This window comes from Xenopus laevis, chromosome 2L, assembly GCF_017654675.1.
Source record: "Xenopus laevis strain J_2021 chromosome 2L, Xenopus_laevis_v10.1, whole genome shotgun sequence".
NCBI classification, from domain to species: Eukaryota; Metazoa; Chordata; class Amphibia; order Anura; family Pipidae; genus Xenopus; species Xenopus laevis.
In genome coordinates, this window is record NC_054373.1 from 235,456 (window position 1) to 293,933 (window position 58,478).

Sequence of the window (58,478 nt, forward strand, 5' to 3'; positions counted from 1 at the left end):
ACTGTAACTCTCCAACCCCCAGTGTCAATATTCCTGTGTTGTCTTGTTGTATAATGCACAGAGCTGGGCTCAATTATGATATAATTGCTGTTAATGAGGACTGGAGGGATGGGACTGGGCGGGATATTGAGACAATTGTGGGTCCTTGTCCCACAGAGCTAACAGTCTATGTAGGTAAATTATAGACACAAACAGGAGGATGATAAGAACTGGTACCATCTTTATTTATTTATTATAGGTACAGCACCCCTTGCAGTGCATTACAGAGTACAAGGGATACAATCACAAGGAATAATATTACATGAACAGAGGAACATCTCAGCAGCCACTAAAAATACTCATGAGGGAGAAACACTCCACACCACGGGGGGGGGTCTCTCATATGGAATGAGCTCCACCATTGGGAATCTCTGATTGATCTTTCCTCCAGGATATAGGTTACTGAAATACCATTGTGCAGTGGGAGCCCCCATAACACTGAAGCCAAACCTTATACCCCCACCATTGGGCGCTCTACTGGGAACCTTGGGTATTAGTGAGTAAGTGATGGGTATCTCATGATAGTGAGTAATCTCTTGCACACACAATGTGTCTGTACCAAGCACAACAACTGGTTACAGGGAAGATCAACCTGATCAATAATAAACATTAGGAAATGGGTCACTTGGCTCACAAATGTACCAAATCCCAGTCGTTTGCTCATGGTGGTAGGTGCTCTATACCCATTTTAAAGCAAGTGTAGGCAGAGGTTTCATTATCAGGAGACCTGTAAGCAGATCAGGGGGTTCATTAGCTTAGTAATGCATTGTCAATATGTTGCAGAATTGGCCTTCATAGTTTATTTTGTTATATCATTTTTTTAATTATTTGCCTTTGAAAACCAAATATTGCTCTCTGCATCATAATACAATTTAATATATTGGCGAACATCCCTTTTAACCCTTTGCCTGCCAAGCACGTACGGCGTACGTGCTGGCAGGCAAATGCTCAGGCTGCCAAGAACGTACATTGTACGTTCTTTAGCAGCTGAGCGCTCTCTCTGCTTCGGCGGCTTTTGCCGCCTCCGCAGAGAGTGGGGAGAGAAGACAGCCCCCTAGGCAACGAGGCTGGGGGGCTGTCAAGTCGGATCTGCGACTCGATTGTCGCAGATCCGACTTCAAAGTAGCAGACGCATCGCATGGAGCGTCTGCTACTACACTCACCTTCTTCCTGCCTGCAGAGCCGCCCACGCACTTCCTGCTGCGCAGCAACTCTGCAGACACGCTGCCAGGACTCCTCCAAAGAAGACAGCGATTCTCCTGCTCCAAAAACGGTAAGTGCACGTTTTTTTACACACTTACCTGCACCTACACATACTTACAGTACATTTATGCATTTTAGTAAAGATTGGAATTTTTTTAAATTTTTTTTTTTTAATTTTAGCACACTTGGTCCCTTTTGTACAGTTATTTACACTTATTTACACTTATTTACATGTATTTGCACACTCAGATAACTTTTATTAGTGCACAAATATGTATACACAAACAGGTGTTTTTTTTTTTTTTACGAATTCATTATACTGTTATCTTTTGTTTTTTTTGCCTAAAAACGTGTTATTTTGGCAGCGTGACTATTGGATAATCGATTTCGGCCACTAATTACGCTGTCAGAACAATTATTTTGTTATTTCATTGATTTACGCTATTTTTGTGGTTTTATTGCAATTTTATCCCTGCATTATTGTTCCCTATGTATCTTTAGTATCGTTTTGCTGTTTGGTGCTTTGGTATAGAAAGATAGATTTTACTTAGTTTGATCCGCCAAAATATGTGCTTTCCAAAAATATATGGGTTTCTGGGGGTCTTTTTACAGTTTGGGGGTCTTACGGCACATAACGTACAGTTAGGGTTCTCTTTTCTGCAGCTTAGTTGGCTAGCGTGAAAATTCATAGTTACGTTTTTCATTTGGGGTCCATACACAACACATACTTTGGTAAATCTATACATATTGGGCATCAAACTATTTATTAGACCTCTGACGTCCATATTTAGAGAGATTTTTCTTTGTACGTAAAACATTGTGTCCGATAAATGCGGCAAACTGCAACATTTTTAGGCGATTTTCAGAAATGTTGTAAAAACCTATATGTTTAGAAAAGCTTTGCAGTTTGGTAGTTTCGTGTAGAAAGACGTCGTTATCTTTGTTGGAATCGGCAGAATGTGTACTTTCCAAAAATGTATGGTTTTGGGGGGTCATTGCTGTTAGGAGGGTCTTGAGGCAAATAATATGAAGTCAAGGGTCTATGTTCACAGAAGGCGAATGGGCAGCGGAGAAAACTCATATTCACTATTTTTATTTGGGGTCCGCACATGCCAGCTGCCTTGGTATATCTATGCATATTGGGCATCAAACTGTTCAGTAGACCCTTGGCATCAATATTTATGGTGTTTTACAATTGTATGTAAGAAATTGGGTGAGATAAATGCGGGCAATTGCAATATTTTTAGGCGATTTTCAGAAATGTAAAAACAGTTGCTTTTATCGCCAAATTTAGGAAAGGCTTGCGACTTGGTACTTTGGAGTACAAAGACATGCATACCCAATTTGGATTCGCAGGAATGTGTACTTTCCAAAAATATATGGTTTTATGGGGTGAACGCACTTTTTTCTACCTTTGCCCCCCCAAAACAATGTAAATGTGTTGATTTTGCAGTACCTGAAATGACAGACCATATGGGGGTCTTTGTTTTGGGGCCCCTATACGCCACGTGCTTGGGTACACCTATACATATTGGGCATCAAACTGTTCAGAGGACCCCAGGCTTTCATATTTGGGGTGATTTGTCTTGATACCTAAAAGTATGTGGGTAATACAATGCTGCAGGGTCGAAATTTTGAAGTCATTTTTGGAAATGTCCCCAAAATCACCAAATTTAGGAATGGTTTGCGGCTTGGTACTTTGGAGTACAAAGACATGCATACCCAATTTAGATCCGTGGGAATGTGTACTTTCCGAAAATATATGGTTTTCTGGGGTGAACTTACTTTTTTCTACATTTTCCCCCCTCAAAACAATGTAAATGTGTTGATTTTGCAGTACCTGAAATGACAGACCATATGGGGGTCTTCGTTTTGGGGCCCCTATACGCCACGTGCTTGGGTACACCTATACATATTGGGCATCAAACTGTTCAGAGGACCCCAGGCTTTCATATTTGGGGTGATTTGTCTTGATACCTAAAAGTATGTGGGTAATACGATGCTGCAGGGTCGAAATTTTGAAGTCATTTTTGGAAATGTCCCCAAAATCACCAAATTTAGGAATGGTTTGCGGCTTGGTACTTTGGAGTACAAAGACATGCATACCCAATTTAGATCCGTGGGAATGTGTACTTTCCGAAAATATATGGTTTTCTGGGGTGAACTTACTTTTTTCTACATTTGCCCCCCTCAAAACAATGTAAATGTGTTGATTTTGCAGTACCTGAAATGACAGACCATATGGGGGTCTTCGTTTTGGGGCCCCTATACGCCACGTGCTTGGGTACACCTATACATATTGGGCATCAAACTGTTCAGAGGACCCCAGGCTTTCATATTTGGGGTGATTTGTCTTGATACCTAAAAGTATGTGGGTAATACGATGCTGCAGGGTCGAAATTTTGAAGTCATTTTTGGAAATGTCCCCAAAATCACCAAATTTAGGAATGGTTTGCGGCTTGGTACTTTGTAGTAGAAAGACATGCATACCCAATTTAGATTCGTGGGAATGTGTACTTTCCGAAAATATATGGTTTTCTGGGGTGAACTTACTTTTTGCTACCTTTGCCCCCCCCAAAACGATGTAAATGTGTTGATTTTGCAGTACCTGAAATGACAGAACATACAAGGGGGGGTCTTCCTTTTAGGGCCCCTATATGCCACGTGCTTGGGTACACCTATACATATTGGGCATCAAACTGTTCAGAGGACCCTAGGCTTTCATATTTGGGATGATTTCTCTTGATACCTAAAAGTATGTGGGTAATACGATGCTGCAGAGTAGATATTTTGAGGTGATTTTTGGAAATGTCACCTAAATCACCAAATTTAGGAATGATTTGCGGCTTGGTACTTTGGCGTAGAAAGACATGCATACCCAATTTGGATTCGTTGGAATGTGTACTTTCCGAAAATATATGGTTTTCTGGGGTGAACTTACTGTTTTCTACTTTTGCCCCCCCCAAATCGATGTAAATGTGTTGATTTTGCAGTACCTGAAATGACAGACTATATGGGGGTCTTCATTTTAGGGCCCCTATATGCCACATGCTTGGGTACACCTATACATATTGGGCATCAAACTGTTCAGAGGACCCTAGGCTTTCATATTTGGGGTGATTTGTCTTGATACCTAAAAGTATGTGTGTAATACGATGCTGCAGGGTAGATATTTTGAGGTGATTTTTGGAAATGTCACCTAAATCACCAAATTTAGGAATGATTTGCGGCTTGGTACTTTGGCGTAGAAAGACATGCATACCCAATTTGGATTCGTTGGAATGTGTACTTTCCGAAAATATATGGTTTTCTGGGGTGAACTTACTGTTTTCTACTTTTGCCCCCCCCAAATCGATGTAAATGTGTTGATTTTGCAGTACCTGAAATGACAGACTATATGGGGGTCTTCATTTTAGGGCCCCTATATGCCACATGCTTGGGTGCACCTATACATATTGGGCATCAAACTGTTCAGAGGACCCTAGGCTTTCATATTTGGGGTGATTTGTCTTGATACCTAAAAGTATGTGTGTAATAAGATGCTGCAGGGTAGATATTTTGAGGTGATTTTTGGAAATGTCACCTAAATCACCAAATTTAGGAATGATTTGCGGCTTGGTACTTTGGCGTAGAAAGACATGCATACCCAATTTGGATTCGTTGGAATGTGTACTTTCCGAAAATATATGGTTTTCTGGGGTGAACTTACTGTTTTCTACTTTTGCCCCCCCCCAAATCGATGTAAATGTGTTGATTTTGCAGTACCTGAAATGACAGACTATATGGGGGTCTTCCTTTTGGGGCCCCTGTATGCCACGTGCTTGGGTACACCTATACATATCGGGCATCAAACTGTTCAGAGGACCCTAGGCTTTCATATTTGGGGTGATTTGTCTTGATACCTAAAAGTATGTGGGTAATACGATGCTGCAGGGTAGATATTTTGAGGTGATTTTTGGAAATGTCACCTAAAGCACCAAATTTAGGAATGGTTTGCGGCTTGGTACTTTGGCGTAGAAAGACATGCATACCCAATTTGGATTCGTTGGAATGTGTACTTTCCGAAAATATATGGTTTTCTGGGGTGAACTTACTGTTTTCTACTTTTGCCCCCCCCCTAACGATGTAAATGTGTTGATTTTGCAGTACCTGAAATGACAGACTATATGGGGGTCTTCCTTTTGGGGCCCCTGTATGCCACGTGCTTGGGTACACCTATACATATTGGGCATCAAACTGTTCAGAGGACCCTAGGCTTTCATATTTGGGGTGATTTCTCTTGATACCTAAAGTATGTGGGTAATACGATGCTGCAGGGTAGATATTTTGAGGTGATTTTTGGAAATGTCACCAAAATCACCAAATTTAGGAATGATTTGCGGCTTGGTACTTTGGCGTAGAAAGACATGCATACCCAATTTGAATTCGTGGGAATGTGTACTTTCCGAAAATATATGGTTTTCTGGGGTGAACTTACTGTTTTCTACTTTTGCCCCCCCAAAACAATGTAAATGTGTTGATTTTGCAGTACCTGAAATGTCAGACTATATGGGGGTCTTCCTTTTAGGGCCCCTATATGCCACATGCTTGGGTACACCTATACATATTGGGCATCAAACTGTTCAGAGGACCCCAGGCTTTCATATTTGGGGTGATTTGTCTTGATACCTAAAAGTATGTGGGTAATACGATGCTGCAGGGTCGAAATTTTGAAGTCATTTTTGGAAATGTCCCCAAAATCACCAAATTTAGGAATGGTTTGCGGCTTGGTACTTTGGAGTACAAAGACATGCATACCCAATTTAGATCCGTGGGAATGTGTACTTTCCGAAAATATATGGTTTTCTGGGGTGAACTTACTTTTTTCTACATTTGCCCCCCTCAAAACAATGTAAATGTGTTGATTTTGCAGTACCTGAAATGACAGACCATATGGGGGTCTTCGTTTTGGGGCCCCTGTATGCCACGTGCTTGGGTACACCTATACATATTGGGCATCAAACTGTTCAGAGGACCCTAGGCTTTCATATTTGGGGTGATTTCTCTTGATACCTAAAAGTATGTGGGTAATACGATGCTGCAGGGTAGATATTTTGAGGTGATTTTTGGAAATGTCACCAAAATCACCAAATTTAGGAATGATTTGCGGCTTGGTACTTTGGCGTAGAAAGACATGCATACCCAATTTGAATTCGTGGGAATGTGTACTTTCCGAAAATATATGGTTTTCTGGGGTGAACTTACTGTTTTCTACTTTTGCCCCCCCAAAACAATGTAAATGTGTTGATTTTGCAGTACCTGAAATGTCAGACTATATGGGGGTCTTCCTTTTAGGGCCCCTATATGCCACATGCTTGGGTACACCTATACATATTGGGCATCAAACTGTTCAGAGGACCCCAGGCTTTCATATTTGGGGTGATTTGTCTTGATACCTAAAAGTATGTGGGTAATACGATGCTGCAGGGTCGAAATTTTGAAGTCATTTTTGGAAATGTCCCCAAAATCACCAAATTTAGGAATGGTTTGCGGCTTGGTACTTTGGAGTACAAAGACATGCATACCCAATTTAGATCCGTGGGAATGTGTACTTTCCGAAAATATATGGTTTTCTGGGGTGAACTTACTTTTTTCTACATTTGCCCCCCTCAAAACAATGTAAATGTGTTGATTTTGCAGTACCTGAAATGACAGACCATATGGGGGTCTTCGTTTTGGGGCCCCTATACGCCACGTGCTTGGGTACACCTATACATATTGGGCATCAAACTGTTCAGAGGACCCCAGGCTTTCATATTTGGGGTGATTTGTCTTGATACCTAAAAGTATGTGGGTAATACGATGCTGCAGGGTCGAAATTTTGAAGTCATTTTTGGAAATGTCCCCAAAATCACCAAATTTAGGAATGATTTGCGGCTTGGTACTTTGGCGTAGAAAGACATGCATACCCAATTTAGATTCAGGGGAATGTGTACTTTCCGAAAATATATGGTTTTCTGGGGTGAACGTACTGTTTTCTACCTTTGCCGCCCCCCAAAACGATGTAAATGTGTTGATTTTGCAGTATCTGAAATTACAGAACAAACGGGGGGTCTTCCTTTTGGGGCCTCCTATGCCACGTGCTTGGGTACATCTATTCATATTGGGCATCAAACTGTTCAGTGGACCCAGGATTTTATATTTGGGGTGTTTTACATTGATACCTAATGATGTGTGGGAGATATGTTGCTGTAGAGTGGAAGCTTTGAGGTCATTTTTCAAAAAATTCACCAATTTCTATAAAACACTATAACTTTAGGAAACAATTGCAACTTGGTGGTTTGGAGTACAAAGATATTTCTACCCATTTTTGATTCACCAGAATCTGTTCTTTCTAGTAATGGGTAGTTTTCTTGGGTAAACCTACTGTTAGTGGAATGTTTGGCCTTGAAATCAAAAGTATGCCGTTTGGGGAGTGTTGCTTTGGAAATTTGGTTGTGTACTGCTTGTAGATTTTGAGCTATACAAGTGAGAAATCTCCATAAAACTATATATATTTGGTATTGTCGCGTTCAGGAGACATAGACCTTTCTAAATCAGCTGTGTTCTCGTACGTAAAATGAATGATGTTTCTGATATATGTGATTGTTCTTCGTGCAACATGATTTTTTTCATTTTATTTGACACTTAGAATCCAATATTTTTTTAGAGAAGTAGAATTACACCAAAATTCTTGCATATTGTGAAAGTTCAGGTTGTCCTGAAAAAAACAATATATTGTTTTCCTGGGTTAACTAAAAGACCACCCCAGGAAAGGCCCTTAAAGTGAAAGAGTGCAAAATATCTAAAAACTGCTTGGCAGTAGATGTTCGCATCTAGGACAAAACGGCTGGCAGGGAAAGGGTTAAGCTGATAAATCGATCCTATCTATATGACTGTCTTTGACCCAAGATCTCATACGTTCTGGGGGCATCTGTCACCTGGCCCAGAGGCTTTAATCTCTTTTAGTTTGTGCCAATGGTTTAAAGACAAGTTTTCTTGGGAATTGAACCATTATTTCTGTTCTTTAGTACAAGCATTAATATGTCTGCAACATTTCACCAAGATTGGCACTGTGGGCAGGTTTGGGGTGATATCAAAAGCTTAATTGTACCCAAAATACTTAAACAAGAATCTGATGTTTAAGGGCACATAAAGTTATTTATTTGTTTTCTTCCTTGAGGGAGTTGGCTTCCATGGGCACCAACTAGCCTCCTATTATCTGTATTTCCCTGCCCTCAGGTTGGATTCAAACCATGAGAAGCTTATGGAGGAATATACTAGAGGGCAGTGACAAGGTCATATTCAGACTATAAAAGACCTATAAAGGAATCTTCTAGCAGTGAGGAATATGATCAGATTCAGACCATGACAAACCTTTGGTGGAATCTACTAAAGGGGAGGGACAAGGTCTGATTCAGACCACAAGAAACATATGGAGGAATCTTCTAGATGGAAGGAATAAAGTAGAATTCAGACCATGAGAAGCTGTAGGAGCAATCTTCTAGTGGAGAGGCATAAGGTCAGATTCAGACAATGAGAATCACATGGAGGAATCTACTAGAGGGGAGGGATAAGGTCAGATTCAGACCATGAGGAATGTTTTGTGTAATCAACTTGAGGGGAGGTAAAAGGTCAGATTTAGACCATGAGGAATGTTTGGGGGAATCTACTAGAGGGGAGGTAGAAGGCCAGATTCAGACCATGAAAAAACCTATGGAGGAATCTACTATAGGGAAGGAATAAAGTAGGATTCAAACCACGAGAAGCTGTTGGAGGAATCTTCTAGTGGAGAGGCATAAGGTTAGATTCAGATCATGTGACACTTATGGAGGAATTTACTAGATTGGAGAGATAAGGTCAGATTTGGACCATGAGATGTCTACAAAGGGATCTTCTCCAAGGCAGTGTAGTTTATCTAGATGAGAGGGACAAAGTCAATTTTTGAGCATAAGAACTCAATGGAGGTATTGTAGTTTACAAACCAACAGTGTAACATTCTACATACAAGACAATTCTTACCCTTTGTGTTGGGATCCACTGATAGGGATGTAGCGAACTGCCGATTTGGTGTTCGCGAACGCCGTTCGCGAACACCGGCAAAAAATGCGAACGTTCGCGGACAGTTCGCGAACTTCGAACACCCGCTAAAATCGTTCGATTCGAACGATCGAAGGATTTTAATCATTCGATCGAAGGATTTTCATTCGAATCGAACGATCGAAGCCATTCGATCGAATGCTTTTCATTCGATCGAATGCTTACAATCGTTCGAACGAATGGAAATCGTTCGATTTTTAGCGGTCGAAGGAATTCGAATGGTCGAATGGTCGAACGACTTGTATTCGAATCGAACGCGAACTCAAAATGCGAACGTTCCCAAACGTTCGCGAACATTCGGCGGACGCGAACGGTCGAAGTTCGCGCGAACTAGTTCGCAGCAGAACAGTTCGCTACATCCCTATCCACTGAAAGCTCTGGCAGCAACAGCATGGAACAGCATGGAAGTGAGCCAGTGATAGGGGTTACTTAGACATACAGAGCTGACATTTTTCTGGGTCAGGTCTTGTAGAGTCATTGGGAACTGGGAGTATTAGAAATCTTTAGTTCTACTGTTTTGTGGAGTTTCCAGAATAAATAAGCACAAGGACTTCAAATTACAATTGTTTATTATAATAAATACAATAAATATAATGTCCCTGTGAGGCAAATGTGACAAATAGATTGAGATTTTGTTAGAAATACTTATTTCCTGGCTTGGAAGTACTGCGAGGTGACTGGTTTCAATATGTGTTGGGGGTTTGTGCATTGTATTTTGGTATTTATGGTTTGGGGTATAAGGGGTGACTTCTGAGAATGGCTACAATTACAGGCATTGTCGGGCTAATTGTGCGAATATTTAATTAAATTATATAAAATTATTTAAAATAATTTAAGGCTCCTTATTAGTAATAAAGAGGAGGAGTCTTAAATAATATATGCCCAACTCTGAATTCAATATTGAGCTTTCCCAATCAATTGGTACAAAGGGTGAAAAATCAGGACAACTATTTAACAAAATAATTGATTTATTTAAATATGAATATGACAAAAAAATGAAATTATTACTTCTTACAAAAAAATCTATTAAACACTCCCTGATATACATTCAATGATTAATCGAAAGGAAAATTCACCAATAGATATTACTTAATAAACGGCAAGCATCCACAAGATAATATATACTTTCACTTCTTAATACTTAATAACAAGGTATTATATAGATTAGAATCAAAGGAGGATGATATAACTGATTCTGATTTGCTAAGGAATTCTGTCCTTAAATTTTCTTATTTCCCCATTAAATCTTTAACTCGGATATCATAAATAAAAAAAAATAAAATGGACCCAAATTAAACAGATTATTCCCAGTTTGCAATTCTGGGAAAGTCAATGTTTAGGGTATGACTATAATACACATAGGAATAATAAATATCCAAGCATACAACTTAATCGAGAAAAAGTATAACAATAATTTATATTTACCAGATGTAGAGTTTTCACTGGCCTGTGATGTCACCCTGATCTCACTTTCTGGATCTTTAAAAACATCTGGTTCTTTTCTTTTTAGTTGGAGAATGAGTCTTCTTATAGTTGAGAGTCTCCAAGTAGTTTTAGATTTCTTTCCTTCTCTTTCTTTCAGATGTAGAGTTTTTCTTCTTCAGTCAGCCCTCCTTTTCTTATCCTCTTTAGTTTCTTTTTCTTTTTTTTCTCTCTTCCTCCTTTAGTACCCCAGTGTCTCCTAATTTATCCCTCCTTTCTGTCTAAAACTCAACCCCTGGGATTAATCAACTAACCAATTGGAATTGAAGGATAGTCTCCAAAAAGTTAAACTATCACCATTTAATCTAAATATTTAGTAAAATGTCAATCATTGACCCCTGGGCGTGATGTCCTACACTACCTGTAGATGTCACTATTGCCTCAAACATTGTGACCTAAAAATATCTAAAAAATACAAAATACGGTAGCCTTTGACCTTTCTTAATTTGATGTTACACATTATTGTTGACATTGCTTCAGACTAGAACAATGCTGTGTAACTCCTTAATACCTTCAGTACACATATAATATACTTGTGAATACACTAGCCATTCAAAATTGATCTGGTCTTTGATTAATTATTACCCTCTCAAACAGGTGTGCTCTATACTGTGGATAGTTTGTAAAATCCTTCAAGGTGTTCTCATCTTATTCACACAGACACCAAGGATTATACAACCGTTGAGATTTTCTTTAAGCACAAAGGTTATACACCTGTGTTAGGAGTCTGATAAAACATCCTTTTCAGAACAGAAGTTTCTTACCAACTAAACATTAATTTATATAAAACAAAATATAACATTCATTACTCAACACTATATGATTAATCAAATATGCATAATATCAATCATGAATATGTATTCTATTGAGTAAAATAATCATACGTTATCATTAATAAACCTGAATATTCTTATAGTTAATAATCATCTTATTTGAAAATCCGACAGCATACCGTATGTTATTAGTCCCATTGGTGATATTACTGACTCCAATGTGCAGCTGTCCCGCTATGACTCCTATAGAAGAGGCTACATTGTATATTATGGATCTTCCCATGAGGTTGGGTCTTGTTCTTTCATCCCCTGCCCTGAGCTGCTTTCAGGCGGCACATCACATGCTTCCAGGTACTTCAGATTATAGAACTATATGATCTACACTAGACTTTATGTACACACTCACTGCCATGGACACACTCAAGCACACACACACTCACACACACACACACACACACACACACACACAGCTACATTGTCCGGCTTTTATACTAAGGGGCTTTTGTTGCTCACCAGAGATTATGAATATGTGTGGAGTTGCCATACTGTGTGCACTACACTCGTTTGCTTGAATTCCACCAAATGACCAAACTGCCCATCTGTGAGTGTAACTGCCTCCTCGAGTCGCCTAAAGTGTGAACATAACTTGATTGGCTAAATCTCTTAGTAACTTGCATTCAGTTCATTCCTAGTATTTGTCCCCCCAGAAGAGAAAGTTCTGTAAGTCAAATGCCGTTCCTACGCCCCCCTAGTGACTGTGATTATTTGCTGTACCCCAGAGATGCGCTTGGTTGGCCAAGTCAATGAGGATTGGAGGTTGTACAACTGATCTGAGTATGAGGAAAACCAATTGCCCCAGTTCCTGTCTCTGGAAGAGTCGGAAGCAAATGTGGAGATAAAACTCCCAGAAATGTGTTCAGACTTTCATAACTTGCCAGATTTTGTAAAATTGACATGATAATTTGGGGGGTGTGGTCATAAGATGGGTGTGGTCAAAACTGTTTCTTTCTGTCTGGGGATGGGGTTCTCTCTTGGATTGAGTCCCACAATTGCTGCGAGTCGTTATTGGGCTGCGAGTTGTTATTGGGCTGTGAGTCGTTATTGGGTTGGCACCATTAGAGGTCTCTATACACCCAGGTGTCTCCAGCTGACGTGGAGCAGGAGACGTGTTTCTCAGGTGTTTATACAGCGGATCTGTGCCAGGCAGGTAAAGGTGTGTGTGTGTGTTTTTGTAGGGCGAGTCACGTTGTGCCAAATCCCTTTCACTCCACAGTGCCAAATCCCTTTGCACAGACAGTGAGGAGCCTTTATTTGCCCAGATACACACACTCTACTTTATTTGGGATTCACACAAGTCTCACATCTCCCTGTACTGAGTAGCTATCAGGTATTGGGGTACAAGAGAATAATAACTGTGTGTGTGTTGCAGAATAGGGGCAACCCCAAATATCACATGAGCCATGCTTTCTGTCATTCCAGAATAAGAGAAGCTGGAGGACGCTGTTTCATTAGATGCTATATAGCAAGCTGTATGGCAGATCCCACTCATCAATAAACACAGTCAAATAACAGTCTATGGATATATATATAAATATAGATATAAATGGCTTCATATTCCCTATAGAACTCAATACAGTTACATCCTGTAACCCCGGATATCTGGCACCTGCACAACAAACACCAGGGAAATCCCCACTTACTGGTCCAGCCCAGGAACTTGCCCTTGTCAGAGTCGTGTTACAGCAGTGCAGAGACCTGGGTCAGAGTCGTGTCCCCGGGGCACAGTGACAGAAATAAAGAGACAGTAACATGAGAAATGAAAGAGACCCCTATGCACTGATGACAATATGACAATACGCCGCCCCATAAGCCCCCCAATTGCCCATCCGCCCCTCTCCTGCCTGGTAGGAGTCAGTATATTAGAGGAGAGAGGGGTCTTTCCAGTCTCACTATTTATCTGTATATGGTCTGTTATTGGAGGTAAATACCCAGTGGGCTGCACATTATTACACACCTCCCAACATTTTGGAAATAGAAAGAGGGACAAAAAGATTTGCCGCAATTAGTACTGCGACAATTTTTGGCGCACCCATTTTGTGGCCACACCCCCTAATTACCATGTGCATTTTACAAAATTTGTCAGGTTCTGAAAGTTTCAACACATTTCTGTGGTTTTTATGTGTTATTACAGTTATAGTTATAATGAATGTCAATTGCCCTTTAATCTGTAAGTCTAAGTTCTCCCAAGAGACCTGTTATCTTAAATTGGTACAATTGTTTATTTGCTTATCTCTAAATTGTTACAAATGTAAATATTAACAATCTGCTGTGTAGCCATGGGGCAGCCATTCAAGCACAACATTTTGGAAATAGAAAGAGGGACAAAAAGATTTGCCGCAATTAGTACTGCGACAATTTTTGGCGCACCCATTTTGTGGCCACACCCCCTAATTACCATGTGCATTTTACAAAATTTGTCAGGTTCTGAAAGTTTCAACACATTTCTGTGGTTTTTATGTGTTATAACAGTTATAGTTATAATGAATGTCAATTGCCCTTTAATCTGTAAGTCTAAGTTCTCCCAAGAGACCTGTTATCTTAAATTGGTACAATTGTTTATTTGCTTATCTCTAAATTGTTACAAATGTAAATATTAACAAGCTGCTGTGTAGCCATGGGGCAGCCATTCAAGCACAGGATACACAGTAGATAACAGATAAGTACTACTATAGTTTATATAAACAAGCTGCTGTGTAGCCATGGGGGCAGCCATTCAGGCACAGGATACACAGTAGATAGATAAGTACTACTATAGTTTATAGAAACAAGCTTCTGTGTAGCCATGGGGGCAGCCATTCAAGCACAGGATACACAGTAGATAACAGATAAGTACTACTATAGTTTATATAAACAAGCTGCTGTGTAGCCATGGGGGCAGCCATTCAAGCACAGGATACACAGTAGATAACAGATAAGTACTACTATAGTTTATATAAACAAGCTGCTGTGTAGCCATGGGGGCAGCCATTGAAGCACAGGATACACAGTAGATAACAGATAAGTACTACTATAGTTTATATAAACAAGCTGCTGTGTAGCCATGGGGGCAGCCATTGAAGCACAGGATACACAGTAGATAACAGATAAGTACTACTATAGTTTATATAAACAAGCTGCTGTGTAGCCATGGGGGCAGCCATTCAAGCACAGGATACACAGTAGATAACAGATAAGTACTACTATAGTTTATATAAACAAGCTGCTGTGTAGCCATGGGGGCAGCCATTCAAGCACAGGATACACAGTAGATAACAGATAAGTACTACTATAGTTTATATAAACAAGCTGCTGTGTAGCCATGGGGGCAGCCATTCAAGCACAGGATACACAGTAGATAACAGATAGGGTCTGAAGAATCCCACTGTATACTACAGAGCTTATCTGTTATGTACTGTGTATCCTGTTCCTTTTCTCCTTTTTCAGCTTTGAATGGCTGCCCCCATGGCTACAGTTTGTTTATATAAACAACTAATGTGACAGTTAGCTAATATATATATATATATATATATATAGTAATGTTTCTAAAGAAAACACACAGTTGAACCAGTGCAGTAGTGATGTGCATGTCAAGAAATTCTCAACCCACACCCAACCATAACCCGATAAAGGGGTACATGGAGCAGTAGGAGGAGTTATAGGGAGGGGTATATGGAGCAGTAGGAGGAGTTAAAGGAGGGGTATATGGAGCAGTAGGAGGAGTTAAATGGAGGATTATATGGAGCAGTAGAAGGAGTTATAGGAGGGGTATATAGAGCAGTAGGAGGAGTTATAGGGAGGGTTATATGGAGCAGTGGGAGGAGTTATAGGGAGGGTTATATGGAGCAATAAGAGGAGTTATAGGAGGGTTATATGGAGCAATAGGAGGAGTTAAAGGGAGGGTTATTTGGAGCAATAGGAGGAGTTATAGGGGGGTTATATGAAGGATGTTGCTATTGGGCGTATAATAATAAGTGACTGTTTATAAGGACACTGATCTACATTATATGCCCCAAGCCTTTATGTTTGTGTGGCATAAAGAGCCTCAGGGTTGAGCCTCAGGGTTAAACTGTAAATATGTGGAAACTACTCAAAGGCCATTGGCTTGTATGGGATTCTGGGAACTGTAGTTGCACAATTCATAGATATGGAGTTTGGACAGTACAACTCTTTCTTCTACTGATGCCTTAATTATGGTACAAAAAAGTTGCCGCACAGCGATGCAATTTTTATTTTGAATACGCCCATTTTTGTGGCCACCCCCTAATTACCATGTTCATTTTACAAAATTTGGAAGGTTATGAGAGTTTGAACATATTTCTGTGTTTTTTTTCAGACTCAATTCTTCCAAGAGACCTGTTATCTTATATTGTTACAATTCCTTATTTGCTTATCTCAAAATTTGTTAAAAAAGTGTCTTATCTGCTGCTGTGGCTGTTCTGGGCTCTCTGCCAAAAGCCAATTAAGTTAGAAACTTTGTTTCCTTTTCTGGCAGAGAAAAACGTGACTTTCCAGTACAAACAAGGGACTGCGGGTTGAGCTGTCAGATGAGGGACTGTCCCTCTTAAAATGGGACAGTTGGGAGGTACAGTTTTGTAGCCCCTCGTTGTATCAGCAAAAAGAGTGAGTAGTGGCTCTGCTAAAGGGTAAGTAGTAATTAGTGAGTAATTAGTGATTAGCAACAAGAAGGAGAAACAGGTCGGACACATGATCCAGTGAGTCAGTGAGTAACACCCGCTGTGCATTCCTCAACCATCAGTAGCCAAACCAGTCCGACCAGTAGCCACTGAGACTGAGGGAATGGAACTGAGTGGAAGGACATAGGGACAGACAGACGGGGCACAGGGACACCAGTTTGTGGGTTACAGGGAAGAGCTGGGGGCTGACTTACACAGAGCCTGCGTGCAGGGAAAGTGCTGGGTGCTGTTAGTAGGGAGAAAGTTGGGTGCTGCAATAAAAGGACACTGCTGGGTGCTGTGGGTAGAGACAGGATTGGGTGCTGCCGGGGGAGGAGGAGGAGGAGGAGGAGGGTGCAGGTGATTAGGAGTTGAATGAGGAAGTAAAATAAAGTGACAGTTAATAAAGGAACCTACAGACAGAGCCACACGCAGACTCCCAGGAGCAGCTCAGATACAGGTGATTGGGGGGCATAAGGGGCTCACACATCCCAGTGCTTTTTGCTGTCGGTGGGGGGGGGTATATTAAGGGAGGACTGAGGTTGGGGACTGGGGATTTTAGGCTTGGAGGGCGCAATAAGCCATTTTTTTTAAAAAAGATTTCTCTCCCTTTCATATCCCTGAACTATAACGGCAATATCAGGGGCCCCACTAATGCTCACACTGTGCTGGTCATGAAGGGCCCCAAATATTCTGTTATATGGGCCCTTATATATTTATATATAGTGATCATATCCCCCTTATATATTTATATATAGTGATCATATCCCCCTTATATATTTATATATAGTGATCATATACCCCTTATATATTTATATATAGTGATCATATCCCCCTTATATATTTATATATAGTGATCATATCCCCCTTATATATTTATATATAGTGATCATATCCCCCTTATATATTTATATATAGTGATCATATCCCCTTATATATTTATATATAGAGATCATATCCCCTTATATATTTATGTATAGTGATCATATACCCTTATATATTTATATATAGTGATCATATCCCCCTTATATATTTATATATAGTGATCATATCCCCCTTATATATTTATATACAGTGATCATATCCCCTTATATATTTATATATAGTGATCATATCCCCTTATATATTTATATACAATGACCATATCCCCCTTATATATTTATATATAGTGATCATATCCCCTTATATATTTATATATAATGATCATATCCCCTTATATATTTATATATAATGATCATATCCCCTTATATATTTATATATAGTGATCATATCCCCTTATATATTTATATATAGTGATCATATCCCCTATATATATTTATATATAGTGATCATATCCCCTTATATATTTATATATAGTGATCATATCCCCTTATATATTTATATATAGTGATCATATCCCCTTATATATTTATATATAGTGATCATATCCCCTTTATATATTTATATATAGTGATCATATCCCCTTATATATTTATATATAGTGATCATATCCCCTTTATATATTTATATATAGTGATCATATCCCCTTATATATTTATATATAGTGATCATATCTCCTTATATATTTATATATAGTGATCATATCCCCCTTATATATTTATATATAGTGATCATATCTCCTTATATATTTATATATAGTGATCATATCCCCCTTATATATTTATATATAGTGATCATATCCCCCTTATATATTTATATATAGTGATCATATCCCCTTATATATTTATATATAGTGATCATATCTCCTTATAATACACAAAAGCCATGAATATCCTGTAAATTATATCCTTATAAACGGTGAGTAGTGATGTCATCAGTTATAAACGGTGAGTAGTGATGTAATTTCTGTCACATGACTCACTAAAATTTGTGTATTATAATTAATAAAGTACCCCCAGTTGTAAAATAGGATATTATAAGTTACCTCGGAGTTCCATGACCTGTATAAAAACACTCGGCCTTCGGCCTCGTGTTTTTATATGGTCATGAAACTCCTCGGTAACTTATAATATCCTTATATTTTACAAGAGGGGGTACTTTATTCACTATATATATTTATATATAGTGATCATATCCCCAGAATATTTGCCCCAGGATTAGGGGAGCTGAACTGGATTCATTGGTATGTGGAGCAATTTCCCAGGAATATTACAAGAGGTCTGACATTATACACACAATAATGTCTGATTCACCAATGGAATGAGAGTAATAAGGAAATGCGGGGCAATTAAAGGCATGTGATATAAATTGGCAGAAGTAAGTGCTGGACTCATTCCGGGTTGTTAGTACATACAGTGGAAGTGTTTGGGTGTGAGGCTGGTGGCGTCACTAGAATGTGAGATATTCAGAGAATGAAACGTGCACAGGGAGTGACTGCCACTAGACCCAGTTTGGCTACTGTTTAGTAATGGACTGTCAGTCTGTGGGATTTGGCAAATGCTGTAAGATGACATAGACCAGGGATCCCCAACCTTTTTTACCCGTGAGCCACATTCAAAAATAAAAAGAGTTGGGAACAACACTGGCATGCAAAAATTTCTGGGGCATGCCAAATAAGGGTTGTGATTGGCTATTGGTAGCCCCTATGTGGACTGGCAGTTACAGGAGAATCTGTTTGGCAACACAACTGGTTTTTATACAACTAAAACTTGCCTCCAAGCCTGGAATTCAAAAATAATCACCTGCTTTGAGGCCACTGGGAGCAACATCCAAGGGGTCGGGGAGCAACATGTTACTCACGAGCTACTGGTTGGGGATCACTGGTATAGACAGACACTATTTATCTGTGTATTTGACCAACAATCTCAACCAAAACCTGCAACTGTTCTTCACTTTTTCCTTGCTGAGACTCAGTTACCCCCCCAGAGGCTGAGTGTAAGCTCTTTGACACAGCCACCTGTTTCCTGTTGTGATATGTTGTGAGTGACATCATAATTGTGTAATAATTAAATCCATTAAATCCCTAGGTCTCTAAGAACAGTGTGTGATTGAGATCAGTTCATGGCTGCGTTGCCCCCGGGGATCCGTCTCTTCGTGTCCCTGTCCCGGGATCAGTGGTGAGTATGGGGGATCAGTGGTGAGTATGGGGGGATCAGTGGTGAGTATGAGGGATCAGTGGTGAGTATGAGGGATCAGTGGTGAGTATGAGGGATCAGTGGTGAATATGAGGGATAAGTGGTGAGTATGAGGGATCAGTGGTGAGTATGGGGGGATCAGTGGTGAGTATGAGGGATCAGTGGTGAGTATGAGGGATCAGTGGTGAGTATGAGGGATCAGTGGTGAGTATGAGGGATAAGTGGTGAGTATGAGGGATAAGTGGTGAGTATGAGGGATCAGTGGTGAGTATGAGGGATAAGTGGTGAGTATGAGGGATCAGTGGTGAGTATGAGGGATAAGTGGTGAGTATGAGGGATAAGTGGTGAGTATGGGGGGATAAGTGGTGAGTATGAGGGATCAGTGGTGAGTATGAGGGATAAGTGGTGAGTATGAGGGATAAGTGGTGAGTATGAGGGATAAGTGGTGAGTATGAGGGATCAGTGGTGAGTATGAGGGATAATTGGTGAGTATGAGGGATAAGTGGTGAGTATGAGGGATAAGTGGTGAGTATGAGGGATCAGTGGTGAGTATGAGGGATCAGTGGTGAGTATGGGGGATCAGTGGTGAGTATGAGGGATCAGTGGTGAGTATGAGGGATCAGGGGTGAGTATGAGGGATAAGTGGTGAGTATGAGGGATAAGTGGTGAGTATGAGGGATAAGTGGTGAGTATGAGGGATAAGTGGTGAGTATGGGGGGATAAGTGGTGAGTATGAGGGATCAGTGGTGAGTATGAGGGATAAGTGGTGAGTATGGGGGATAAGTGGTGAGTATGCATTTAATGTCACATAGGTTTGTACAGTCTATAGAATCTCCATGTGACATTTCATATTTGTTCTCTTACAGGTTTCGGGCTCTGGTTCTGGTTCTGACCTTTCTGTTTTACTGCAGCTTTCATCTGTCCCGAAAACCAATCACAATAGTGAAGGTAAGTAGAGAAAACAAGGGATGGGGTGCACAGGAGTAGAGAAAGGAAAGAATGGGGTGCAGGGGGAGTAGGAAGAGGAAAATGGGGTGCAGGCAGAAGGGAAGAAGATTGGGAAGAGATGGAGGGAGAAGTGGGATAGGGGTAAGGGCAGAGAATATGGTGTAAGTGGAAGAAAATTGCCCAAGGTCCAGTGATGTAAAGTATATTTAAGGGGGTATATAGTATATTTATGGGGATATAGAGTATATTTATGGGGGATATAGTGTATATTTATGGGGGGATATAAAGTATCTTTATGGGGGATACAGAGTTTATTTATGGGGGGATATGAAGTGTTTTTAGGGGGGGATATAAAGTATCTTTATGGGGGATATAGAGTATATTTAAGGGGGATATAGAGTATATTTATGGGTGGTATAGAGTATATTTATGGGGGATATAGAGTCTAGTTATGGGGGATATAGAGTCTAGTTATGGGGGATATAGAGTCTAGTTATGGGGGATATAGAGTATAGTTATACTGATATAGAGTATATTTATGGGGATATAGAGTATATTTTTGGGGGATATAGAGTATATTTATGGGGATATAGAATATATTTATGGGGATATAGAGTATATTTATGGGGATATAGTGTATAGTTATAGGGGATATACAGTATATTTATGGGGAGAGCCAATATACCAAGGTGGAACAATAACACAGTAAAATAAGTGGAGGTACTTGGGCTGCAGAGCTTACAATCTATCATTTATCTGGTTACAGGGGGAGCTGCACAGACATTGCTCAGAGCCACACGAGGTTGAGCTCCACAGTTACAAGGAGTTTGTGATTCACAATCAGGGGCCCCTTTACTCAGAGCAGAATGCGTCTCGCTGCGGCTGGGCCCCATTTGGTAAGTTCTGACGATATATTCATAACACTCTATGTGCCCCCACACAGAAACACCCCAACTCTCAGCTGCCCCCAACCCCTCATCTGCTCCTTTAATGATCAACCCCCTCATATTCAGCCCCCAATCTGACCCCCAAACATCTCTTCCCCCTACAAACCCACAGATTCAATGACACAATTCGGGGACTTCCCTGCACTCCCCATTCATGCACCTCCCCATCAGCCATGTTGACCCCTAGTTACCCCTCCTATAATCACCTACTTGCCCCTCTCACTCCCCATGGACCCTGTCTTTATCTTATTTGCTTATGTTTTCCCTTATGTGCCCCCCAGATAAAAAGAATTATAAGCAGCTCCTGGGGGCTCTGGACTATTCCTTCCTCTGCGCCTATGCCATTGGCATGTTCCTCAGGTAAGTACAGGGGGCGCCATTCTCATTATGTAACTGTGTCTGTCAGATGCCCCATCTCCTTTGTACCCCCATGATCCAGCCCCATTAGTTGCAGGGTTGCACTCACCTCTGGCTGAACCTCCTTTCTGTCTCTATGTACCCCCAGTGGGATGATCGGGGAGCGCTTGCCTCTCAGGTATTTCCTCTCCTGCGGGATGTTGGCCAGTGGCTTATTTACTGCCCTATTTGGCTTTGGATATTTCTACAATATTCACAACCTGTCCTACTACATCATCATACAGGTAAGTGCCCGTAATTCCTAGTAATACTCACGCCCCTTCTCCAAGTGCCACAATAAGTCATGGCCTGCTCCTGGTCCTCCTCCTTCTCCCCATCTCATTATACCACCTGAGCGTTCCCCCATCTCATTATACCACCTGAGAGTTCCCCCATCTCATTATACCACCCGAGAGTTCCACCATCTCATTATACCACCCGAGAGTTCCCCCATCTCATTATACCACCTGAGAGTTCCCCCATCTCATTATACCACCCGAGAGTTCCCCCATCTCATTATACCACCTGAGAGTTCCCCCATCTCATTATACCACCCGAGAGTTCCACCATCTCATTATACCACCCGAGAGTTCCCCCATCTCATTATACCACCTGAGAGTTCCCCCATCTCATTATACCACCTGAGAGTTCCCCCATCTCATTATACCACCCGAGAGTTCCCCCATCTCATAATACCACCCAAGAGATCCCCCATCTCATTATACCACCTGCTTCATGCCCTTCTCTGTTTGTGTCCTCCCCAGGTACTGAATGGTTTGGTTCAGACCACCGGTTGGCCGAGCGTAGTCACCTGCATTGGAAACTGGTTTGGGAAAGGAAAGTAAGTTGTGTGCAGGAATAGGGTGATACTACTCAGATGCCCTGGGCAGAGAAGGCCTGAGGGTATTTATTAAAGAGGTGCTAGACAGAGGTTAACTATTTCTGGGCTTTTGTCTGTGTCCCCAGGAGAGGCCTCATCATGGGAGTGTGGAACTCACACACATCAGTGGGCAACATCCTGGGCTCTCTTATTGCTGGATACTGGGTGTCAAACTGCTGGGGGATGTCCTTCTTGGTGCCCGGAATGATCATCTCCTTCATGGGCATCATCTGCTTCCTCTTCCTTGTAGAGCGTGAGTACTTCTTGTCTGTCCATCTGTCTGTTGTCCATGTTCTTTCCTTCCTGTCTCATGCCTCTGCTTTATTTAATTTTGAAATCTGACATGGGGCTAGACATATTAGGGTCAGTTTCCCAGCTGCCCCCAATCATGTGACTTGTGCTCTGAGAAACTTGAGTCTCTCTTTACTGCTGTACTGCAAGTTGGACTGATATCGCCCCCCAGCAGCCTAACAACAGAATAATGGGAAGGTAACCTGATAGCAGCTCCCTAACACAAGATAACAGCTGCCTGGTAGATCTAAGAACAACACTCAATAGTAAAATCCAGGTCCCACTGAGACACATTCAGTTACATTGAGTAGGAGAAACAACAGGCTGCCAGAAAGCAGTTCCATCCTAAAGTGCTGGCTCTTTCTGAAATCACATGACCAGGCAAAATGACCTGAGATGCACCTACACACCAATATTACAACTAAATACACTTGCTGCTTCAGGAATGACATTTTATATTGTACAGTGAATTATTTGCAGTGTAAACAGTGTTATTTAGAAATAAAAACGACACCATAAAAATCATGACAGAATCCCTTTAAATAATAAAATAACATAGTAGGTGAAGTTAATTCACCAGTGTGATGTAACCAATAAGTACTGGGCGGTACCACTGGAATATGGATAAAATGTCAGGATAACTGCACCAGGGGGCAAAGTCACTGCTTGTTTCTCATAGTTAGTTTGTACATTGGGGGAACACATGTTTCCAGGAGCCAAACCAGGGACACATCACTGAGTAGTTAATTATTGGAATAATGTCAACAACCCCATTTTTTTCTTTCTAGATCCCCAGGATATCAAGTCTGAGGCCACACCAGTGAGTAAATCAGAAACTATTTCTTCATTCATTTCCCTACTCCATCCTTCATATGTCACTAATGTTCCACCAACACACAGATACACCCCAACATTCTATTTCCTAGTGATCTTCCATTTCCAAAAGTAACCCCATTTTCTTAATTCCACTTCCATGCTGTTTAGCTTGTTGTGTACCCCTTGTCTGTATATTTGTGTTTATAACTATGGTTGGGAGCTGACATGTTGGGAAATGGCTCTTCCAAGAAAAATCCTTTCCTTACAATATTTTTGCTTCTTTCAGGCCCCTCAAGGTTGCCATGTATATAAAGTCCAAAACAAGTTACTACAGATGGCAGAGGCTCCGGAGCAACAGGTACCGGAGGGGGGGGGATGTTCATTTTGAATGATCCATGTCAACCCATAAGAATCAATCAGATCTCATTATCATTACTGGAGTTCTGATTGGTTGCTTTGGATTCCTGCTCTAGTCTAAATTTACAGTTATATTAGTAATACTAATCTGATTGTCCAGTGGGCCTGAATGATCTCCTACTTGTAAAAAATAATGATTGGCCCAATGGGCATATTTGTTGGATGGCAGAGTTGCTTAAAGGAAAACTATATCCCCCAAATAATGTAGCTCTCTATATAAAATGATATTGCATAAAAGAGCTCATATGAAAAATCTTGCTTCATGTAAATAATCCATTTTCATAATAATATACTTTTTTAGTATTATGTTCCATTTGGTAATCATAACTAGAAAATTGTCATTTAAAAAACAAGGACAGACCCCTAGGATTGTATTATTTTTATTTAATTGCACACAAACATACCAAACAAACCATACTTGTTAGGTCACATGAGCCAATTAACAGACAGAGTTCTGTCTTTTGCTTCAACACGTCTTCTTGTTACAGTTAGAGCTGCAGTATTTCTGGTCAGGTGATCTCTTCCTGTTACAGTTAGAGCTGCAGTATTTCTGGTCAGGTGATCTCTTCCTGTTACAGTTAGAGCTGCAGTATTTCTGGTCAGGTGATCTCTTCCTGTTACAGTTAGAACTGCAGTATTTCTGGTCAGGTGATCTCTTCCTGTTACAGTTAGAGCAGCAGTATTTCTGGTCAGGTGATCTCTTCCTGTTACAGTTAGAGCTGCAGTATTTCTGGTCAGGTGATCTCTTCCTGTTACAGTTAGAACTGCAGTATTTCTGGTCAGGTGATCTCTTCCTGTTACAGTTAGAACTGCAGTATTTCTGGTCAGGTGATCTCTTCCTGTTACAGTTAGAGCTGCAGTATTTCTGGTCTGGTGATCTCTTCCTGTTACAGTTAGAACTGCAGTATTTCTGGTCAGCTGATCTCTTCCTGTTACAGTTAGAACTGCAGTATTTCTGGTCAGGTGATCTCTTCCTGTTACAGGTAGAGCTGCAGTATTTCTGGTCAGGTGATCTCTTCCTGTTACAGTTAGAGCAGCAGTATTTCTGGTCAGGTGATCTCTTCCTGTTACAGATGGAGCTGCAGTATTTCTGGTCTGGTGATCTCTGAGGCAACACACAGACTATCACTAAATTATAGCTAAAGGCAATATTTTCTCAAGTATTTATACCAGTTTGGTAAGATTCTTTAATATGCCACTTACTATGATATAAACCATCTGTTAAATATTCATTTTGGGGTAAAGTTTTCCTTTGAGCAGTTCAGGCCAATGACCTAATTCCATATATACAATTCTTGACCATTGACCAAAAAGGTACTGGAAGATCATGGGACAAAATGAGATTGTATGTATGGACCATGATTACATTATAAGGGCATTAACATAATCCCTCCACAAATTTCAGTTTGTCTGTATTTCCAGCTTGGTCAATGCCCCATATACACAATTACAGTATTGCCTGGCTATTGATCTGTGTAGTGCCCCATGCTATTCAATCAGATCACAAACACCAAGGATAACGCTCTTTTTGCCAGGGTAACACATAATTTCTTGGTGTATATTTCCTGCAATTGGGAATTTGCTGTTTAGGCTTCTGTTGCCTCTTTCTCTATGTTCTCATTATCACCTGCCTCTTCTCTGGTTCCTCAAATGAACAGGAGTTTCAGGACATGCTTGGACCTTCTCCCATCTATCCCACCCATCATGTCATTGTCCTACAGAAAGAGATCAAAATTGCAGGAAATGGATCTGCTGCCATCAGTTTCCTGGGGGCTCTCAAAATCCCGGTAAACAAATAGGGGGCACAGTCACGGGTTAAAAACAAGAGAATGAGGTGCACTTGGAGGAGTACATGGGGATGGAGAGGAGAATAGGAGTAAGTAGAAGGGGGGACATTGCTAATGAAAGAGAAGGAGTTGCAGTGGGAATAGTAGATGGGGATGGAGAGGAAAATGGGAGTAAGTAGAAGGAGGATATTGGTAATGAAAGAGAAGGAGGTTCAGACGGAAGAGTAGATGGGGATGGAGAGGAAAATAGGAGTAAGTACAATGGGGGGACATTGGTTAATGAAAGAGAACAAGGTTTAGTGGGAAGAGTGGAATGGGAGTAAGTAGAAGGGGGACATTAGTAAAGAAAGAGAATTGTGATAAGAAGATTATGCTGGTCACAGTACATGAGATGAATACATTTGGATATGGTATAAAGATTATATATGAAAAGTGTGTATATATTTTCATGGAGTGCCCTTCTATGTGTCTGTCTCTGCAGGGGGTAGTGGAATTCTCCATGTGTTTGCTTTTTGCTAAACTGGTCAGTTACACGTTCCTCTTCTGGTTGCCCCTTTACATCAAAAATGTGGGTAAGTCCCTTCCTTATAGTCGTCTTTCCTCAGGTCTCTAAAGTACAATTTACTCAGAGTTGACCCATCATCACTTTATGTTTTCCCATTTAAAACTTTATTGCCTATAACTCCACCTACTGCGCCATAAAAGCTTCTTTATCCTGTCTCTCTTTTTGGCCTGATCTGATCCTCACTGATTGGTTCCTCCAGGTCACATGGATGTCCGGCGTGCTGGGGACCTTTCCACACTGTTTGATGTTGGGGGAATTATTGGTGAGTTCCTTGGGGACACATTTGCATTTTTGGAAACTTTGGATGGGATTCCAGATATTGAGTTAACACAGGGGCATTTGTGGATTTTTTTTTCAAAAAGGGAGGACTAGGGCCAGGGAGCTTTGGCACCAAGGGCAAGAGTATCAGTCTGTGCCAAGCCCACCCCACTACATCCTTAGCACTCCATTATCCATCCCATTATCCATCACATTATCCACCCCATTATCCATCCCATTATCCATCCCGTTATCCATCCCATTATCCATCCCATTATCCATCCCATTATCCATCACATTATCCACCCCATTATCCATCCCATTCTCCATCCCATTATCCATCCCATTATCCATCCCATTATCCATCCCATTATCCATCCCATTATCAGAGTTAGTTAGTGGCAGACATGGGCCAGTTGGCACAGGAACGGTGAGGAGAGACAAGGTCTAACTGTTTGACTGCTGCTGTCCTGAAGTCTAACCCCTAGGAGGGAGGAACATGTTTATATAACAAACTGGGTCACTAGTAACGCTCATGTAGATATGTCTCCCCCCCCCATTGATAAAATTGATACAATAGATGCTTTGTGGATAACCAGCCAGGCTTGGAGTGTACAGTGTGTGGCTTGAGGACTGGACATTGGTTCAGACCTATAAAACCCAATGGGGGAACATTGAGATTGGGCTTGGGAAAGGAAGAATGATGGCAACAAGATTAACTAGAACTAAAATAAAGGGGAACTTGATAGACTGGTGCAGTCAATCAAAATAGACTGGATGTGATTTGCTAATGGGATCCAGACCAATGAATTCTTTCCTCATTTTAGGTGGAATTGTGGCTGGGGTCATATCTGATAAAGCTCAGAAGCGTGCCACCACCTGTGGATTCATGTTACTCTGTTCGGCCCCCACAGTAAGTATCACTTCTGCCCCCTTATTCCACCTCCTGCGCAATAAAGGGGATGTAAAGGCAAAAAAACAAAATCCCATTTTTACTTTCTTTAATGAAAAAGAAACCTGACTGTATTCAGGGAAATTCCCTCTTTGTTCTACTTGCTCTGACTACTGCGGATAGGAAACGTCAGATGATCCCTAACTGCTGATCCCTAAGCCCCTCCACCTTACTTCCCAGAACTCGAGCACCTTTGTTTGTTTCCCTGTAGAGCAGCCGGCGACTGTATAGAGATTTGTATCCACAGACCCAGTGCAGTCTGTATATTCTGATTATTAATCAGTCTTGCTGTATCAGCTTCTGGCAGATATTATTTGACTTGTGCTGTTTTGATCATTTATGATGATCCCTAAGCAGCCCAGACCACACTGAGCATGTGCACAGTCTTGGTCTAGCAAAGATGTTTAACAAAGTCACAAGATGGTGACCCCCTGTGGCCAACTTTGAAAGTATAAATCGTTTGTTTGATTAGGCTTGTGGTGCAGTAAGTTCATGTTTATGTTTAGTATAAAAAATACAGCATTTCTAGCCTTATTCTATTTTAGACTTTAGTTCACTTTTAAGAATCATTTGTGACCCCTTATTCCAACTCCAGCACCATCATTCTGCCACTCACCTCCTGTGAAGCTTCTAGGGCTCAAAATATAGACTGCAGGCAACATGGTCAATTACAGGCCGACCCCTCTTGTAAACATGAATATACAGTACAGGATACACTGGGTCTGATGGGGGTAACAGTCTGAGATGGTGAGAGACTGATGGGGTGAAAGACTGATGAGTGAGAGGGTGAGGGACTGATGGGGTCAGAGGATGAGAGACCAATGGAGTGAAAGATTGATGGGGTGAGAGGATGAGAGACTGGTGGGGTTAAAGGGTGAGGGCCTGATGGGGTGAGGGGCTTAGAGGGTGAGAGACTGAATTTCCCACTCATGTGATCTCTTTGCCCCTTACAGTTGTATTTCTTCTCGTCGGTCAGTAACATGGGGGCAGGTTTCACTGTTGGTAAGTATTCCAGGAATTGCCCAAAATTTTGCCCCCTTCTCATTTGTTTTCAGATTCTCCATCTTTCCCAAAAGCCCAATGACACTGGCCCATGTGAGTCTCTGTATGGGGATCAGTTGATTATTTTGGGATGTTGGACATGGTGCTTTATAAAGAACTCTATAATAATGATCCCTACTGTCCCCCCCCCCCCCATTGTGATTGTGGCCCCAGTTGTACAATATCCCCAGTGACGGGCCCTGTCTCTCACACAGGAATGCTGCTGGTCTGTGGGGCCCTGGTGAATGGCCCTTACTCTCTCATTACAACGGCTGTGTCTGCTGATCTGGTGAGTTTAGGGGGGTCTTGTGCATCATGGGTTGTAACCCAAAGGAATCCTCTCCCTCATTATTGCCCCATTTACCCCAGTCATGTGACACAGTCAGTCTGACTCTGAGCTGCTATAGGCAACAACCTTTGTCTGATTGGTCAGATCACATGCAATTGCCCTAAAACAGTGTTCCCATATCAACAATTGGAGTAGGGACACAGTGCTGGGGGGGTAGAGTTTTATGGGTTTGGATTTGCATGTCCCAGGTGGGAACCTTCTCCTCACATCCCCCATATGTCACTCTTTTAAAATTCTACTAGCGGCCAATCATAGAGGGACCTTTGCATCATGTGATCTGGCTGTATCTCCCCCTCTCATCAGACCAAAAGCACTAGATATGTTTATATTTAGACTTGGGGCAGGTACAGTTGGGGTGATTCTGTATATCAGGACTATGGGTGTTTATCCCTTCACACTGTAATGGGCTATACGAGAGAAGAAACTGGGGTCTCCCCAGAACTAGTGACTGTGTCTCAGAAGAGCATTATGTGTGTCTTACTTACCCTTTTCTCCCTAGGGGACCCACAAATCTCTGAAAGGCAATGCTCATGCTCTGTCTACTGTCACTGCCATCATTGATGGGACTGGGTCTGTGGGTGAGTCTCCAGAATGTGCCCCTTGTGCCCAAGTCTCTGCATTACCTCCTTACTGCAACCCAATCCCACCCTCTTATTAGCCACCTCTCTATATTTCACTGCCCCATCCCAAACAACTCTCTCTATCCTACTGCCCATCTCCTACTTACTTACTGTCCCTTTCTATCCTGAATTAGTTAAAATCACTCTTCTAGCAGAATCTGGCATTGAAAGGAGTAAACAGATTTTATAGTATACATGTTGTGAATTTCTGAGATGCCTTCAGTCATGTGTCTTGTGCTCAGGCACTGAGAGACAATGGGAAGGTAACCAGATAAAAGCTCCCAGACACCTGCCTTGCTAAAAATGCTCTTATACCCCCCTAGTGGTGGACATGAGAATGGCACTCAATCACTGTGACGCCTCCAGTTAAATTGAGTTGGAGGAGCAATAACTTATCAGAAAGCAGTTCCATTGCGCAGGGCTCCTACAATCCAATATTACAGCTAAAAATAGGGATGCACCGAATCCAGGATTCGGCCTTTTTCAGTAGGATTTGGCCGATTCCTTCTGCCCATCCGAACCAAATCCGAATTTGCATATGCAAATTAGGGGCGGGAGGGAAATTGCATGACTTTTTGTCAGAAAACAAGGAAGTAAAAAATGTTTTCCCCTGGATTCAGTTTGGTATTCGGCCAAATCTTTTGTGAAGGATTCGGGGGTTCGGCCAAATCCAAAATAGTGGATTCGGTGCATCCCTAGCTAAAAATACAGTTATTTGTTCAAGAATAACATTTTAAATGGTAGAATTATTTGCAATGTACACCGAGTAATTTAGTGATAAAAACATCATAAAAATCATGACAGAATTCCTTCCTCCCTAGAACCTACACAAGAGGCTTCTCTCTTCCTCCCAGTGCTATATTAACTCTTTATATCAAATTATATCCATTCCCTAGATTCTTATTCTTACATGTACCTCTTATTTTAAACTGACCCCGTATTATTACCCCTGTCTATCCCTGTGCATTTACACCTCCCTGACAACCCTTTTCTCCCCTGTAGGTGCTGCTCTAGGGCCACTGCTCGCTGGACTCCTGTCCCCGTATGGATGGGACAATGTGTTCTTTATGCTCATGCTGAGTGATGCTCTTGCCCTCCTGGTGAGTACCATGCAACCCCCACCCAGTTTGGTTCTCTAGGAGATTGAGCAGGTTATGAGGGAAGGGCTTGATGGGTCCTACAGGGTTAACAGTATTACAGTCATTACAGTTACAATCCCACCCCCTGCCTTAATTACACACATTGTACTTAATATAAACTTAGGCCAATAATGAGTTGTGGTTAAAGTAAAACTAAGATCTCTCTGTCATTTTATTTCTGTTTTCTCTCCTCAGTTTCTGTTGCGGCTCATAAGGAAGGAACTCAGCTGCCGCCGGCCAAACGTACAAGAGATTACAGAGTGAGTACTGGGCAAGTCTCCCACCTGCTTCCATTGCTCCTCCCATATTCCCTATAACACACCCTTTTGAGTCTGCTTCCATTGGCCCTCCCATTAGTGCTGTGCGGGCACCCGACCCTAACCCATCCCCTTCCAACCCACACCCGGCCCTGTGTTCCCCCTCTATTTATAAAGCCGCACCCGCCCGCAGTGATATCAGGAAAGGGGCGGGCGCAAGTCTATAAATGTAGGTGCCGGAAGCCAGCAATGCTAGGTCATGGGTGGGGAGAGGAGGAGAAGAGTTTAACCCAGACCCTCTCGCAACCCAGTCCGAACCCACCCAACCCACGGGTCCAGCGGGTTTTGAGCCGGTCTGCACATCACTACCTCCCATATTCCCTATAACACACCTCTCTGTGTCTGCTTCCTGTGCCCCTCCCATATTCCCTATAACACACCCCTCTGTGTCTGCTTCCTGTGCCCCTCCCATATTCCCTATAACACACTCCTCTGTGTCTGCTTCCTTTGCCCCTCCCATCTTCCCTATAACACACCCCTCTGTGTCTGAGAAGCTGAGCCTTAATAAATCTCTCTGAATTGGACTAAATAAGAAAACAATGAATATTTTTATCCTTGCATTCAGTACAATATAATAAGATGATCTGTTTATTAGCTTATAACTCAAGTGAACAAATCTAAAGTGTTGAACGCTCCACTGCTCACATTGAATAACTTGTAGTTTCTAGTGGATAGTAGTTAACGAGTGGTGATAACAATATCTAATAATGACTATTTGTCCTGTAAAATATGAGAACTCCCGAGAAAGGACAGCAAGTATAAATTAGTGACAGTAGAAATTCTATTTAAGGAGGGATCTTCAACTATATTTTGAATCACTCTATAAAGAGGGAGTTGGTTAATAGCAATAGAATTCTTATGTTCAAGATCCCATGTAATTTTTGAAGAATTTTCTGAATTGCATATGTGTAATATGTTCACACGATGCTAAAAAAGATTTCAAATTTAGATCAGTATAAGTTTCTTTACCCAACAACCACTCAACAATAAACCTACTAAAATGGGCTAAATTAAAATTTCTAAAATTAGGAACATTAAGGCCTCCTGCAAGTTTAGGCTGACTTCATTTAAATAAACAAATGTTGGGTTTTTACTCTTGCCAAAGGAATTTAGATAAGATTTGATCCAATTTCTTAACTTCAGAGTGTTTTAATAAAAGAAGAATGTTTAACAATGGGTAAGATAGTTTTGGGAAGATTTGCATTTTGAAAAATGCTCCTCTATCTATAAGATTAAAAGGACTATTTATCCACTTATTACAAAGAGAATATATAAGTTTAATCAGGGGAGAGAAAGTCAAAGAATATAACCTTAATAAGTCTGACGGAATATTAATTCCCAAGTATTTGATAGAACCGGTACGTGTTTTGATTTTTAAATCCAAAAGTATTTGTTTGGGAATAGAACTATGCAAGTTTAAAATCTCAGTTTTACTGGAATTAATAACATATCCTGAAAAAGCACTATGGGGCAGATTTATCAAAGGTCGAACTGCATTTTCGAATTAAAAGACTTCAAATTTTGAATTGATTTTCGGGTACTTCGACCATCGAATAGGCCAAATTCGACTTCGATTCAAATTGAAAATACTTCACAAATTCGACCATTCGAAAATCGAAGTACTGTCTCTTTAAAAAACTTTGACTTCGACACTTCACCACCTTAAACCTGCCGAATTGCTATGTAAGCCTATGGGGACCTCCTAGAACCTATAGCCAGTATTTGGCTAAGATTTGAGAAGTCGAAAGATTTTTTTTGTAAAATCGTACGATTAAATTGTTCGAATGTCAGACTACCTTATTCGATGGTCGAAGTTTTTTTTCACTTTGAAATTCAGCCCCTCGATAAATCTGCTCCCATATGTTTGGAAAAAAAAGTAAATATTTTCCTAATTGATCTATGAGGTACAATAAAAAGTAGATTGTCTGCAAATACTGTTTGCCATTAATTTGGATACCTGAAAGAATTTAAAAATCTGAAAGATTTAAGAATCTAATTAAAGGATTGATAGATATATTAAATAGTAAGGGGTAAAGGGGACATCCCTGTCTCGTTCCTCTGAATAAAGTAAAGATATCAAATTGTTCAGCAATTATAATTCTAGCTTGGGGGGAAGAATACATTTGTTGAAGTAAAGAAATAAAAGTGCTGTTCAAACCAAATGATTTACAACAATCAAAAAGATAATACCAATTTATGTTATCAGATGCTTTCTCAGCATCCAAGCTTAATAGTGAACATGGAATTTTATACATATTAGAAGAACAGATGACATTTGAGATGGCACATTCCTAATACCCTACCTCCACTTAATGAAACCATTTTGAAAAGGAGAGATAATATTGGGCAGTATCTCGGCTAATCTGTTGGCTAGAATCTTAGTCATTATTTGAAAGTCTTGGTTGATCAAAGAAATTGGACGATACGAAGAGGGTAATAATGTTTCTTTGCCATCTTTGGGAAAAACTTTATGTTAGATACTAAACTAGATTATAAAACTGTGTTATGTAAATATATTTCATTAGCAAGGTTAGCAAGAAAGGGGGAAGCTTTAAAACAAATAGCTTTATAAAAGTAAGATTTCATTCACTTCTCAATATCAGCAGTTCATTCCTCTACTTATTTCTCTTTTTCCTTTACAGATATAAAGAGCACTGAGCAGTCTCCTCTCTATTTTGTGTGCTAGTGAGTGTGTGCTAATGAGTGTGAGTGTGCACATTTATACATGAGAGGCGTGGGCACTGGGCATAGTGATCTTAACTGTGTTATACAGTGTAGTGACATCAACACGTTTGTGGGCCTTGGAGAAGACGTGGGAAGATTTGGGGACATTCACTGTACACAGAAAAAATGTCTTTTATATCATTTATCCCTAAGGTTTTTGTAAACGAGGTACAGTACACAGTTTGTGTATGTGTGTGTGTGTGTGTGTGTATGTATATATATATATATATATATATATATAGTGAGTATGGAGGCAGCTATGGCTGTGTGTGAGTATATAGATATATAGCAGGAGATTTCCGAGTATGAAGTTCTAAAGTTTTTAGTGAAGGGGAAATATTATTTATACAGATTATTTATTTTTTTATCTCTCAGGGATTTTCGGGAATAATCAATGTAAAATTCTTTGATCATTCGTGAGCCTTCAGCCTCTGTTTATTTCTGCTTGGTTACATTTACTGTGTGTGTGTCAGTTTGTGTGTGTGTTACACTTGCAGTTACATGACATGTCAGGTTGAGTGCGAGTGTGTTGTGTACAATTTGAGCACAATTCCCATTCACTGTTAAATGGCGCTATTCTTGTATTGTGGATAGAAATTCCTGACTGCAGGAAAGTTGGGATGTGCACTTTAATAATTAATCCATTCCATGCAAAGACTGGTTCTTATTTATCCACAGTCTCACCGTCAGTCACTGTCACTTAAATAAAGAAATATCTCCAACTCTTCTCCTCTGTCTCTCTGTGCCAAATACATGGGACAAAACCATACCTCACACTCACTGAATACAACTGGGAATTAACTGGAACACACACTTACTGAATACAACTGGGAATTAACTAGAACTCACTCACACTTATTGAATACAACTAAGAATTAACTGGAACTCAGATTTACTGAATACAACTGGGAATTAACTAGAACTCACTCACACTTATTGAATACAACTGAGAATTAACTGGAACTCAGATTTACTGAATACAACTGGAAATTAACTGGAACTCACACTTACTGAATACAACTGGGAATTAACTAGAACTCACTCACACTTATTGAATACAACTGAGAATTAACTGGAACTCAGATTTACTGAATACAACTGGAAATTAACTGGAACTCACACTTACTGAATACAACTGGGAATTAACTGGAACTCACAATTACTGAATACAACTGGAAATTAACTGGAACTCAGACTTACTGAATACAACTGGGAATTAACTAGAACTCACTCACACTTACTGAATACAACTGGGAATTAACTGGAACTCAGATTTACTGAATACAACTAGGAATTAACTAGAACTCACACTTATTGAATACAACTAGGAATTAACTGGAACTCACACTTACTGAATACAACTGGGAATTAACTGGAACTCACAATTACTGAATGCAACTGGGAATTTACTAGAACTCACAATTACTGAATGCAACTGGGAATTTACTAGAACTCACTCACACTTACTGAATACAACTGGGAATTTACTAGAACTCACTCACACTTACTGAATACAACTGGGAATTAACTGGAACTCACACTTACTAAATACAACTGTGAATTAACTGGAACTCAGATTTACTGAATACAACTGGGAATTAACTAGAACTCACTCACACTTACTGAATACAACTGGGAATTAACTGGAACTCACACTTACTGAATACAATTGGGAATTAACTGGAACTCAGATTTACTAAATACAACTGGGTCACAATGTGTCACAAATGTGATCATGGGAACTGAATGAAGAATTCTATAGAGATACATTATTATTGTGAAACAGCAGTAATCATACAAATAATATTGTTTTATGTGGGACATACAGAAGCCTATTGTGTATTGTATTTCCTGCCTCTTGGGGCAACTACTTATAGACTGGGGGACCCCCCCATGTACTTGTATTTATAGGGCTGTGTCCAATCAGAACGTACATTCAGTATAAAGCTAACGATTGTATTGTAACGTCCCCATTACACTAACACTTCAGAACATCTCAATGGCACAGAAACCCACATAATATACAGAGGAACCACAATACAGTTCAGTGAAGGCCGAGTGAAACAAACTAGAGTGGGAAAAGGGATGGAAAATTAGGAAGGAAGGAGTTAAAATCTAATAAAGATATTAAATATTTTTTATCATCTATCATAACATTGTCTATAAATGCTGTTTATAATTTGCCTTCCAAGAACTTGCCCCTCACTATTACATTCCCCATGTGACCCCCATGTTCCTCTATGTGGAGCTGCCATATTACTACAGCCGGAGTCCCTTGGCATTAGAAACTGTATCCATGGAAACATGAACTATAGGGAACTTTTAATGTACATTTATGTTTTGAAGAGCAGTTTGTTTAGTGTCAGTTTCACTTTAACGGGTAAGAAGGAAATAAATAAAAAGTTTTAACACTGTGGAAGGTTCCAGGGAAAAACATATTGAAATGTTCCACTGAGTTTCCAATGGCCAGAGATATCCCTGTAACTTAGGAAACTGGAGCATCACATCTTTAAGCTTTTCACATAAAGTCCCTATGAGAATAATAAGGGGATGTGACATTTCTGGAGTAAACTGGGTGACACCAAATTCAGCAAAGTGAGTAACAATAGATTAAGCCCATGGGTTGGATAACAGTGTGTGTAACAAACGTATCTGAGATACACAACAGGCAAAAACATTTTGATGAAATGAATGAAGGACCAAAGTCTTTTTAATGGATTTGTTGCATCAAGTCACAATTTAGGCCTAATGGTGTCCAAGGCTGTAGAGAAAATATCCCTTTGGTTTTAAGGGAAGAAGGATTAGATCTCCATCTCTCACCCCCAACTCTCACTCTATCTATCCCTGGTACCTTTACTTCAGTGCTGTTCCCTCCATTACACACATTACAATCTCAATCTTCTTTTCTGAGGGCCACAACATGTCCCATGAATCTGTTTGGAAGGGGTTGTGAAGTTTTGCCCGACATATTGGATGTGGCAGATGGAACATTCCAATAAATAGATCACAAGAGGGGAGTTACAATGGATGTACCATCTAAAGTCATGTTTAAACTCATCTTCATACAGTGACCCTAGGACTGGATCATGTTTAATATATAAAGGTGTTTCTCACTAATTCTTCTAATTGTATTAAATTGGGGGCTGTAGTGTGTAATAAAGATTAAAGGGGACAGTCTTGTCATTGTGCAAAGTCAATTGCACCCCAACTACAAGTTACTGAAACTGGAGCATTTGAACTTTAGTAAAGAAGGGAATTGCCCAATTTGGTTTTTTCTATTAATAGCAAAGATAATGCTTCCAGTGTGGGATAGATTGTCTCTCCACTAAAGTAACAGTGTGGGATACAGTCAATGTGTCTCCATGTAGGACCCTCAGCTCCTTCCCCACCTGCTTCTATTCTGACATTGGGCAAAAAATTAATGGAGCAGCTTTAAAAATGTTCAGTGAAATGTATCCATTAATGGGATAGGCAGATTTCAATTGCTTATGAATTTGGAATTTGAAGGGCGGTGCTTCCATGACACAATGATGAGAATTATGTTTAGAGTTGAGTTCAGATGAGAAGGCCTCACACTCGCATTCTATGGGCTCATTGACTGGTCTCATTGCTGCAAATAACTGTTTGATACTTGAGTCCCACATCCATATCACTCCATCATCATCAGGATCATTCTCTCTACACTCTCACACAATATGTACAACTAATCACAATGTATTAACCACTAAGGAGAGATAGTGGTTGGATACTGGTAGGATTTTGGTTTCATACTGGTTGGATAGTGGTTTGATATTGTTTGGCTAGTGACTGCTGGATACTGGTTGGATAGTGATTGGATACTGGTTGAATAGTGGTTGGTTACTGGTTGGATAGTTGTTGGATAGTGATTGAATACTGGTTGGACAGTGGGTGGATACTGGTTGGATAGTGGTTTTACACTGGTTGGATACTGGTTGGATAGTGTTTGTATACTGGTTGGACAGTGGGTGAATACTGGTTGGATAGTGGTTAGATAGTGGTTTGATACTGGTTGGATAGGGGTTGGATACTGGTTGGACAGTGGTTGGATACTGGTTGGATAGGGGTTGGATACTGGTTGGATAGGGGTTGGATACTGGTTGGACAGTGGTTTGTTACTGGTTGGACAGTGGTTGGATACTGGTTGGATAGGGGTTGGATACTGGTTGGACAGTGGTTAGATACTGGTCAGACAGTGGTTTGATACTGGTTGTATAGTGGTTGAATAGTGGCTGGATACTGGTTGGACAGTGGTTGGATACTGGTTGGTTACTGGTCAGATACTGTTTGGATACTGGTTGGACAGTGGTTAGATAGTGGTTGGATATTGGTTGGATAGTTTTCGGATAGTGGTTGGTTACTGGTTGGATAGGGGTTGGATTCTAGTTGGACAGTGGTTAGATACTGGTTGGATAGTGGTTGGAAAGTGGTTGGATACTGGTTGGGTAGTGGTTGGTTACTGGTTGGATAGTGGTTGGTTACTGGTTGGATACTGTTTCGCGAATCAGAGAAGAGATGGGCAGCACTCCAGGGTAAAGTAAAAATTGCCTTTATTTACACACAGCAGGGCAGCATAGCAACGTTTCTAGCCTCGCACGGCTCTTTGTCAAGCCAGCATATCATTATACAGATTCTCCTTTTTATACAGTATTATCATAGCACCCTCTAGTGGGGCTGCACCAAAGTAACAAAATACAAAACATTGTTTCACTTATCTGACAATATGTCAATTAGTAGTCCCATTTCAGAGAAAGTAGCAAAGTGTATCCTCAGATAAACTGTAAAAAAGGAGAACATTAAAACCATATTAAAACATTATAAAAATTATCTAAAAACAGGAGATAAGTCATATTCCAGATTAAGCCCATTCGGTGCTAAGGTGTCCAAAAAAAAAACCACAAAAGACAGCAAGCTGCGCAAGAAACATCGTCCACGACGGTGGTAAACACAACTGAGGTCACGTTGGATGAAGAGGAGCTTAAGGTACTCAGTAAAGGTTTTTCCTTTGCATTGGTTGCTGGCCCGGACTTTTCTGAACTGGACTTGGCTTTATTTCGATTCTTTAGGAATTTAAGATTAAAAGCACAATTTGCTAGTAATGTTATATATGAGGAGAAATTGGCCATGGGCACGTTTTGTGCCAAAACATTGGGTTTATCTAAACTGAGTAACTTTATGCCAGATAACAAAAATGCTCCAATTGAAACTTATGTGCACATGGTAACCACTGAGATAAAGACACTAGAAAGTGCTTATAGGCGTGGTGAGATTCACACTGTGACCCCTAATTTAACAAAAGATGAATCTAATGCTTTAAACAAACTGTCAAATCTTAAGGATTTAGTCTTTAAGGCTGCGGATAAGGGGGGTGCAGTGGTTATCATGTCCACAGAGTATTATATTGGAGAAATTAAACGGTTATTGTCTGATGATACTACATATATTAAGCTGAGTGGGGATCCATTGACGGACATACAAAGAAAAATTGGGATATTGTTACAAAATGCTAGAGATCTACAGGTAATTGATGAGGGGTTGGTGGCATTTTTGACACAGGGGAATCCGATGACCCCTGTGTTTTATATACTGCCGAAAATTCACAAAAATGTAAAACAACCTCCTGGGAGGCCAATAGTGGCTGGGATCGATTCGGTCTTTACCCCGCTAGCGAGATTTGTAGATACTATTATCAGACCACATGTTACCTCTCAGTGCTCCTATATCCAAGATACGGGTGATTTCTTAAACAAAGTGGCATCTATTGTTCTACCTAAGAAAGACGTTTGGTTGGTTACAATGGATGTGGAAAGCCTCTACACCTCCATCCCACATGATGGGGGTGTAGAGGTGGTCCGCCTCTGTTTGGAACAAGACAAAACCCTGGATGGGGCTCAAAAAAGATTTACCCTAAGTTGTCTGGAAATGGTACTAAGATGTAACTACTTTATGTTCAGAGATGAATTCTTTTTGCAACTGAAAGGGACGGCCATGGGATCAAACGTGGCTCCTTCATATGCGAATATATTTATGGGTAAATTTGAAGAAAAGTTCATCTATGCCAATCAGTTGTTCAAAAAACACTGTATAAAATGGCTACGCTACATAGATGACGTATTCGTAATATGGGAGGGGCCACGTTTGTCCTTAGAACAATTTCATAGGGGAATTAACTCAGCATGCTCACATATCAAGTTTACTGTACATATAGATTCACAGGAGATTGCTTTCCTTGACGCCAGAGTATATGTGGGAGATAGTAAATTACATACAGATTTATTCACTAAAGAAACAGATAAAAATACTCTACTTCATTTCTCTTCTTTCCATCCACCACAGATCAAAAGATCTCTACCCAAATCACAGTTTACACGAGTAAAACGGATAGTCTCGGATGAGAAACTGTCAAAAGTAAGAATGGATGAAATGTCTGAGAAATTTCTTTCTAGACATTATCCTAGGACTGTGGTGGATGGACAAAGAGGGGAAGTGGAGAAGGTTGACAGGGAGCAGCTTTTAAAGAAAAGAGAGAAAGAAAATCATGCCAGAATACCTTTTATTTCGGTTTATAATACATTGAGTGATAATATTGGTAAAATCATTAGAAAACATTGGGGGATCTTGAAAACCAATTTGGGAGAAATCCCTGCTTTTCAGAATCCACCTGTCATGTCGTATAGAAAGGCCCGGACTATAGGCTCCATGTTAGTTAAGGCGGACATGGGTTTAGGAAAAGAGAACAGACAGACAGTGCTGCGTCCGGTAAAGAAGGGCACGTTTGCCTGTTGCTCGTGTAATTGTTGTAGTAACATACAAAAGGGAGAGGTTATTCACCACCCGAGAAGTGGTATCCCTATTCCTATCTCTGGCCATTATTCATGCACTACCACATTTGTGGTTTATGCTATAAAGTGCCCTTGTGGCTTAGTTTATGTGGGACAAACCTCACGTATGGCCAGAGATAGGATTAGGGAACATAAATCAGCCATAAAATGCAAAAGGATGGACCAGCCGGTCGCCAAACACTTTATGGAATTGGGACATACGGTATCACAACTAAAATTCCAGGTTTTGGATGCTGTCCTGAAGTTGAGAAGAGGAGGTAATAGGGTCAAAAAACTATTATATAAAGAGGCATGGTTAAAGCACTGCGTATCTTGACAGCGCTATATAAATAAATGATGATGATGGTGGTGGATTAGAAAATTGGACACTTTAGCACCGAATGGGCTTAATCTGGAATATGACTTATCTCCTGTTTTTAGATAATTTTTATAATGTTTTAATATGGTTTTAATGTTCTCCTTTTTTACAGTTTATCTGAGGATACACTTTGCTACTTTCTCTGAAATGGGACTACTAATTGACATATTGTCAGATAAGTGAAACAATGTTTTGTATTTTGTTACTTTGGTGCAGCCCCACTAGAGGGTGCTATGATAATACTGTATAAAAAGGAGAATCTGTATAATGATATGCTGGCTTGACAAAGAGCCGTGCGAGGCTCGAAACGTTGCTATGCTGCCCTGCTGTGTGTAAATAAAGGCAATTTTTACTTTACCCTGGAGTGCTGCCCATCTCTTCTCTGATTCCTGTGGTTCAGTGTGGAAGGACACTGCGGGAGGTGCACCCAAGCAATCGAGAAAATTAACCAGGTGTGTGCCCCTCAAACCCTCTTGGAACTGGATACTGTTTGGCTACTGGTTGGACCGTGGTTGGATAGTTGATGGATAGTGGTTTAGATGAGGCAAGTAATTGCCTGTACTGGTTGTGTTCCACTCTGTTGTTTTGGGTTAAGATGGCCATAGACACGAAGAACCAATCATATGAATCAACGTACAATTGGACTTTCCCATCTCCCAACCCTCCACTCACCATTCAGATCAAAGTCTTATACCATTCAAATAAAGTAGTAAAAGAAGAGATGAGCCGATGTTCTGCCCCTGACAGTAATCCTACGATACTTATGTCTGACAAAGCTGGTGAGTGAAAATCATCCAATCAGCAATACACACAGAGATATTATCTGTAGCCAACAGAAATCTTCTAACCTGTCCCATCGACCAAACGACCCATCTCCGTGGGACTAAAAATGTCGGGACTCTCTCTACACACGGTCGAAAAATCATACGAATCCTCGATTCATACGACCGGATTGTTGCGTCTATGGCCAGTATTACATCTTTCTCTGTTTCTGCTCTGTTGCTATTTACAATAGGAGTGAGTAAGACTATTTAACCCTCTCATCTCCCTGAGGGATGGGAAAGAAATTGAACCAGTTTGTCCCTAGTTACTGAGCATTGTTTGTAGTATTGAGAGAAATGAGTGTCTAACAGCAGTGCAGGAGAACTCAGGAGTCAGGATGGACAGTGACATGAAGCAGATCAGGTGAGAGAAGAAGTGGCAGAAGTTTGGGCTTCAGAACTCTTCCAGGGGCTCATTGACAGGGGGAGAGAGCTGATTGGTTTGGGTCCCAGACATCAGAATAATAATGATACCCTATAACTTGTACTGAAGGATAAACTATAGTGACCAGTTCTGGAGGCTCCTCTCTATTGGATTCCAGTGGAGGGGTGGGGGCCTGGGGAGGGGGGATACAGCGGATTCCTATGGGAGACCACAATCTAATAATATGATATTAATCCTACAGGACCATACTGGAACAGAGGGTGGGCCCCGGGGCCACATGTCCTCTCCCCATTGAACCACAATGCTGGCTATTTATATCAGGATTTTATGGGAGAAGAGAAATAGCAGCAGTTAATGAGAGTATTTGGGCAGGACATTGTTATTACAGCAGATAAAAACGATGGGCCGGGAGTCTGTGGGAAATATTTCCTTTACATTCTCAGCTGCTTTGTCTGTAACACTGGGGGGCGCTGTTCTATTGCTGCTCATAGAGAAGACAATGCAGGTGAGTTGTGGTACTGCAACGAGTGCAACGCCCAGAACTGTTACTCAGGCCAGTCCTCGAAACTGCACTCGCCTCATTTTATTCTGCTCTGTCCCTTTAAAACAGAAAAAGCTCCAATCATGTTTGTTCTCATGAGGAAAAAATCAAGAATTCGGGATTTGACCCCAAACCTGGGATTATGGGAGGAACAGTTCTGAACCTGTGTTCCACCCCCATACACAGATTTAATTTCTGTACAGCAGGGGGTTAATACCTCGTCCTTGTACCGAAGATGCATCAGGAAATTCAGAGCTGGGACTTAAATTCCCCAATGGGCAGGAGTGTAGGGTAAATACCCCGGGACAGATACATCATACAGATACACCCCCGAGCTTCTTTACTCTGCTTCCACTTACCTCCTGTGGGTAGTCAGTAAGGATCTTAGAGTGGGCAATGGACACTGGTCATTAATAATAATAATGATGATAATAATAGTTAATTAATAATCCTGTAGGGAAGGGGAAATGCACTGGATTATTAGTAGGGAGACTCACCTTAATGGTCCTCCAGCAGGTACAGATGACTTTATGTAAAGGCAACACATTAGCACAAAATTTACTTCCACAAATCCAAATTGTCTCCTACATGGGGTGTAGGGCACTCATTTTGTCCCTTTCATTTGCAGTTTCCCTAAAACAAAGAGTAACCAACATATAACCCAGGTAAGTGACCTTCAGTGTGGGGCCTTGTAACATAGGAGGGGGCAGTATGTGGGGACACAAAGAGAGTTTTTATGTTTTTTATTGAAAAACAAAATGTGAACATAATTTACACTAACATTACAATAACACTCTATTACACTCATACACAACCAAAATCCCCAACAACAAACAAAATAAAGCAAATGTGTTCTTTGTACTTATGGTACAGGAATATGGAGTCAGTATGTGGGAGAGCAGTGACTGAGGGTCAGTCTGCCAAATCTCTGATAATTGTTTTTATTTTATGCACTTACTCTTGTTATTCTAAACTCCTCCTAAAGTCAAATTATTGGAATAAACAGCTTCAAAGCAGTATTTTCAAACTGCATGTGTTTTATTAGCAGTGCAACACACTACATGTTTCGGGTGAAACCCCTTTTCAAGTGTATTAGGAAGTGCAATTAAACATGAGGTTAAATACCCTTCTTCCCTCCAGGAACCTCCCCCAACCAAATCAAGATTCAACAAGCTCCACAGTTTGGAACAATAAATATTGAATTAATATTAATAAATATTAATCTAAAAGTCCAAATAAACAAATCCAAAGTGTCCTGGTGTCATTCCAAGGTGTACGTGAAATCCACAAGTCCAGTGTATAGTATAAAATTCATAACCGGGAAATTGCAATTCTCAGCCTATCCCTGGTAAAAATGCGGAAAATTCAAAAGTACTGCAAACAAATGCCTACTTAAGGGTCACAAGAAGCATGTATATATTATTATTTAACAAGTTTAGAAAACTGAACCAGCATGTATTCAACCAGCATATTTAAATAAGCTTGTATGTATATATCTTAATAAGTAAAAAACTCCTGTATCAGTACTTTACACTGATTAGTACATATTACGGTAGTTATTACTTACACGGCAGGAGTTCCGTGAAAAATTTCAACACCGCTATCTGACATTTAATATCTAAGAGAAAGGGAAACTCCTCCTAGCTCATGCCCATTGTCCAAAACGTCCTCTAGCCTCATGCCCATTGTCCAACACTTGCTCCAACCTCATTCCCATTGTCATACACATCCTCCAACCTCATGCCCATTGTCTAACACTTCCTCCTAGCTCATGCTGAGTTTCTAACACTTCCTCCTAGCTCATGTCCATTGTCCAACACTTCCTCCTAGCTCATGCCCATTGTCTAACACTTCCTCTACCCTCATGCCCATTGTCCAACACTTCCTCCAGCTCATGCTGAGTTTCTAACACTTCCTCCTAGCTCATGCCCATTGTCCAACACTTCCTCCTAGCTCATGCCCATTGTCTAACACTTCCTCTACCCTCATGCCCATTGTCCAACACTTCCTCCTAGCTCATGCTGAGTTTCTAACACTTCCTCCTAGCTCATGCCCATTGTCCAACACTTCCTCCAGCTCATGCTGAGTTTTTAACACTTCCTCCTAGCTCATGCCTGTCACGTAACGTGTGACGTATGACCAACTAGCACACACAGGGAAATACCACACCTTTAAGAGGGGTTTACACAGGAGTTTATTTCAGATATACAACAAGCAGTAGATCAGGAACACGGCATTAGCATGTGAACTCCCCCAAGTCCAAAACACTCCTGGTCTGAAACAAAGAGCCTCCCTTGGAGCAATCCACTCCAAGATGCACACGCCCTCCAGGCAAATCCAAATACAAAGTCAGGGAGTTCCTTTGGGCAATTTCAAAGGGGTAAGGAGCAAAGTGCCTTTGGGTAAATCCACAGAATAACCATACCTCAAGGGAATCCAGGTACAAACAGTCCTCTGGGAGGTAGGGAGATCCAAACTGTTGGAGGGAGTCTTCCTGCCTCAGCTAGGATAAACTCCAAGGAACCGCAGAGGAGGGTGACCTGCCGCAGCCAGGTTACACCCCAGACGAACAACAACAACTCTCTAGCCCTCCCCTCTGGTATACCTGGCCTTTTACCCACCCCCTAGGGTTGATTGGCTGGGAGGCCGGCCTTGCTTCTGGTTAACCCCACCCAAGCAGGTCTGATTGGCAGGGGCCCTGCTGCATCATTAGGGGAGGGGGAAATACCTTGGAAGGGGTTGTCCAGCTCTTCTGGAGGGCTATCCTGGGAGCTCCTTTGTTTAAAGCTTTTTGGCGGGAAAGTAGAACAAAGAAGAAACACCATCTTGGATTGTATGTGTACTAGTCAATTAGCTATGGATAAAATGGGACCAGTAGAAGGGGATTTTGGTCACACTCAGTATTTGTCACATTTCTTCCCCCCCAGAGTAAGTGCATTGCCGGGGATCCCCTTTGTAGGGTGAGTCCCGGCTGCACTTTGAAGGCCCCACTGGCTCAGTGAAATCTTTGGGTGACATAGTTGTTTCTCTCAGTCCATATTCTCCTTTGTGTTGGGAGCCATTTGCATGGGGATTGAGGAGCCTTATTGCTACTTTGTCTGTCTATGGATGCAAATTCCACCTTAACTTGACGCCCACACAAAGTCCGTTTATTTAGTTCTTGAACTGCATCAGCAGCATCTCTGTGGTGTTCAAATTCCACAAATGCGAAACCCGGGGGGCTCCTGGCCACCCACACACTACGTAATGGGCCATAATATCCAAATGCCTGCTCCAATATAATCTTATGGCCATGCTTTCCAAGGTTTCCAATGTAGACTTTGCAGCTTGTCTGTGGAACACCCCTGTGTCCTCTCCTGGGTGCACAGTTGTTCTCCCACCTTTTTGGGGCACACAAGTTGACTGCTGACACTCTAAATTCTTTTAGGTCTGATGCATCAATATTCACTTGTTGCTTCCTGTAGATATGGGGACCAGTCTTTTGGGCATCCTGCACTTGACACTCAGTGACCTCCTGTGATACAATATTTGCAGTTTTGGCAGGTGGCAGTTTTATTGGGGTCAGGTTAGGGAGTCTGCGTGGGCATGTTGCCTGTAAGTGAGTAGTACAACCACAAATAAAACAGGCCCGAGGAATCCTAAGTGGTTTAGAATCTGGAAGGGCCCTGACTGTCACATGGCTGGCATGTAGAGCATGGGTATGATCAGCCTCACAGGAGTGGTTTGTAGGACTGAGGGGTAGGGTAAGTGGCTGGGACTGGACACGATTCTCCAGGTACTCATCTGCTAACTGGGTGGCCTCCTCCAAGGTACCAGGCTTACGGTCCCCAACCCATTGTCGCACTTCAAGGGAGCAGTTTTCGAAGAATTGTTCTTTTAGCATCAACTGGCACAAATCTTTAAGGGAATTAACTTTATTCCCCCTTACCCAGTTGCGGAAATCCCTCTGCAACTTATTCCCGTAATCCTGGTGAGTTTCTTGGGAGGCTTTACGCCGGGTGCGGAAAGCTCTTCTGTAGGAGTCTGGAGTGATGGCGTAGCTGGCGAGAAGAATCTGACGCACTTTCCAATAATTTGCTCGCTGGGGGTATGGAATTTCTAAATAGACTTCGCTAGCTTTACCAGTGAGCTTACCAGCCAAAATAAGCACCCACTCATCCTGGGGAACTTGGTGGTCCTCACATAAACCTTCAAAGGAGCGAAGAAAGCTGTCTATGCTCTGCTTAGACTCCTCAAAGGCAGGGAAGGCAGCATGAGTCAGTTTCACAACTGGCTGTCGTGCAATGGTTGACCCTGCTGTGGGCCCAGAACTCAAGTTCCTAGGCTGATTTCCCTGTATAGTTAGGCGCAAAACCTCTAGCCGTTCTGCTGGGGTCAGCCCTGGACCAATAGCAGCAAGGTGTTTCTGAAACAAGGTAACCGTGTTGTCCTCAGGTTCCCCAGCTGCATCTTGGTGCAAATTATAGTTTTCTTCTCCCTCCTCAGGGGTTTCTGGGTCACCATGGGCATCACCTTCCTGGGTAGGTAGAGAATGGTGTGTGAGAAGTTCTATGAGTTCCTGTCTCCGCTTTCCCACTGTGTCAATACCCCATGTGTGGCAGAGCCTTTGTAGCGTTGGTAGCCTGAGCTCAGTAATCTCCTGAGCTGTAAGGTTTGCGAAGTTCCCTGATGTGCTAGTTTCCATTATTCGCACCGCTTGCCACCAGAAATGTCACGTAACGTGTGACGTATGACCAACTAGCACACACAGGGAAATACCACACCTTTAAGAGGGGTTTACACAGGAGTTTATTTCAGATATACAACAAGCAGTAGATCAGGAACACGGCATTAGCATGTGAACTCCCCCAAGTCCAAAACACTCCTGGTCTGAAACAAAGAGCCTCCCTTGGAGCAATCCACTCCAAGATGCACACGCCCTCCAGGCAAATCCAAATACAAAGTCAGGGAGTTCCTTTGGGCAATTTCAAAGGGGTAAGGAGCAAAGTGCCTTTGGGTAAATCCACAGAATAACCATACCTCAAGGGGATCCAGGTACAAACAGTCCTCTGGGAGGTAGGGAGATCCAAACTGTTGGAGGGAGTCTTCCTGCCTCAGCTAGGATAAACTCCAAGGAACCGCAGAGGAGGGTGACCTGCCGCAGCCAGGTTACACCCCAGACGAACAACAACAACTCTCTAGCCCTCCCCTCTGGTATACCTGGCCTTTTCCCCACCCCCTAGGGTTGATTGGCTGGGAGGCCGGCCTTGCTTCTGGTTAACCCCACCCAAGCAGGTCTGATTGGCAGGGGCCCTGCTGCATCATTAGGGGAGGGGGAAATACCTTGGAAGGGGTTGTCCAGCTCTTCTGGAGGGCTATCCTGGGAGCTCCTTTGTTTAAAGCTTTTTGGCGGGAAAGTAGAACAAAGAAGAAACACCATCTTGGATTGTATGTGTACTAGTCAATTAGCTATGGATAAAATGGGACCAGTAGAAGGGGATTTTGGTCACACTCAGTATTTGTCACAATGCCCATTGTCTAACACTTCCTCCTAGCTCATGCCCATTATCCAACACTTCCTCCTAGCTCATGTCCAGTGCCTAACACTTCCTCCTAGCTCATGCCCATTATCCAACACTTCCTCCTAGCTCATGCCCATTGTCTAACACTTCCTTCTAGCTCATGCCCATTGTCCAACACTTCCTCCTAGCTCATTCCCAGTGTCCAACACTTCATCCTAGCTCATGCCCAGTGTCCAACACTTCCTCCTAGCTCCTGCCCATTTTTCAACACTTCCTCCTAGCTTATGCCCAGTATCTAACACTTCCTCCGAGGTCATGCCCATTGTCCAACACTCCCTTCTAGCTCATGCCCAGTGTCTAACACTTCCTCCTAGCTCATGCCCATTTTCTAACACTTCCTCCTATCTCATGCCCAGTGTCCAACACTTCCTCCTAAATTATCTCCAGTGTCCAACACATTCTTAAGTCTCCAATCTCCAATTACTCAGCATGTCCATTGGAGTTCCCATTTAACTGTAACTGACATCATTTCAATATATTCCAGACTCCAGAAGAGACCAGAGAGGCTCTAAAACAACCATCATTCAATGTGTGGGGGATCGAAAGGAACCAGGTGAGTCAACTGGAGAACATACAATGACTAAAGTAGCTATAACAATGGTTTTACTATTACACAGGTTTTATTCCCACTGTTATATGTGTTGGCATCCAATAATAATACTAATAATGCTGTGTAAGGGCATAAGGGTTCTGCTTTGCAATAGTGCATAAATCTATAAGGCACCTTTGGGCACCCACATTGCTATCATCATGGCCTAAAGCAAAATGAATTAACCTGTGAAGGAAAAGCATTGTGTTGCCTGTTCTTGGTTTTACTATTAATCTGGGACCTCCCATGCCTGCTGCTGATTTGAATGTTTGAAGCCTCTTGGTTGAGTCATGGAACATTTTTAAGATGACTCAGTAAGGGCAGTTTGCTTTAGCCTTATCAACACTAGAAACTACATTTCATAACCTGGATGAATGAAGACCTAAATGTACATAACACTCCTTCATATTAGAATGGGAAATACTACATTTTTAATAAGTAGATACAGAACTATCAACCCAGTATTTTGTGTGTATTGTGGTGGGCTTCCTCTTATTGAGCCAGTGGTCTTCTCTGTTTACAGAAAAGGGTTTAGGATCAGAAAACCCATGTCTGTAAAGGGTTCAGAGTAATGTAAAATAAAGCCACTGATTGAAAAGCAGCAGAGCATCACTTGACCTGTGACTGTATAGAATAACATTAACAGCACATTACTGGACAGAAGAAGACTATAAACATTGGTAGGACAGAAACACATGACTGTGATGGGGTAGAATCATAGTATCACATAACCCAGACTAAAGGTGAGTCTAGGATGATATGACTGGGTAGAAGTAGACTATACTATGACATGACTGGACGAAGATAGACTATAGCTTGACTTGTGATTGGAAGGATGCCGCGCATAACATGGTGTGTAATTGGATAGAAGCTGAATGTAACATGACCAGGGACTGGAGGAAACACAGTATAGTATGATCTGTTGTTGGGTGGAACCTGTATAAATTCTTATTTTCACTTGGCAGATGCTGTTTCTCTTGGAACACATGTTTTATGAATTGGATTTGGTAACAAAGTTCAAGATAGAGCCTGAAACCATGAGATTCTTCTTGGTAAGAAAAGTCAAGGAATTCAGCCTAATGGGTATTAGATAAGGGAGGGGCCAATGCCAGGGAACATATATTTTGTATAAGCTTGTACCATTAATGGAACACAAAGAAGTAATGAATTGGAAACTCTTGTGCAGTCCCTCTGATTGAACAGAACTGCTTTAGTTGTTAACCTGTAAGGGCACATTCTATGAATGGGGTAAATTTATCAAAGAGTGAAGTTCCGCCACTAGAGTGAAATTCCGCAGCTCTCCATTCATTTCTATGGGATTTTGAAAGGCGTATTTATAAATGGTTGAAAGTGAAATTTCACCCTTTGATAAATACGCCTTTAAAAACCCCATAGAAATGAATGGGAAGTGGCGGAATTTCACTCTAGTAGCAGAACTTCACTATTAACTTCACTCTTTGATAAATATACCCCATTGTCTCTATTAGTTTAATATCACAAGGGGCAACTTCCCCCAAGGCCGTTTACAGCAGAGAATTGCCTCTGAGCACAATCAATGGAAAATACATACAGTATTGGTGACTAGGTGCCCATGATATGCCTGACTGCATCTTAGGAAAATCTCCACCAGTACAACATGCCAAGGTGCAATGACTTATGAATAATTAGAGAAGTTGCCACAAAGCAACACTTGCTCTAGTCTTAGTCTTAGTTGAGATACTGCGTGCGATCACAAAGTATATGCTGTTGACTATGCTGTGCTTCTTGCCCCTAGACTTCTGTTCAGAAACTTTACCAGGAAAACCCCTTCCACAATTTCTACCATGGTTTCTCTGTCATCCAGATGATGTATTGTGTGATATCCCAGTGCCAGCTACAGGTATGAGGAACCTTCTCAACCTCAGCTGTCTCTTATACTCCCTTATGTCTATCCCCACACCCAGTTGTCTCTCTACCTTCACCTGTAACCTAATGTCTCCTCTTCTCTCTTATCCTGCTGTCTCTTTCCTTCACTCCTTCCCCTCTCCCATCTTCTTGTGTCTCTCACACCAGTTGTCTCTCTAACTCACCATTTAAGGTTCCACTTCTCAGGATGATCTCCAAGTTGTTTAACTATCCCAAGTCCTAAGCCACCATGTCTGTATGTAATCAGGTCTTAAATCACCACAAGACTGATGGCAACCCAGTCATCTGTAGTCAACTCCTCACACAATGAAGATGTATTCTTCTTTATTTCATCCATATCAACTGCCCTAGCCCCCAAGCACTTGTCTTTCACTCACAAATCAACCACAAATGGTGGCTCCTCGTCTCCTATACAACAGCCTGCAGATACACTCTTTTCATTCTGTTCCACCAAAAGTGGTTAACTTGCCCCGTTGTTTAACTTTGTAGTAGATTCCCATTCCAAGCCCACAACATTCCTCTTAAGCCTGTTCTTTTCCTCTAATTACGCACAATCTCTGTAATGTATTAACTATCCAGTAGAGAAACTCCAGGTACTGCAATGTTTCTTTCTTGTAAGCTCTAAGGGACAGGGAGTGACTGTGTAGAGAGAACAATGAGGAATGCTACTGGTCTGTTAATATGGATAACTATATGAAGCTACTGAATAAAGAAAAGCTTGTACCCACTTTCCACATTCATTGTATCAACTTCTGACTTTTCCTGCTCTTCTAATTTGTTTTTCTTACTTCCCTTCCCCATTATTCCTGCTATTCCTCGCCTTCTTCTTCCATCTCTTCCCTTCCCTGGATCATCCCATCTCACCTTCTTCCTTCAATCTCTCACCTTCTCAGTCGATTCCCCAGGTTATTCTCTCAATTTATCACCATAACTTTTTCAGTTGTTTCTCCCAGTTTATTCTACCCTCTTCCTGCCATTGTTATTTATCACCATGTCTAGCCTCTGTCCCACATTCTCGCTGGACTCTCACCTTTATTTCTCCCTCAGGAACACCTGTCACCCATAGATATTCTCACTCTGATGGTGGCTGCCATCTGCCATGACCTGGACCACCCTGGTCTTAGCAATTCGTGAGTAAAAGCCCTGGTGCCTCATTTGTGGAAGTTCTCATGGAAAATGGGGGGGGGGTAACTAACCCTGGAAAATAGGGGCACAGTCAGCACTTGAAGGGGGTATTATTGCCATAGAAACAACTCCCAGAAGGCTTTGTGTTTGTTCTCAGTTACCAGGTTAACGCTCAGACGGATCTGGCCAGGCGGTACCACAACAAGTCCCCACTGGAGAACCATCACTGGGCAGGTACGTGGCAAATCCTGAGCCAAGAGCAGTCAAATCTGTTACATGGAGCAGACTCCAAGCAGGTCCCTCACATACAGCAGGTAATGATGGGGTGGAGGTGGGGTGGGAGGGAAGGAACATGAACACAGAGAGGTCTATGAGACCAACACCAAGACTTCAGTTTCCCTTCTCTAGATTTGTGATGGGAGCAGAGCTGTGACACTACCAGTGTTGTACAACAATAATGTGGTGGGGGCCCTGCTTTTAACTAAATGTGACACAATCGCTGTTACAGGCCAATGGTGGGGAGTTGGGCACCTGGAAAGCCTAGGTTACAGACCATTGGCAAGATGGAGGCCACTGCTGGCTACTGGAGCACTGCTAGAGGCCTTCACACAATCTCTTTCCCTTGATACAGGAAATCATGGAGCTGATCTTGGCCACAGACATGGCCCACCACGGGGAAATCCTGCAGACCCTTCAAAATATAGAGACTTTCAGCTTCTCTAGCAGAGAGCATGTTACTGTGGTAAGAACATTCAGCCCTTGTCCTGTAATACCCCCAAGTCCATATTGAAATTCTGCCCAATATGTCCTATACCCATCCCCCCATATTAGCCCTAAGCACGTGTCACCCCCGAACCCCCTCTCACCATCAGCCCTGTCCCCATTTCCATCCACAGTTACAAAGGTACTAATTGCCCAAATAAATCCTGATGAGCTGATTTGTCTCTACGGCAGCATCTCTTACCCCTAACACTGACCTCGGGCACTTGTCTCACTTACCCTGGGCACTTATGTGTCGCTCATTGTTCTGTTCCATTTCTGTTCCACAGCTGAAGAAAGGTCTCATTAAACTCTATGACATTTCTAACGAAGCTCGGCCAGCAGAACATGCAGAAATCTGGGCAGATGCCCTAATGGAAGAGTATTTTCTGCAGGTGAATGAGTCTGAGCCAGTCTATGACTCTGTGCCACTGTAGACTAAATAATTGTATATTCAGACAGAAGGGGGCTTTAATATGAGAGTGAAAGTTGTAGTTCCTTAATGTGTGCTGGAGAGAGAGATAAGAAGGAATGGGAATGGATAGTTGAAGAAGTTGGATGTCAATGAGATGCTGGAAACAGAGAGATATGGAAAATGAGCATCAGAAATGGAGAGTTATATAAGTTGGAAGATAGTGAGAAGCAACAGACTGAGATATGGAACCTGAAAAACATGAATGGAGAGTTGGAGTAGATAGAAGTCATTAAGAAGCGATATGAAAGGTGAGTAACGGGGTTTGAGTCAGTGAGAAGCAGGATACAGTGACCTATGGAAAATGAGTAACAGGAATGGAGAGTTGAAAGAGATGGAAGTTGATGAGAAGTAGGACACATATGGAAGATGGGAGGAATGGAGAATTAGAGAAGATGGGAGTCAGTGATGAGCAGGAGACAGAATCCTTTGAGAAGGGAGGATAGTTTATTGTTTAACCAGTGAGGGGGATTAGAGGGGGTAGAGGAAGAAGCATCTCTATAGAAAAGAGCAGATACTGAGTATATACCTGTAAGTAGCCTCATCCAAACCATAGGAAATTATAGGGTTCACTCTGCCCTTTACCCGTATGACCATCTCTATTAGGGAGTTCCAGCAAGAATATGGACAGTGCAATGACAATGGGCAGTCACATGGGTAAGATACCAATCAGATAATGTTTCTTCCTTTTATCCAGAGTGACCGGGAAAAGGCTGAGGGTCTCCCAGTGACCCCCTATATGGACCGGGACAAAGTAAGGAAAGCCGATGCTCAGAGTTCCTTTATCAGCTTCCTGCTTATCCCCCTGTGTGAGGCGCTGTGCAAGGTAATGCATGTGATGTCATGATGCAGGAGTGCGACATCACAAGAAGGCAAGGCCCTTCAGGATGACAGTTAGGGTCAGGATACCAGGACAGAGTATGTGATGTGATGATGCAGGAGTGCGACATCACAAGAAGCGAAGGCCCTTCAGAATGACAGTTAGGGTTAGGGTACCAGGACAGAGTATGTGATGTCATGATGCAGGAGTGCGACATCACAAGAAGCCAAGGCCCTTCAGAATGACAGTTAGGGTCAGGATACCAGGGCAGAGTATGTGATGTCATGATGCAGGAATGTGACATCACAAGAAGCAAAGGCTATTCAGGATGACATTTAGGGTCAAGATGATACCGGACAAAGTCCGGCAGTGTGTGAGGCTGTAATGCAAGAATTCAGTCAAACCACAGACCACCATAGGGTCACAGCATAGGGGATGTGCTTTATGGCCTGTTTCATGCAAGTAGCACTGCATTCACTTTCAAGGTGGTACTAGCAAATCTCCCCTTGCCCCCACTAATCAGTCACTTATCTCTGTTTCTAGCACTTACCTCAGCTGAACAACTCACTGCTGCAACCCCTGAGAGCAGCAGATGGACAAGGTAATGGAGCTGAAGGGCAATTTATAGGAGGGGGGTCCATTCTGTGCAATTGATAGAGACCAGCTATAGGGGGCAGCCTATCTCCCATGAAGGACTATGATACAGGACCACTCCTTAAATATCTTCTAAATCTTTCCTCTTCTGTCTGTAAGCGACCCCTCATGTATCATAATGACCCTTTTCCTTTTAGGTTGAGTGCCAGGACATGTGACACTGCGGGGCAGATAGCCCTGACATGGAACATACAGCTGGATACACGTTACTGACATACACCTGTGTGGCCACATGATTCAAAGAGACCCTGTGAGGGCAGGTATTGCACAGACACGCCCGGGGCAGAAATTACCCATAGAGACCCTGTGAGGGCAAGAATCAATGACAAACATACCCTGGGGGCAGATATTGTTATATAGTCCCTGTGAGGGCAGGTACTGTGAGAAGAGCCTGGTCTGTGGTTCCATATCAAACAGATACATAATTATAATAGGATCTAAAATAAAAAATAAATGATTTGTGTCCCTCCCACGAGGAGCCACCCAATGTGAGAGTCCTCTGCTCTTCCTGCTTCTTTGCCTTACAAGGGGTCATGGTCCCTGCACTACAGAGGTACAATGGGTGGGGGGTGACACTTTTTTGGTTTTAATACAGAGAATAGACATGAACCCACCATCAGCTGAATGGGGCGTGGCTTGCACCATTAAACAGAAAGAGGGTATGTCAAACACAGGCAGAGTATGGGACACACAGGCAGAGTATGGGACAAACAGGCAGAGTATGGGACACACAGGCAGAGTATGGGACACACAGGCAGAGTATGGGACACAGGCAGAGTATGTCACACACAGGCAGAGTATGGGACACACAGGCACAGTATGTCACACACAGGCAGAGTATGGGACGCACAGGCAGAGTATGGCATGCACAGGCAGAGTATGGCACACACAGGCAGAGTATGGAACACACAGGCAGAGTATAGCACACACAGGCAGAGTATAGCACAAACAGGCAGAGTATGGCACAAACAGGCAGAGTATGGCACAAACCGGCAGAGTATGTCACACACAGGCAGATTATGGGACACACAGGCAGAGTATGGGACACACAAGCAGAGAATGGGACACACAGGCAGAGTGTAGGACAAACAGGCAGAGTGTGGGACAAACAGGCAGAGTGTGGGAGACACAGGCAGAGTATGGGACAAACAGGCAGAGTATGGGACACACAGGCAGAGTATGGGACACACAGACAGAGTATGGGACACACAGACAGAGTATGGGGCACACAGGCAGAGTATGGGACACACAGGCAGAGTATGGGACACACAGGCAGAGTATGGGACAAAGGCAGAGTATGGGACACACATGAAGAGTATGGAACAAACAGACAGAGTATGGGACACACAGGCAGAGTATCGGACACACAGGCAGAGTATCGGACACACAGGCAGAGTATGGGACACATGGGTAGTTCATACATGCAGTGACACAATGTCAGTGTTTGACTTACAGTCTGTATAAGGTATGAACAGGTGAATAATGTGGCACTGAGAGCCCGAAATTTGATCAGTGCAGGGGGGGGGATTACAACAATGCAGGGACAATTGGACAGCACTGCCTTTCCTATTCCTTACCCATAATGGCCTTCCCCCCATTTCTGGGAACAGTGTGTAAATGTAGTGGCGTAACTACCAGGGGAGCAGAGGGTGCAATTGGACCAGGGCCCGTACCAGGGCCCGTACCCCCGCAGGGCCCCCCGGCAGATCGCACCCCACTGTAGCCACAAAGAAAATCGATGTGAAGGGGGGTAGGGGGGGCCCGGCTGCATGGTCCGCACCAGGGCCCTCCCCCACCTAGTTACGTTACTGTGTAAATGGCCACAGCAATTAACATACAGGATCACAGAGAGGTGCTACCAGAAAAAGGCAAAATTGGTAACAAAATTTGATTTCAAGTTTTATTAAAGAAAAAATTATGAACAAAAATAAATTTTCTGTAGCCCTGGGTCATGAACAGAATCTGGATTCCCTGCTTCAAACATACGTCACAATTGGTCACATACGATATTGTGCATATGATTATCTTTGGCCTCTGCTCATACTCCCTTGCTGCGGAGCCTAAATGGTCATGTGACTGCAGACTGTGTAAGAGAAGTGCCCATTGTGGTGTCACTGCTGGAGCTGAGCCAGACATGGGCTTGGCCTGAGAGTTTGTGCCCCACAACATACAGCACCAAGAACAGAGAGACCATCAGGCTGGAACCCTCCTACTTGACCCTTCAGTCCCCACAGGCCAGGCGTTTCCACCATCAGACACAAGTGGCAATGTTTCACACACTGATTCTAGGCTCGGGGCTAACTCTTGGTTTTCTGCACCTTGCTGGCCTGTAGCACGTGCCCATCTGTGGCTTTGCACTTTTCTTTCTCCAGCCGCAACTCCTTCTGTAGGTAAGTGGCCATGTTTAAACAACTAATCACAAACTTGCAACAAACTAGGGTCAAATGTATCTGGACCCATTTCCCCCATGTTATTACCAACAAAGAAGTTCAGATAAGGATTGTTACAATGTTGCTAAAACTTAACCTTTAATAAGAATTGCAGTAAAACAAGTTGCCCATAAACACAGAGACTCAAATTGAGAGTAGTGCAGGACCTTGTCCTTATATACAGATAATTAAAAACCGCATTAGGTGGATTGGTGGAAGCTCTTATAGATGGTACTACTCTGAATTTGAAGAGCAGTGAGTCTCTGTGTTTATGGGCAAAACACGAAAAATAGAGCTGGCACTACTCCGGTACCCCAAAAATATGATCAAATCAAATAGAATCCAGGAGTCACGAAATATTAATAAAGTAGTACAAAAACTTTTATTGCATCTTGTATAAAAGATAAAAGCCTGACGCGTTTCGTGTCCACGCAGGACACTTAATCATAGGCTAACCTATGACTAAGTGTCCTGCGTGGACACGAAACGCTGCGGGTTTGGAGCATGAGCACCCGGACCCCATATGGAAAGCGGTAAGATTCCTCATATATTTTCCAATGTCTTCTGCTTTTTATTTAGTCTGTGTTTATGGGCAACTTGTTTTACTGCAATTCTTATTAAGGTTAAGTTTTAGCAACATTATAACAATCTAGATACATTTGACCCTAGTTTGTTGGGCTCTATTCATTATTATCTATTTTGTATATAGCACCTTGGATTAGATACTTTTGTTTTTTACAAATACCCTTAAGCACTGCTAGGTTGTACTCATATTAACTTACATTGCACAAAAAAAAATGTTTTATTGTTATAATTTGTAACAATGATGTACATGGATTATAGTTTAAATTATTTTACACATATATTATCTGTCACATAACCATTTAATTGTATGTAGCACATGTTGAGTTAATTAATCAATTATGCACGTTTGTAGGTGTATTCAAATATATCTGTCTATCACTCACGTTTGAACGTTGAGGAAGTGCTCGGTTTTTAAGGGTCACGAAACGCGTCAGTTTGCTGTTCACCCACCGCTGTTTTACCACTGTGTATTGCTCTAATAAAGCCACAATATCTACACATGGTCTCCTGTGGATAAGTCTGTCAGCGCTGAGAGTGGAAGTTATAGTTCTGTACATTCAAATCTTTGGGCCAAGTGACTGAGATGCAGCGACAGACAAGGTGAGACACTGTGTGCAGGTGAGCTCCGCCATTCTTACTCCTCACGTATAGTTTGCCTTTGACTGGGCTTCCCTGATTGATATAATGTGTGTGTGTATGGCGACCCCTGTGCATTACATACAAACACTGGGGTAACCGCACTCACACTAATAGTAATGTACTTACA

General features: G+C 41.8%; 2 protein-coding genes and 1 long non-coding RNA gene across 3 annotated transcripts; 2 read left to right on the forward strand and 1 right to left on the reverse strand.

Moving 5' to 3' along the window:
- Positions 1-16,737: 16,737 nt before the first annotated feature.
- Positions 16,738-34,573, forward strand: slc37a1.L (solute carrier family 37 (glucose-6-phosphate transporter), member 1 L homeolog). The gene is given in 20 exon segments (NM_001086995.1): positions 16,738-16,787; positions 19,294-19,383; positions 20,268-20,349; positions 21,116-21,245; positions 21,578-21,656; positions 21,802-21,937; positions 22,457-22,533; positions 22,659-22,825; positions 23,652-23,683; positions 23,966-24,037; positions 25,755-25,883; positions 26,365-26,455; positions 26,648-26,710; positions 27,534-27,619; positions 28,612-28,660; positions 28,915-28,988; positions 29,548-29,626; positions 30,671-30,768; positions 31,003-31,067; positions 33,767-34,573. Coding segments are annotated over 19 exon segments (1,581 nt in total). The 5' UTR covers positions 16,738-16,787; positions 19,294-19,327; the 3' UTR covers positions 33,783-34,573.
- A 3,826-nt stretch (positions 34,574-38,399) lies between these two features.
- Positions 38,400-47,893, reverse strand: LOC121399781. Its single transcript, XR_005965259.1, has 3 exons — positions 47,833-47,893; positions 43,311-43,446; positions 38,400-38,644 (listed from the first exon to the last, which is right to left on the reverse strand). It is a non-coding gene; the product is annotated as an uncharacterized LOC121399781 (long non-coding RNA).
- A 370-nt stretch (positions 47,894-48,263) lies between these two features.
- On the forward strand, positions 48,264-54,840 carry LOC108707379 (high affinity cGMP-specific 3',5'-cyclic phosphodiesterase 9A). Its single transcript, XM_041581152.1, has 11 exons — positions 48,264-48,281; positions 48,859-48,927; positions 49,929-50,015; positions 50,738-50,842; positions 51,916-51,998; positions 52,151-52,307; positions 52,625-52,735; positions 53,043-53,147; positions 53,922-54,050; positions 54,588-54,645; positions 54,836-54,840. The coding sequence occupies exons 1-11, from the start codon at positions 48,264-48,266 to the stop codon at positions 54,838-54,840; spliced, it is 927 nt and encodes a 308-aa protein (XP_041437086.1).
- The last annotated feature ends 3,638 nt before the right edge of the window (positions 54,841-58,478 follow it).

Coding starts and splice junctions, on each gene's coding strand:
- LOC108707379 (XM_041581152.1), top strand. Junction 48,928..49,928: donor GGGGGATCGAAAGGAACCAG/GTGAGTCAACTG, acceptor TTCACTTGGCAG/ATGCTGTTTCTCTTGGAACA. Junction 53,148..53,921: donor TGGAAGAGTATTTTCTGCAG/GTGAATGAGTCT, acceptor CCTTTTATCCAG/AGTGACCGGGAAAAGGCTGA.